The 72,089-nt window shown below is 44.9% G+C and overlaps 2 protein-coding genes across 6 annotated transcripts in view; both read right to left on the reverse strand.

Annotated features, from left to right (window-relative positions):
• Window positions 1-2,277: 2,277 nt before the first annotated feature.
• VPS35L (VPS35 endosomal protein sorting factor like) lies at window positions 2,278-60,007 on the reverse strand. 4 transcript variants are annotated; one of them, XM_075566042.1, is made up of 32 exons: window positions 59,929-60,007; window positions 55,491-55,590; window positions 53,621-53,785; window positions 52,854-52,970; window positions 52,325-52,349; window positions 51,318-51,394; window positions 50,838-50,966; window positions 49,868-49,952; window positions 48,265-48,324; window positions 46,765-46,861; window positions 46,280-46,327; window positions 44,837-44,930; window positions 44,662-44,739; window positions 44,142-44,264; window positions 42,736-42,782; window positions 42,236-42,347; window positions 37,214-37,330; window positions 34,980-35,033; window positions 33,276-33,356; window positions 32,015-32,077; window positions 31,828-31,913; window positions 30,402-30,482; window positions 28,638-28,701; window positions 26,292-26,390; window positions 25,808-25,885; window positions 23,606-23,720; window positions 18,336-18,475; window positions 17,460-17,625; window positions 14,884-15,002; window positions 9,323-9,361; window positions 3,538-3,684; window positions 2,278-2,633 (listed from the first exon to the last, which is right to left on the reverse strand). In XM_075566042.1, the coding sequence occupies exons 1-32, from the start codon at window positions 59,955-59,957 to the stop codon at window positions 2,535-2,537; spliced, it is 2,934 nt and encodes a 977-aa protein (XP_075422157.1). In that variant the 5' UTR covers window positions 59,958-60,007; the 3' UTR covers window positions 2,278-2,534. The 4 variants fall into 4 exon arrangements, with proteins under 4 accessions (XP_075422157.1, XP_075422156.1, XP_075422160.1 ...); XM_075566041.1 differs by lacking the exon at window positions 59,929-60,007 and adding an exon at window positions 55,680-55,785; XM_075566045.1 differs by lacking the exon at window positions 9,323-9,361.
• A 7,116-nt stretch (window positions 60,008-67,123) lies between these two features.
• The window catches only part of CCP110 (centriolar coiled-coil protein 110), a 40,285-nt gene continuing 35,319 nt past the window's right edge, over window positions 67,124-72,089 (reverse strand). For both annotated transcript variants that reach the window (XM_075566047.1, XM_075566046.1), the window contains exons 12-14: window positions 71,743-71,805; window positions 71,582-71,650; window positions 67,124-68,982 (exon numbers count right to left, since the gene is read on the reverse strand). In XM_075566047.1, the coding sequence (XP_075422162.1) occupies window positions 68,907-68,982; window positions 71,582-71,650; window positions 71,743-71,805 (208 nt within the window). In that variant the 3' untranslated portion in view covers window positions 67,124-68,906. The remainder of the gene's footprint in view (window positions 68,983-71,581; window positions 71,651-71,742; window positions 71,806-72,089) is intronic.

The raw sequence follows: 72,089 nt of genomic DNA on the forward strand, positions 1-72,089 counted from the left end.
ATTCTCAAAGTTTTTTTATGTTACAGTAGACATTATGCAAAAGTAAATGGGCCAAGGTCACGGATTTTAAGTGAAACCTTTGTCTTGTCACGATTTTCACAAATTGAGGGGGGGAAAAAAATAAAAAAAATCAATCAAAAACACAATTTCAATGACCAAAACGCAAAGATGTTTGACTTACAACGTGCGTGCTCGGCACACAACCCCTGTTTTAGCTCCCTGTTTTAGCTATTTGCACTTCTATATTTATAGTAACTGAATTCCGTGTGTCTGTGGGTGCTTGTCAGGACAACACAATCATCCATCACCTCATTTAAACCCATTAAACATCACCTTTTGTTCAATTTTAACCCCATCCATGCCATTGGGTAACTGTTTCTGCGCATGTGTGCCGGCCCCGGCAGCTGCTACGCATGACAGCCACTTTTGCCCACAATGACGCGCGCCGACGTCATCGCTTGCCCACAATGACAACACTTCCGTTACTCTACTTCCGTCACCGCGAAGGTAATTTGTGCGTGTGAATGTTTTTATAGGTGCCAGCAAAGTAGTTTTACTGCAAAAACATTAATACCTTTTATACCAACGTGAGGAACGAAGCACAAGTGAAAAGTGAGCGTAAAGCAATCTCACTTACGACAAAGCATCTTGTTTATCCTTTTTTTTTTTTTTTTAAAGGAACTGGAAGGGTGGACTGAATATTAAAGCATTTGTCATCTTGTGAGAGCACAGAACGAGATTAAGCTTACTTTATTTATACAGTTATGTAAAAATCTAAAGCAGGGTTATTAACAATGATACGCGTCACTGCAAATAGGGTGCGAGCAGTTTAGTAAAGGTGGGGAAAGGCCATGACATTGAAGAGTAACATTTCCAGTACATTACTATATGAAAATGTGCCGTTTGATGTAAAATGTGTCACTTAAAAGAATTTGTTTTGGATCTCACGTGTGACTGTGGGATACGCAGTACTGTGAGTAGATGCTGGAGTTACGCATGGCGTAAGCTATGCCTTTCCTGCAGTGAAACTGGTGTTGCGTCCAACAAGAAGATTGCGCTGCAGTGTAAGGCTAAGCTTGTGTGCGATGGCACTTGCGCCAAGTACAAATTGCAGGATCCCTCGGAGGCCGTTCCTAGTGCGCGCAGGACTGAGCGCGATCGCGTTTTAAAAAAACAAAAACTGTCTTTTGAAGCGGTGGCTGCGTCACGACAGCGGTTCAGCCAATCACGGCGAACCAGCTCCGTGACACAGCCATGCGCCCCCACTCCATCGCCTGAAACACTGAGCACAGATCGCTCGTGCTACAGTCGCGCTGCACGGGAAGCGCTCGCAAGCAAGCGGAGTGTATGAGCTCTGCTGCGATCCTGACGTACCCCTTAGGCAAAGTGCAAATGCAGGTTTCTGCCTGGCTTGCCGGAAGTTACATGGGTCTCATAAAAAAAAAATATATATGCCATTGGAGTATAGAGATATATATTATTTTTTTCTTCTCCAAGATCCAAACTTTTGACGTTTTGCCTTTTTTGTTGTTTTACAATTCAAATCTTTTACTGCTGTGTTGTACATTCAGTATTGATCTGTACGTGGGGTGAGGAAGTCTCCGATACATTTTTACAGAGCGGTGGTATTTAAAAACCACTGCAACATAAATATTTCCTTCCAAAAAAATGCAGAGGTATAAGAGGCAATGCAAGCAGTTGGCCCATGGGTGGGCAATGCCAGTCCTAAGGGGCTACCGATAGGTCAGGTTTTCAGGATATCCCTGCTTCAGCACCGGTGGCTCAGTCAAAGACTGAGCCAACTGTGCTCAAGCAGCAGGGACTGATTGAGCCACCTGTGCTAAAGCAGGGATACCCTGAAAACCTGACCCATTGGTAGCTCCTGAGGACTGGCATTGCCCACCCCTGGGTTAACCTTTTCATTGCCGGATGCGAGCAAAAAAAAAAAAAAGAAGTTTAACAGTGCTCAATTTATAAGCAAGAGAACGGCACTCGCGTGGTGTTATGCATAAAGGGGAGGATTTATTTGTAGATGAACGTTTCAGCGCCACCAGGGCCCTTTAAGACAAAAAGGTCCAAACTGGGACCGAAACATTGATTTTCTAGCGCAGTTATCTCCATACACCTTGGTGCATTTTAGTGCACTCTTGGCATTAAACCTCAAATGAATGAGCGCTTGCTATTTATTTGATAAACAACACGTTTTCCAAATGAAGTGTATGCAAAGACACTGGGAAATTAAAGAGGGCCGACATGACAAACCATGTGATAAGGAAGGAGAATGTAAAGTAAATGATTTATTTTTCAGCATTGGTTTACACTTATATACATTAGATCAGGGGGGGCTCAATTCCAGTCCTCAAGCCCCCCAAAACAGGTCAGGTTTTCAGGATATCCCAGCTTCAGCACAGGTGGCCGTCTTTGACTGAGCAACCTGTGCTGAAGCTGGGATATCCTGAAAACCTGACCTGTTTGAGGGGTGGGGCGTAAGGACTGGCGTTGAGCACCGCTGCATTAGATGACAATCTCGGGTATTAGGTTCTAGACTGCAGAGGAAGTCTTACTGCTAGTTCATTAAAATGATTTGTTTCCGGTCGTTTGCTTCTTTTCTTGATGTATTCCAAAGTTTTCACCTGTGACGGAGGGAAAAAAAATAGCATTAAAAAAAGATAAATCCTATACATTTATAGAGAGAGGAGTTAATCTACACAGGTCTTCAATATTAAGACCATTTTAGCAGGAAACACGTTAAGCCTTAAGGTAAAAATATATATATACTATTTTACATAAATGTGCAAACCAACCTATCAATGTTGTGATAACACGTTACATAGACCAACAAGCAACTTCAAGCGCGATTGCACGTTTAAAAAACAAAAACCTACTGCTTTATAAAACATTTTTAGATCAGAATTACTGCTGTATAGTTACTAATTCCTCTCCCAGAATCCCTTGCTCGCTTGCTTATCTATGGCTGCGGCCAGGGTGAGAGCGCGCTTGCGCTCATTTTGCTTGGGGGATTTGTAGCCAGCCTGTTGCATGCTCGGGGGGGGGGGGGGGGGAACCATGATGTCACGGAGCTGGTCACGTGACGCGCCAGCGAGCGGCTGAAACAAATTTACTTGTCTGCATGCAGCTGAGCGCCGTGCGCACTCACGCTGGAGAAACAAATTGTAGCAATGAGGCTGAGCACGTGCGCCCGCTCGGCGTCGCCCTGGCCGCAGCCTAATGCAGTGGTGCTCAACTCCAGTCCTTAAGACCACCCCAACAGGCCAGGTTTTAAGGCTATCCCTGCTTCAGCACAGGTGCCATCTGTGCTGAAGCAGGGATAGCCTTAAAACCTGGCCTGTTGGGGCAGTCTTAAGGACTGGAGCCGAGCACCCCTGATCTAATGGACAGGAAAAATATCAAACTAATTATACTATACCAGCCATGTTCCTCTATCCCAGGCACGTGGAAGAGACATCCCAACACAATTCCCCTCACTTTTTAGATGAACCTCCGATTATAAACCCCCCCTTTTATTGGCCTTATTACCATGGTTTTGGTGTCGGTGAAGCCGTGCTTCTGAGCCAGGTTCCAAAGATTGACAGCCAGTTGGTTAAGCTTGTTGTTTCTCAGGTCACCGTGAGCGAGAATACTGTTAAAGACCAGCAGGGCCAGGCAGCTCTGACGCTTTAGAGTCTACGGGAAGAAAAGAGACGGTGACATTTCCAAGCTTTAAAGCTGCAGATCAAGCAGTATCCTACATGTGTGTTTTTTCAATAAATCAGTTCTGTACTATGAGAAAATACTTGTAGCATTTTTTCTTAAACACTGAATTATATTTTTAATGTATTATAATGTAACAAGCCTTTATTATTTCTATAGCAACCATTTACAAAGTCACATCCCCTTTCTCTTCTGAAACAGGCTTTGGCACAACCCCTTTTTGAGCCCTGCCCTCTCTCTAGCAGTGCACCAATTGTATCTAGTGACTGCCTGGTCATGTTCTTCCCCCCAGAACTTTGCATCTTTGGTCCTCTTCTGCTGCACTGACAGCCATTTAGTGAGCCCCGAGCCAAATCTTCTCCGACCGATCAGAGGAGAACGGATTGATCGGAAACTTAGCTAATTACTCATCATTGTATGGATTGTATTGATGCACATATTAAAGCGGAATTATAAAAATAAAATAAAAAACCCCGGCAGCTTGGGCTGCTGCTTTAATGGTGAATTCGAAGGAGCACTCCCATTAATTCAGCTGTAACCTGCCCAGAGTGCGCAAGATCTCCACAAAAGCGGTGTTCAGATAAGTAAAGCCATAGTCAGCACTCCAGAGATCTTGATATAAACGTGAGAGTTTAATGTAAAATCCTACATGGCGTTTATATCAAGACCTCTGCAGTGCTGACTATTCCCAGGCTTAGGCAGGGCGAGCTTTGTGGGGTAACTCGGAGGAACGAAGCTAGGAATGAACAACGATCACCAAGAGAGATTGTGGAGTTATTAGGAATGGGGCAAAAATAATTAATAGAAAAAACACCCGCACACTCCGATCACATTTCAATATTTAAAGCAAAATTACTTATTGCTATTAACAAAAAATTTTTTTTTTAATCGTGTACGGTTTAACACTTTTTCCCCCCAGAAACATCACTGGGTATTAGTGCATCACTGGTTATTAGTGTTTTGCCTATTCTGTTTTTATTTGTTGAATTATTTATTTTTTTTAATCTGGGAATTTTTTCGTTTTTATTTTCCAAACATTAAAATCTGAATACATTTGAGAAAATCATGGATTTTTTTTTACATATCAGAATGTACTGTAGAAAAGTGTATATGAACCAAACATTGTTCAGTGCTTTTAAATTAAAGAGGGAATCTTATAAAGAAATATAACAATTTCATTAAAATCCACTATCTAAAGACAAAGACTAAATTAAACCCAGTAAACATAATATGTAGATATGATCCAAAGAAGGTTAACGCCAATTGGCGTTTAGTTTAATAAGCGCTCCCATGTTTGAGGGAGTGGTTAGGGCTTCTAGGAGTCCGAGTTATAAAGGAAAAAGGAAAAAAATTATGTGACACATACTAAGATCCCAATGTATATTTCTATAGCGTAAAATGATATCAAGTATATGCTGTTTCTGTATGTGTATGGGTATGTATACATATGCATATAATGCAGCGGGAACACCAATACATGTATCTGTATGACTTGTAAGTGTATACACCTGAATAAAAAAAAGATATATAAAAAAAAAAAAAGAGGGATTTTTTTTTTTTTTTAAATATATGTAGCCTTTATTGAAAACTAATTACCTAAGCTGCCGATCGATTCATTCTCCCCGTGATTGATCCGCAAAGATCCTGCTTCACCAGGTTCACTTCAGTTTCAATCAATCCTTCAGTCAGTGTAATTTAGCCGCTACCATGTATTCTGATATTACTAAGGTAACATTATCTATTGTTCCAGTATGCAGCTCAAACTGCTGGGAATATTGGCAACACATTATCCCAAACAGGAACGTGTTGCAAAGATCTTGCACTGCTGGGGAAGTTCTAAAACCTGCTATAGAAATCACAGGATGCCTTGTGTATTAAAATGCATTAAAAATGTCATTAAGTGGAATTTAAAAAAAAAAAAAAAAATTAAGTATGGTCCACTACTACAGAACTGATACATAAAAACAGAATATTGCATGGATTGCCCCTTTAAGTAATGTCACCATGAGGCTTATTTATACTACGCTGGAAAGGAGGTTATCATCCCACACTGCACATCTCAACACATTACTATTGCTGTGATGCCGCCTTTACTTTTTATATTTGCTGTAACCTCACTTATTATCAAATTATGCACTTCCTTCCACCAGCCTCATCATGTCTCTAACTCTATTCATATTTCACCATCTCTCCTTACTTCACCACTTCTCAGTTCACATGAACTACTCTCTTACCTGCGCCCTCTGTCACCATACAGCTATACCTCCTGCACTAAAACACACACCTACAAATCATCCTCACACATTCTCTTTCTGTCCATGCTTCTCCTCCTTGCTTCTGGGGATATCTCTCCCAATCCTGGTCCCTGCCTTATTTCTAGTTGCTCTCGTCCTCACGTTCCACATGCAACTTCTACTCCTTCTGGTGTTAACCCCTCCAACCTCATACCCATCCCCTGCCACCCACCCTCCTCTCTTCCTTTCTCCTGTGCCCTTTGGAATGCTCGCTCCCTCTCTAACAAGTTCCTCTCTGTACATGACTTTTTTCTCTCTCACTCTCTGCTCCTCTTTGCTATAACTGAGACCTGGCTCACGCAGTCTGACTCTGCTCTGGAAGCTGCCCTCTCTTATGGTGGCCTTTCCTTCTCCCACACTCCGCGCCCTGATGGCAGGGGTGGAGGCGTGGGGCTCCTGCTCTCCTCTCTCTGCCGTTACAGAACAGTTTCTATTCCCCCCTCTCTTGCTTTTCCCTCCTTCGAGGCTCACAGTCCAGATCTTCTCTCCTCTCCCGGTCCATGTGGCGGTCATCTATCGCCCACCTACCTCTACTCATCCCCCTTCTGCCTTTCTCTCTCACTTTGAATCCTGGCTCTCTTTCTTTCTCTCCTCAGACTCCCCTGTTCTTCTCCTTGGGGACTTCAATTGCCACATTGATGACCCCTCTCTCTCTTGGGCTTCCCGCTTTCTTTCTCTAACCTCTTCTTTTGGCCTTCAACAGTGGACTGCAGCCAGCACCCACAAGGATGGCCACTACTTAGACCTGGTTTTCACTAAAAACTTCTCTCTCTCCGACTTCTCCATTTCCCCTTTTCCTCTCTCCGACCATCACCTCATCTCATTTTCTCTCTCTCGCTTCTCTCCATCTCCATCTCGCCCTCGTTTTTGCAGAAACCTGCGCTCTATTAACCTACCAGCTCTTGATTCCACTTTACGCTCCTCCCTCTCCTCTCTCAGTTCTGCTTCAGACCCTGACAACCTGGTCAGGAACTACAACTCTGCCTTATCTTCCTCTCTTGATCTTCATGCCCCACTTTCTCTCTGCCGTTCTCGCCCTTCTAACCCCAGACCCTGGCTAAACTCCCACACACGCATGCTGCGTTCCTCCACTCGTTCCTCTGAACGCCTCTGGAGGAAATCTCATACGCTCGCAGACTTCATTCACTACAAATTTATGCTATCCTGTTTCAACTCTGCCCTCTTTCAGGCTAAACAAACCTACTTTTCATCACTAATCAACACACACAAGTCTAACCCACGCCGTCTCTTTTCTGTCTTTGACTCTCTACTCAGACCACCCTCAGCTGCCTCCTCTTCTTCCTCCATCTCACCTCAGGACTTTGCTGACTTTTTTAAGAAAAAGGTGGAGTCCATACGGCAGAACATCCCATCTGTTGCCTCCTCCCATCCCACAATGCTTCCCAACTCTCCTCCTGTCTTTCTTGACTCTTTTTCTGCTATCTCGGAGGAGGATGTATCACTGCTGATCTCCTCTTCTCCCTCTACCACTTGCCCTCTTGATCCCATTCCCTCCCATCTCCTAAAACCTCTTGCTCCTTCTATAATCCCTATGCTCACACAGATCTTTAACTCGTCCCTCCACTCTGGTACCTTTCCTTCATCCTTCAAGCATGCAACCGTTATACCATTACTCAAAAACAGCAAGCTTGACCCTACCTGTCCTTCTAACTATCGACCTGTCTCCCTCCTGCCTTTTGCCTCCAAACTCCTTGAACGTCTTGTATTCTCTCGATTGCTACACTTTCTCAACACCTATTCTGTACTAGACCCTCTACAATCTGGCTTCCGCACTGCTCACTCTACTGAAACAGCCCTCACTAAAATAACTGACGACCTCCACGCTGCCAAAGACAGAGGTCATTACACTCTGCTCATATTACTCGACCTCTCTGCAGCATTCGACACCGTGGACCACCCTCTTCTCCTTCACATTCTCCATACTCTTGGTATTCGGAACAAAGCTTTATCCTGGATCTCCTCTTACCTCTCCCATCGTACCTTCAGTGTCTCTTTTGCTAACACCTCCTCCTCCTCTATTGATCTCTCTGTGGGGGTACCCCAGGGCTCTGTCCTGGGACCCCTTCTCTTTTCTCTCTACACACTCTCTCTAGGTGACCTAATCACATCTTTTGGGTTTAAATATCACCTCTATGCTGACGACACACAAATTTACCTTTCAACCCCTGACCTTACACCTGCTATACAGACCAAAGTTTCTGAATGCCTCTCTGGAATATCATCCTGGATGGCCATCCGCCAACTGAAACTTAACATGGCAAAAACAGAGCTCCTTATACTACCTCCCAAACCTGGCCCTACTACATCCTTCCACATTGCTATTGGAAATACGATCATTCACCCAGTAGCCCAAGCACGCTGCCTAGGGGTCACACTTGATTCCTCCCTCTCATTCTCCTCTCATATTCAAAACGTTTCTAAAACTTGTCGCTTTTTCCTCCGCAATATCACAAAGATACGCCCTTTCCTCTGTTACTCAACTGCTAAAACTGACTCAGGCCCTCATTCTCTCACGTCTCGATTACTGCAACCTCCTGCTGTCCGGCCTTCCTACCTCTCACCTGTCTCCCCTACAATCTATCCTAAACACTGCTGCCAGAATCACTCTACTCTTTCCTAAATCTGTCTCCGCATCTCCCCTCCTGAAATCCCTCTCCTGGCTTCCGATTAAATCGCGTATCTCACACTCAATTCTACTGCTCACTTTTAAAGCTTTACATTCTTCTGCCCCTCCTTACATCTCAGCCCTAATTTCTCACTATACACCATCACGACTCTTGCGTTCTTCTCAAGGATGTCTTCTTTCTACCCCCTTTGTATCTAAAGCTCTCTCCCGCCTTAAACCTTTCTCACTTTCTGCCCCACACCTCTGGAATGCCCTTCCCCTCAATACCCGACTAGCCCCCTCGCTATCCACCTTTAAGACCCACCTTAAGACACATCTGCTTAAAGAAGCATATGAGTAGCACTGGATAATCATGGACACATGACACAAAGCTTGGCCCCCTGCAGACGCATACTAGTATTCCCTCCTACTGTCTCTGTACGTTCTCCCTACCTACCAATTAGATTGTAAGCTCCTCGGAGCAGGGACTCCTTCCTTAATGTTACTTTTACAGTATGTCTGAAGCACTTATTCCCATGATCTGTTATTTATATTTGTTATTTATATGACATGTATTACTACTGTGAAGCGCTATGTACATTTATGGCGCTATACAAATAAAGACATACATACATACATACATACATACTACAACAAATGCTGACGTGAGAGCACCAAAGCGCGATATTACTTTGCCTGGTTGGACGGCCTCCTCTGTTTGAAGCAGTTTCTGTAACACACAGAACAGAATCTCACAGCTGCAGGACCCACAACGCACGCACAGAGCGTTCATAACAACACACCTTCACGGAAAAAAAGATCGAGTGGATTGAGAAACGGGTGTAAATCAGTAAAAAGCGGAATTCCTTTCATGAAAAAAACCTGAGTAATTTGTTCTGCGTTTCCAGCATTTACGGATTTTTACTGAGCGCTACGTATAATACAGCCGCGCTTGGAGAACAATCCTTGCAGCACAGAATACATCTACAAGCGTCATTTTCCCTTTATTTGGTTCATAAAGCAGGTGTGTGCAAGCAGGTATAAAACCACAGTGATACATCACTTAACGGGAACATCAGAACCAGTCCGTCACCTTCCCAGCATTAGGCCTTGGCCATGTTTAGCGCTTGCTGGCGGAAGCGTGCTGACGAGCGCTCCCGCTCAGCACTGAGCCCCTACAGCCGCAATTAGAGCGGCTTTAGTAGGGGCTCACCTGCGCTTCCGCGCGCTTGCGGAAGCGCAGGTCTTAGGGGAATTTAAAATTCCCCCGCTTGCCGGCGCGACAGGCCGGTCACATGAGCGGTTCGCCCAATGAGGGCGAACCAGCTCCGTGACGTCACTGGACCGCCCCCGGCCAGTGACGCGCCCGCCCCCGGCAGCCCGCTGACAGCGCGTGCGGTAAGCAACCGCAAGGCCAGGGAAAGCACCCGCTTTCCCTGCGCCTCAGCGCGCCAGCAGGGAGCATGGCCGAGGCCTTACACGTTGAGGAGGCGTACATGTAGCTGTTTGGTTTACCGTTCGTCTCAGATTATTTTATATTATAATAGTGATATATATACTAGCTGAGAGACCCGGCGTTGCCCGGGATGTAATGTTCCCGCTCCTCTCTCTCTCCTCCCCCCTCTCTCTGTTTGTCCCGCATTCACATCAATCCAGTCCCCCTCCCTCCCTCCTTTACAGCTCTGTTTGTCCCTCTTTACAGCTTCATGCAGTGTGTGTGCGTCAGTCATTGTGTGTGTGTCAGTCAGTCACTGTGTGTGTGCGCGCGCGTCAGTGAGTCTGACGCAGAAACACAAACACACACACAGACTGACTCACGCACACACACACAGTCAGTGTGTGCGTGCGTGTGCGCCTAAGTCAGTGTGTGTGTGCGGCAGTCAGTGTGTGCGTGCGTGCGGCAGTCAGTCAGTGTGTGTGTGTGTGTGGGGGGGGTGTGTCTGCGTGCATCAGTCAAGCCACATAGGACGCTTTCAGAAATATATAGTAGATATAGATATATATCACATCACATACTGTAGAATTCTGCAGGCACGAGTCCGTGTCACAGAGCTTGCAATTTAATTCCGGGTGTCTTAAGCACAGGAAGATGGCAACCCAAAGCACTTGAGTAATGCAATTAGCGTAAGAGCGTTGGAAGTAACAGCACAGCCGCAGGAAACGCACTGCAATAATGACCACTGTTTCACACTTGACTTCAGCTCCATAGAAGTCCAGGAGACATTATCCACAGCCAATCGTCTACATTAGCGCGGCGCAGTGAAAGGAAATGACAATACCCATCAGTGTCAGCAAAGCCAATTCCATCCACGCATCATGTGAGAACGTATGAGCCGGCACGGGGAGGGAGGCAGCTTAACACAGCCTGATGGATCGGAGGCCCAATTCCATTTCCCGGTGGCATGTGGGATCCATCCATCTCAAAATAATGGCCCGTTGCCATGGTAGCCAGCTATGGCGCAATCCCAAGTCAGAGGGAAGACTGTGCAGCATCACTTTACCTTTATCAGCTGTGTTCCAGATAGAAATATTAACATTGCTTCAAGACACTAAGTAAAATATGACTGGGGGAGTCATAAAATAGGGATTTAACCACTGTAGTGTGAAAGGGATGACATATTACAAAGCTGGCGACTTTTATAGGCATTTAAAGCAGCAAAACATGTTACATCTCAATGTTTTATATAGTATTAGATAATAGTGACTGTTTTTTTTTTATTCAACTCTTAATGCCATTTTTAATTAGTATTAAAGCATCCTTTGGTTTCTTTAGCAGGTTTTATCCCACCTCCCCAGCAGTGCAAGATCTTGCAACACTTTCCTGTTTGAGATAATTTGTTACAAATGTTCCCAGCAGTTTGAGCTGCAAGCTGTAATAGATATTGCTACCTTCGTAATATAAGAATACATTGTAGCTGCTGCGTTACACTGACTGAAGGACTGATTAAAACGGAAAAGTGACCTTTAGGTTAGGCACACACACACAATCAGGATATTTACACATTTATAACAGGATCACCAAACGATTGCCAGCTTAGGTAAGAATATAGAATTATACAGTGTTACATGCTTTACATATTTAAAAAAAAAAAACAAAAAAAAAAAAAAAGAGGGGAGTAGTATTGCAGCTAATACCAGTGTCAGAAAGGTGTTAAAAAGCAGGCTGAAAAAAATGGCAGCTTTTATTTGCCCACTAAAAGGATTGGTCTCCTAGCCGTGCTACTGAGGAGCAAATACAGGCAGCTCTGCGTGGAATAGAGATGGGTCTTGTAGGATTACTGCAGAGAAAGAGAGGTGATATTCGCTAGTCCTGCTGACTTGTGTGTAAATCAAGTAACGGAGCAAACAAAGCAAAGGTTTCATTCTATTAACCCAGGGGGGGTTCTCAACTCCAGTTCTCAAGGGCCACCAACAGGCCAGGTTTTAAGGATATCCCTGCTTCAGTGCAGGTGGCTCAATCAGTCCCTGCTTCAGCGCAGGTGGCTCAATCAGTCCCTGCTTCAGCGCAGGTGGCTCAATCAGTGGCTCAGTCCTAAAAACCTTGAGGACTGGAGTGGAGAACCCCCGTATTAACCCATTTGCTGCCAGGGAGGTTCACCAAGCGTTTCTCTGCAACGTACTCCTGGATCCATGGCAATAATGGGAGTTCAAATGCAAAGTTATTAAATATTAATAAGTAACTTTCTTATTATTGCTATTGGCTAGCTCACACAGATTAAATAAAATACCATAGATAAGAGCAAATAAATCAACATCCCAAAATTACTAGAATGTCAATCATTAACCCTTTCTTATTACTTAAATCATGCTACATAAAAGAAGCACGTCAATATTTCTAAGATTTCATTTAAATAGGGGGTTTCAGTTACATACTTGGACCAAAGTTTAATAATCTTGCCTGTCACTCCAAGATAACCCCAAATCAGGCAAGTCCTAACTACTAATTTCATTTTTTTTTTTACCCTGAGCTGGTGGGTTAACATTTGCCCAAAACAGGTCACTAGAACCCCCATTTAAATGAAGTATTAGAAATAGAGGATGTGCAGGCTTTGATTCAGCATGATAGAAGTGACACGAAAGGGTCAATAATGATCAAATGTGAGCATAACGTGAGATGTGTGCGGTGATCTTGGGGTTTAGGCGTTTTAACTTTTATTTGGTAACCCCCAAAATTGCAAGTATTGTTTGCACTGTGTGAGCTCACTGCAAGAGATGGAATTAGACATGTTACCCAACAATAAGCAGGCATTGAATTATCAGCCTAAAAGTGTCCCAAATAGGATTGTCCTCATAAGACTAGACTGTGTGATTTTGGTTGAACTTGGGGAAGTTAAAAATAAGACATGTATGTACATAAAATAAATGCATAATACTTCTAATGGTAAGTTAAGAACACACACCATGCCTGGCTCATGGTGCTGACCCTAGTTGTTGATTGGGGTCGGAAAGGAAAAACAGGCCCTCAGTACCGGAGACAGAGAGAAGCATGGGCCCCGGCTCCTTATTAAAGAACTTCAGCCCGGGCCCGATATCCAGTATCGGCCGTGCAGTGCGGGTTCCAATATACTATATACTGCTTTCGCTGCCAGGACTGCCTGTTATGCAAAGTCATCCCAGTTCAACGATTCAATGGTTCAATGCCATATATTCCTCCCCAAAGCTACAAAGTCGCATTACAGAAATTGGATCCGCTGATGGGCCACCTATGGTCATGTGTCTTCTCTTGTCGCTCTGAACTTTGGGAGAACAAGGTCGCCTCTAGCAGGGGAGGACGTTTAGCTCACTTTATGATCACCACACTCAAGGCGTCAGGACAAATCTGTTACTAATTATCCGATGAGGTCACGAGCAGGAACACACAGCTGGACTTGCAGTGCTGTTTACTTAGAACAGTTTGTAGTATCATAATAAAGTATAAACCAGGGGAAGTGGGGACAACTCCAGTCCTCAAGCCCCCATTCTCCCTGCAACCCCCTCCCCCCCCAACAACAGGTCAGGTCTTCAGGATATCCCTGCTTCAGCACAGGTGGCCAATTCACACTCCTTCAGCACAACTGGCTCAATCAGTCCCTGCTTCAGCACAAGTGGCTCAATCAGAGGCTCAGTCAACTGAGCCTCTGATTGAGCCACTTGTGCTGATGCAGGGATATCCTGAAAACCTGACCTGTTGGTGAACCCTTGAGGACTGGAGTTGGTCACTACTGGTATAAATGATCTACAGATGCACATAAGACTGCAAGTGGCTTTGCATTGAGACAGACTTCTAATGTCCCCAGAGGTGGCCACGAGCTGAACCCTGCTGGGATTTTACGGATGTATTTGTGCACGATACTGATAAAACAGTCTTATCTCTCTCTCCCCTTCTGTCTTTCCCATCCCCCTCCCTACCCCAGCTATCTCCTTTTTTGTTACCAGGGGTTGCCCGGGGCTGAATGCATTATTTTCTGCTCTGGGAAACCCCCGGTTATCGGTGAAGGTAGCGCCGGTTCTTGTTGGTTTTTAAGTCCCCTGCGTTATGCGGGCCAATCGGAATTTGCAGCAGATGATGTTGCGGCTTCCTATTGGCCTGTGTGGTGTGGGAGATTTAAACCGCCATTTTGTTTCCCCTGGAGGGTACTGCAGCGCCCTATTTTTACCGGTAAGCATCTCAGAAGCCACGGGATCATGAAAATAGCAAGCTACCGCTCCAGGACCTGCTGGTACTATCGACAAGTATTCTTCTAACTTTTACACATCAAGTCCGATTAGAAATGTGTGTAAATTGTATTCGTTCAAGGCGGTTTTCATGGGAGAGCTCGGAGCCACTGCGTTGGGGATCAACAAGAAAGTCCATATCAAACAATTATTGTTTGAGGGTCTTATAAAATTATATAGCAGCAGCGAAAAGGGGTTACATTGTTCGGAATGGGGCTAGAGTATTAACTGCTTTCACCACACTTCTTTATTGAGAGTTGCATTATTTATTGCAGTGTTTGTAAGAGAAATTAATTTCTCTTTTGTTAGGGATCCGGGTAACTTTTGCCCTTAAAAACACCAAGTTCGTTACATTTGACTCCAACGCCAACACACAGTAGTAAAAACCAATGACATATTGGCATGGTGGTAAGGGTGGCAGCTACCGACAACCCTTCCAAGTTATGCTGAGAAATAGCAGTACCCCACAAGGGAACGCCATTTCATTCCTACGAATAAGACATTGGCAACACTTGACTACGTTTCCCAGGGTTTAAGAAAGAACGATGGGCCCCGTACCTTCTCCTTCCCGAGTGCCTTCAGGTGGTCCAAAATCTGTGCTATTACCGTCTCACACAGCCGGTTGATTTCTGCCAGGAACTTGGCGTCTCCGCCATAGAGGTTATCGTTGGAATCAACTGAGGAAACAAAAAGGTCGGAATTCAGAACACACAGGCACATCGGACTGTTCCAATACAGACATATCAGCTGCCGTTTATACGCCCGTGGGTAATAATATATTATACTGAGATCGATATGTACAGCTCAACAGAAATGTAATTCCTCTACTAGACAGTTTACCAGCTGTTGGGGGGTGGGAGGGAGGGAGGGAGGGGGCCTGTAGCTTTTCATTTTAAGCCAATTAATTTTAGTTTTAAAAATCATGATTTTCTTCATCTCCATCACCTCTTCTAGTAGCCTTTAGGCTGCACTGGGCGCGCCCGCACTATATCCGTGGCCGTAGGCTGCGATTATAGTGGCGGCGTGTGTGCGCGCCGCAAACAAAAAGGCCATACCGCCAAGGCAGGCCATAGAGCGAGCGACTGCGCGTGCAATCACCGGCCAGACAAACAATTTTGTCTTTGCCGCGCGACGGCAGGGCCAGGTGCGTGGTTCAGCCAATGAGGGCGGACCGCTCGTGTGACGTCACGGCCACGCGCAAACACTATGTACGCAAATCGTGCGAGCGACAGGCGTGTGCGTGCGCAGCCACCATAAACGTGGCCTTGGGCTGCACTGGGCTCAGAGAAGCTCAATTTCAGTCTCCCGGACACTTAAAGTGATGCTGAGGGGGATATTAGTGCTGGAAATATCAATCAAAAAACAGAGGGTTGGGAAGAGATCTCTTAAATCAGGGGTGCTCAACTCCAGTTCTTAAGACAACACCCCCCCTGGTTTTCAGGATATCCAAGCTTCAGCACAGGTGGCTCAATCAGTGGCTCAGTTGAAGACTGAGCCACCTGTGCTGAGGCAGGGAAATCCTGATAAAACGATGTGTTAGATGGCCCTTGAGAACTGGAGTTGAGCTCTCCTGCCCAAGTAAAAATAAAAGAATTGGTGCTCAGCGCAGACTGCTGCTGTAATCCCCCGGGTTTGGGATATTTTTGTTAGCATGTCTGTAAACCCTTCAGTTCCCGGACAGTAAAATAGCTGCTCTAAAGCCCTTGTTGACAGTGGAATGATTTGGTAAATAAGCCGTCCATTGTTTGAAGGGCTTTTTGTTATTGATGCGCACAATAGCTTTCCCCCACTAACACGATGTTTACGGATCAGCACGGTACACAGAGGCGGTATTATGTTCTACGAAGATTAGGACGCTTCAAAGCATTTTATTTTAGGGTTTACAGCTTGTGTGCACAGTACACGAGCGAAACAGATATGTCAATTGGAAGCAGCAGCTGGTGGAAGGTCTCGCCAAGAGCAAAAGGCTTGGGAATAAATAGCCCAGTTAACTTGGAACGCACAAAATTAAGGGGATGCATTTACTGAACACCAACCCCCATCAGTGCCAGGGGTGCCTGCCAGGGGTGCCTGCCATAGACACATAGAATGTAGAGGCAGATAAGAATAGGGTGACCATATTTGTCTCGGGACGAATTCCAGGCTTGCGAACGGCGAGGGCCAACTGCGCATGCGTACGAGCAACTGTCAACTTGCAGCCACACGTGTGTAATAGGCATTTGCCGGCTGCGCATGCACCATCGGCAAACACCAATAATAAACATTTTTAAAAAGTCCCCGTTTTTAATTTGGGACCCGGGACATTGTAAGAAACCCCAACCCTCTATAATAGCGCGTCTGAGATCAGATGCATTGTAAGGAACCCCAACCCTCTCTAATAGCGCGCCTGAGATCAGATTCATTGTAAGGAACCCCAACCCTCTCTAATAGCGCGCCTGAGATCAGATGCATTGTAAGGAACCCCAACCCTCTCTAATAGCGCGTCTGAGATCAGATGCATTGTAAGGAACCCCAACCCTCTCTAATAGCGCGCCTGAGATCAGATGCATTGTAAGGAACCCCAACCCTCTCTAATAGCGCGTCTGAGATCAGATGCATTGTAAGGCACCCCAACCCTCTCTAATAGTGCGTCTGAGATCAGATGCATTGTAAGGAACCCCAACCCTATAATAGCATGTCAGATGCATTGTAAATTGTTCTGTATTTGGTACAATTTGACCTGAAAATGGCAGGAAACCCTTTAGGGATGCCCGAGGAAACCAAGGGCTCCTAGGAATACCTGTTGAAAAACACTGCTCTAGACGTTCCTGTTCTTGCCTGTTTTTGTAACGGTTTTTACATCTGTACTAGCAGTACTACCCGGGAAAGTTAAATCAAGATCACGCAGGCATCGCTATTGATGAACTGTATATTCTGGTTTTCTTTTTGTCATCTTTCCTTGCCAATGAGAATCAACAGGTTTCTCAAATAAGAACTATATACAGAGACTATATCCCACTTGAGTATAATTCTGATACGGTATGTTACGGTGTCCAAAGCTTGGTTTCTTTTACATCTTTAGAAACAAAAAATAGTTCAACTGGGAAAAAATAAATCATTATAAATAAAAACCTTAGGGAAATAAGACCCGGTACCTTTGTCCACATGATAGAGATAGCTCTCTTCACTTAGCGCAGCAAGTAGGTGCAACACGTTGGTGTAGAGCCGAACCTTATCATCGCTGTTCTCTTCCCAGGTATAATCTTCAATAACGTTTAAAAGGCCTCGGACCAGGAATAGGACACCTTGTTCTGGATGATCCTAAAGAAAAAGGCATGTACACCAAGCAAATAGCACCCAGTGCAACTCTACTGAAAACTAATACTCTGGTATAGAGACAAGCAAAACTAGCCAAGACACAGCAGCAATATTTTTAATTTTTATTTATTATTTTTATCTCCAATTTCGATTCCTGGAGGAACATTTTGCCCAGCCTAATAATGTCGCAAATTAATCTTAGATTTAGAGATTTCGCAAACTTTTTAGCAAAATATTGCCAGACAGCGAGCACGTGTGCCCAGTTCATCTCTGTATTTAATAAATAGAGCGATTTTAGAGAAAGTCCCAATTTAGAAGAGAAACTGCAGTGCGCAGTTTGGCGAATTGCTTAGTAGTGTTTTTGTTCCGCGGCTGAAAAGGGGACGTGTTATCTAGCTCACGACTTTGCGTGCAACTTGCACACATTTCTAGTATTTCAGAAAGTGTTCTAGCAATTAACAGATCGCTTAATTTCTCAAACGAATGGAATTAAAGATTCTGTGTAAAACCGTTCACCACCTCGGAGATCGAGCGACCGAACCGTTTTACAAAGTGAGATTTTAAACACATCAGCAAAATGGGTAGAAGTCCGATAATTGAGGGGTGGATTGGCAGGGATTTTGCTTATTTGAAAGAACTGCAGCCACTGTCAGAATCCATTCGTTTGCGCGAGTTAAACAATTGTTATTGTCGTATAAACCCCCGGTACTTACAGGTACAACTAGCAGCGTAGAGAAGAAGTTACTGAGGAATTCTAGGAGAAACGCTTCTGAGGACCGCATCTTCCCGTCTATATTAATAGTCTTCGGGACCTCCGGAACAAGGCTTACGGCGGCTTTGAAAAAGGCATCCGCTGCAGCAAGAAAAGAGGAATATCTGTATTAGAAATGTTGATATAAAGAAAATAATAAACCCTCATGAAATGTGAATATTTCCACTGCAATGCAACAGTTAGGGTTGCTAAAATAGACACTCCTTAAAAACCCATCATATTGTCCATATACTGGATAGTTCAATATTTGCAGAACCTTTGCAGCTTGGAATGGACCATACGTGGTCCCAATATATCTATGGCCCAACTCTCCAGCCCATATTCAATATGCTGTGAAGCCGCTTGTCCACGTCAGGGAAGGTGTAAGGGTCTTTCATTTGACCCGAATGCCTCTGTTGATACATTAATCTACCGTTCTCATCTACAAGGCCAATAGGAATTTACTATAGGACTTTTTCGGAGCATTTTACAGGCACAACGATTCGAATACAATATTATGTTATGGGTTTGCAGGACAAAGGGAAGTACATTGATTTGTAAAGTACAGAAGGTGACATTCAGGTGTGGTCACTTCAAAAGCCAGAGAGGCCAGCGATGCACTGAGTTGCTAGCTCCTTGGGCAGCCAAGGGATTAGCGAGTGATAATGGTGCTCCCACTTCAAAGAGCATGCTGTTCCAACACACCCTTTGTCTGTCTCGGCTACTCTGAAACGCATCCAAATGTGACCGGCTGAAACGGACTGTGCCCACTTTCCATCATACATATTAACATCTGATGGAAAAGTATGGTCCGACCTTGGCACTTGGAAGGCAAAGATCCTTTTGTAATGGCACCCAAGTCACTGGAAATGAAATCGGTGCGTGCGAGAAGAAGAGAGGAGAACTCTTGAAAGCTTGTCTTGTAATATCAATGGTTAGCCCAAATAATAATAATAAAAAAAAAAAGTTATCACCCAATACTGAAGTACTCATTTACTCTGCACTATCGCAACTGGACTAACACGGCTATTTCTACTTAATTCATGAAATGTTAAGCAAAAAGGTTCATTGAAGGGGGCGATGGGCTGTTAATCCTGCAGCTGTCTTTGGAGCACAGGCTGTTTTTGTATGTGATCAACACAACTCATTTGATATGGTCATTAATATTGTGCACTATATAAATAGCCCAAATGCAATGTGGAATGTGGTCTAGAGCAAAATATATATTGAATTAAAGGAGCGATTCCCTCTCCTGTTTTCCTTTCCCCACAATCAGAACCTCACCATTATTAGCTCAAGAACGTCCGGGATAGTTGCACTTTCTATGCAGTTTCTACCTCTTGATCCTGAAGGTAATTATTTACATCCCAACAAAAATGTCTGGTGGGTACAAACATTTTCCTTAAAAACATGGCAGCGAGATTAGGGCAGTGCTACTTTAAATGCAGTATTAACTCTTCTATAATGTTCTAATGGAATTCATAATAATAGCTCTCATATGACCGTATGCACAGTGCTATATATAACATTTTGCAGGCACAAAGAGTCCCTGCCCGGAAAAAGCTTGCAATCTAATTTTGGTGCCTGGTGCACGGAGATAACGTGACTTGCCCAAGGCCACAATAAGAGGCTTTTTAACTGGATTCACTCGCTTTAAAGGGCAGTGTTCTCACCAATAACCTACTCCTCTAACCATTAAGCGGCACAAACACTTACTTTACTGGCCAAAGTACAGTGAAGTACAGCGGAGGCCCTGCATTCTATTTCAGGCATATTATAGTTATTTTTAGGATGTAGTACATGCCTGGTAAATCTGTATAGGATACAGCACAGCTGCTCAGATCAGGAGAACACACGCGGGAGAGGACCGGGAAAAGGTTTGTCAAATTATATCAGCAACCCGGCCCCCCATAGCGGTAACTCAAATTAAGGTTTTTCTAAGCCTCGTCTAAAAGAGGCATTATTAGGGTGCCACCGGACCCCCAGCACTTCTGCATCATGTGATCGCTCCTGGAGCAAACGCATGACGCGCCCAGGCCCGGCAAACAGACGTGAAGGGAGCTCTCCCGTGCGTTTGGATCAGCCGGACCTACCCCCAGAAGATGAGCAAGTACTCGTGACGTACCTGGTCCATCATAAGGGCCTCTGCCGTGCCAAGGTCCATGCCAAACCAGGTATGTCATTAGGGCACTGTAAAGCTTAAAGAAGCAATTGGTGATCCTCGACTCCCGAGATATTAGTGGTTTTTATCCACCAGACAAGAATACTTGGAGGTGGAGACAAAATGGCTGCCGGGGTAAGCCTCATCCTGGAAGGCACCAGAGAATCACAACATCACCAGGAGAGCATCTTCTGGCTTCCTACTGGGGACCACATGGCCATATTTGTAGTACTTTGCGTGTCACAGAAACAGCAAACTACGAATATCTCGGGAACTGACGTGGGGAGGATCCTTGGAACAAATACGCCGTAAAAATCATTGATAGTATTTGGTTACTAATAGAGTCATTAAACGTTTAAAACAATTATTATTTTAAAACAAACACTTACATTTAACTGATTGATCATGTCAGGGTCATTAGCTCACTTTGGTGGGAAATCCCTTTTAATACATTACTACGTCAAAATAAGACGTGTGTCATAAAATGATAGTGTTTTAAGCTACCCAAGGAAGTAGATAAACTGTTTCCTTTGCTTGACCGCTCTTACAAAACATGGCAGCTGGAGAGAAATAAAAGACTCTCTGGATAGAGCGAAGCTGTCTTGCTTAGCACAGGCATGATGGTTATTAATTATGTAGTCTCCTTAATACATGTCAGACAGCAAATATTAACTACAATATAAAGGGAGCTATCTGCGTATTGATCTCTAGAACGCCAATAGCAGTGACTGCTTGTTGGCCAGCAGCCTGGCTAATTTAGCAATGGATTGATATTAAAGGCATCAATCTCATCTGTAAATACACCTGAACACACACACACACACACAGACACACACACACACACAGAGAGACACACACACACACAGACACACACACACACACACACACACACACACAGAGACACACACACACACAGAGACACACACACACACACACACAGAGACACACACACACACACAGAGACACACACACACACACACACACACACACACAGAGACACACAGAGACACACACACACACACACAGAGAGACACACATACACAGAGACACACACACTGCTCCAAGGGTCTCTGGATGGCCCTCACAGAGCAGATCACCTCCTGGAAGAGGTCCTGGTATTATCACACTGTTGACCTGAAATGCTGCTGTAGGGTGGAAGTTTGGATATGCTGCAAACTGTATAACTTTAACACACAACATCTGACTTTGCAGGTCCTTTGTTCCCATAGAATATTTGGCTACAGCCACCAGCTCGGCTGCAAATCCTTTTGTCCGGACTGTCCGGAGCATCGTGTCCAAAACAAAAAGAACTGCAGCGGCATTCGGACTCCAAAACCCACAGTCAGCTTCCTGTGTCAGCGCATTCACACCGGCAGCTGGAACTTACTGGGCCACACAAAGCACTGGTAATGAGCTGCTAAAAAGGAAAATACACAACTACAACACATTAGTTAAGCCAAGCGAGGTCCCATTTTTAAAATTCAGGAGAGAGAACAATTTAGCCTCTTGAAGAAGGTGGATTTTGAGATGGTCCACGTGTTCCGTGGTGGGGGGTTCATTTGGGGAGTTATGAGCAGTGGATGCATGGAATGCAGTTGAAGTTTTAAATTGTGGCTCCGTGTCTGATGTTATTAAAGCGATCTGTGGGAGATAGGACAACTGCAATATACAAAGCGGGCCCTTCACTGGAGGCATCAAGAGCAAGAGCACTGACTGCAGTCATTTATCTTGTAGTCAATCAATTAGTGCAGAGCAAATGCAAATACCGCTTGTGGTGCATTTGTATGTCTGCAAACTCGGTCTTTCCCCCATCATCTCTTAGCAAACAGTGCTTCCACTGCAGCCAGGAATTCTGGGTAATGACATGCAAATGAACAGTGTGTGTCACACTTTCCTTCTTACCCATTTTATCATGGAGCCCTACAAGGGTTTACCAGCCGCATTACACAGCTTTCAGCACAGCGTGGCTTAGTGATCATTGTGGAACTTGAAGTAAACAAACAACTGTTCAACAGTCAGTCACGTCACAAGAACATATATATATTTTGGGATCCCAATTAAAATTTTGAATAGCAAAACACTGCATTAGTCTAAGGATGTCACAGTTATTTTGCCCAAATAAAAGAAATGCATTTTAGCGAGCTTTAAATTAATCAATTGATACAGAACATTAAAGTAATCCTCGAAGGTTCTACACAAAAAACGCCAAAAGGCTGTCACTGACGCAATATATTGTCATCAACATGTGGGGTGATACAGCAACATTACACGTTTATATCATAGCATGTGTTTCCCCGATGTCACATACTGTATGAACGAGTCCTTTTTACAGTGTTCCCTACATTTACCCCACCTGTAGGGCATGAAGCCACCTCCATGATATGTTTAGTATTTGTGGGAATATGCGGTAAAGTAGAGAAAAGGCTTATAAAGGGATTACATGCACGGTACAGGAGTACCACAAGACACCAACACATTTACCAAGCGCTGCCGATTCATAAGGAACCTTTAATGGGTCATCATGTGTGCAGAACGCTCTGTAGGAATTGTATAATCCTAGGGTTGCCAGACGTCCTGTATACAGTATATGGGACTGTCCCTCATGTCATTGACTTGTCCCAGAAAGCGGTCGGGACGCATAATTGTCCCGTATTTTAACGCCTTGACGTGAAATGCCCGAACTTATGTAATGAAATAAGTATAAATCTATTACGATTTTTTTTACTAGCGTGTAAGCTACCTTTTCCGATAGATGCCACCTTACCAAGTTATTGCAATGATAAAGTTAGGACACTGCCTGGTTATCTTATAATACCCCGACACCCTCCCCTATAGGCGTTACTCTTTCTCCCACCGCTACGTGTTAGGTCAGTGCACGTCTTTCCCCGCCCGGCCAAGCGCAGAGAGGATAAAAACCAAACAATATAGCGGTCACGCGGGAGACACCGTTCAGCTGGGAGCGTTTGCAAATCACTCATCAGGACGTCGCACTTTCATACTGGATTTCAATGTCCCGCATTATAAAAACTGAAATGTAGCGACCAGACAGATCAGGCAGAGGGAACGCTCACCTTGCGAGAGGCACTGGTTTGTAAGAGCCACCTGGCCGGAGTGGAGGTACAGGTTGAGCCGCGTGAAGATACTGCTCAGAGACGGAATGGTGATGAAGCAGAAGGCAACACAAGCCTGCGGCGAGACATAGAAGTGGTAAGTTTCCAGGTAAATGAGTAACCTGCATCACGGTGCTTTTCTAAGGCGGTTATATTTATTAAAGACTAGAGCAGGGGCGGGCAACTCCAGTCCACCAGGGCCACCAACCAGCCAGGTTGTCAGGATATCCCTGCTTCAGCACAGGCCATAATGACTGAGCCACCTTTGCTGAAGCAGGGATATCCTAAAAACTTGACCTGTTGGTGGCCCCGGAGGATTTGAGTTGGGAACCATTGGTCTATAGGCTTTAAGCAATGAGGTCATGTAAAATAAAAAATATCAGCTGAGTGTAAACGTTGCCTTACTCCCCTTACTCCCATCCAGACCCAGGGCTTCTTCTGGAGAGGAGGAGGAGAGATGGATTTTAGGAAGGTACCCACTGACTCACCTATACAACATGGGGAGAGGTAACTGAACACAGCTGAGATACCTGGATATGGGGTACTCTACTAAACTGGTCTCTCGATCTCTAGTCAGAAAGCCCTTTCCCGGGTGTGGAGGAGAATGACGGCAAGTTTAGGTACGACCTGCCAAGCATACTGGGAAGCCCCCGCCTTAAACTTAACGGACCTTAGTGGGTAGGCGATATTAGGGTAAAGGCCTCTTTTGCATCTCATTATCATGGACGCCTAAAAATGAACGTTATGCTATTTAACTGGCAAACTGGTTTAACCACCAAATTATTCACTTTAGTGGTTAAGCGTCACTATTAACATGATGTTTATTTAGAATAATGTCACGTTACACAGTCTAACAGAGCTTACTGTGTCTGGGCCATAGTCTATTAATAATCATTGCACACAAATGCGTTTGTCTAAACCCACTCAGTGCCAGGGGGTCCCGCCAGCACCGTGATCACAGCCCCACCGGCACTAGCGATCATGTGATTTCTCTCACGTAGAATCGCTTCCATCTTCCTCCTCTTCCGCTTAGGTCACAAAACTCCCCCTAGAAAATGAGCAGACCCACAAGGACGCACATCGTACGGGCCCCCGGGGTGCCACCCTACTCCGTGTGCGCTGTACGTCTACAAAGTACTGAAGACTGTAAGCTCCTCGGGGCAGGGACTCCTCTTCCTTAATGTTACTTTTATATCTGAAGCGCTTATTCCCATGACCTGTTATTTATATTATCTGTTATTTATATGATTACCACATGTATTACTGCTGTGAAGCGCTGTGTACATTAATTGCGCTATATAAATAAAGACATACAATAAAATTCTGAAGGGATTTAATAATGATACTATACTCCGCAAAACACAAACCTTGCTATTACACCCCAGGAGCATATGCAATTTCTTACCAGTGACAAGGTCTCATTAACCTTATACTTTATCTGAAAATAGTGTACGGTGATCGAGCCTTTCAGCAGAATATTCCTCAGAATCACACAAAATATGGCACTACTCAGCGTCAACCAACGCCTAATTGTAAGAACAGTAACCCGTGACGCCTAATTGTAAAAACTGTAACACGTAACACCTAATTGTAAGAACAGTAACCCGTGACGCCTAATTGTAACACCTAATTGTAAGAACTGTAACACGTAACACCTAATTGTAAGAACTGTAACACGTAACACCTAATTGTAAGAACTGAAACACGTAACACCTAATTGTAAGAACTGAAACACGTAACACCTAATTGTAAGAACTGTAACACGTAACGCCTAATTGTAACACGTAACACCTAATTGTAACACGTAACACCTAATTGTAACACGTAACACCTAATTGTAACACGTAACACCTAATTGTAACACGTAACACCTAATTGTAACACGTAACACCTAATTGTAACACCTAATTGTAACACGTAACACCTAATTGTAACACCTAATTGTAACACGAAACACCTAATTGTAAGAACAGTAACCCGTGACGCCTAATTGTAAGAACTGAAACACCTAATTGTAAGAAGATTCAGGTTGGGGATCAGAAGAAATTATATGAAGATGAGTGGTGAAAACCATCTGAATGTTGTCATGATGAACTACACACGTGTCAGATCCACGCAGGTGGAGACACCATGCCAAAGAGCATCCCGGGAGGTCACACCTACCCTGACAAATGAGGCCGTCTTCCTGGAATGATTTCCTTTCATCACCGTCCTCGTCTCCATGGCTAAACGGTTCACGCTCTAAAGATGGAACAGGGTGGCGACCACGGGAGAATGAAAGCGCTCACTGTAACATCGTTACCTTACACATTTCTACTAAACAGCTCTAATGTAGACCTATTATCCCAGAGATTAGAGGTCAAACCTGGTTGAGATCAGCAATAGTCTTTACTTGGTTACAATGAAAACATGTTTATTATTGCATTATTGTTAATCACATATATGACATAAGCAAATACATTATACGCAGGCATGAGACTCGGATCACACATTTCTTGCAGAAGTAGTTTTTGGTTCAAATAATGGTCCTTGTACACAATGCAGTTTTCATACAAACACCTCTTTGATCCTGTAGCTACATTGATATACATAGAATAAAAAGGGGGATAGCATGGACAAATACCTCCTAATAAAAGTGGTTACTCACATGAATTAACTGAACCAGAACTGGATCCAGATTGCAAAACATGGACCTGGCTTCCACGTAAAAACTCAGTTGTTGCTCAAAGTCCCGTCCAAAAGAAACCTGGGGTCAAGAACAGGGGAGAAAGCCTTTAGAATGGCGGGTCTGGGGTCAGCCCTGCACGGAGCAGGTATGGCGGTCAGCCCTGCACGGAGAGGGTCTGGCGGTCAGCCCTGCAAGGAGCGGGTCTGGAGGTCAGCCCTACAAGGAGCGGGTCTGGCGGTCAGCCCTGCACAGAGCGGGTCTGGCGGTCAGCCCTGCACGGAGCGGGTCTGGCGGTCAGCCCTGCACGGAGCGGGTCTGGCGGTCAGTCCTGCCCGGAGCGGGTCTGGCGGTCAGCCCTGCCCGGAGCGGGTCTGGCGGTCAGCCCTGCCCGGAGCGGGTCTGGCGGTCAGCCCTGCCCGGAGCGGGTCTGGCGGTCAGCCCTGCCCGGAGCGGGTCTGGCGGTCAGCCCTGCACGGGGAAGAACTGCTGTATTTACCATCAAGAGACAATGGCCCATATTGACTAAGTGGTGCTATATGAGAAAACACCTTTGGATGCTGGAAGACACCATACAGCGCACGCACTTGTAGAAGGCACCAGTCATATCGTTGTCACCTTTATCACGGTTGGTTCAATTTGGTCCTGGATGGAATTGCACCTTTAACCGCTTCACTGCCCGAGGGACCAGCAATGCATTGCTTGGCATGGTGTTGCCGGACCCCTCTGATGGCCTAAGGCAGGGGTGGCCAACTCCAGTCCTCAAGGGCCACTAACAGCCCTAGTGGGGATATCCCTGCTTCAGCACAGGTGGCTCAGTCAGTGCTGAAGCAGGGATAGCCCCAATACCTGGCCTTTTGGTGGCCCTTGAGGACTGAAGTTGGCCACCCCTGGCCTAAAGGGTTAAGCCAATCACTGTTGGGGGCCTGAGCTGGGATACCGTGTAAGTCTCCATAAAACAATGCTCCGTTACATTAGTTTTTGTTTTCCCACGGTAATGACCAGTGCAACAAAGCCCAGCAGGACAAAAAGAACAGCAAACATGCGAAAGGGATACACCGACATCCCATGCACCGCAATAACGGGACCGCCGGTGTTAGGGTCAGCAAACATGGATATGGGTTTTATATGGCGTTACAGCACCATCTGCTGGTAAACTGCTGAACTACAACCAGAGCTCACTAGTTCTGCACAGTACAGGCTTATCCAACGCTATGCAATGCATACCTATGTTCATTTTTACACCGCCAAAACGGCTTATCCAACGCTCTTACAACGCTTTGCAAAGTTATTTATGTGTATATAATATATATATTATACATTATATTATTATATTATATATTATGTAATATTATATATATATATATATATATATATATATAATACAGTATATGCACTATATAATTTATGTGTATGCTGCATATCTTATTGCTTGAGTAAAATATTTTGTGTATTTTAGCATTAAAAATGCCTTCAGGAACGGAACCTTTAATTTAAACAGTGTTCCTATGGGAAAACGTGTTTCGCTTTACAACGATTCGCTATCCAACGCCATTTTGAGTAACGCATTGTGTCGGATAACCGAGGACTGCCTGTACAGTACGTAGCAAAGCAGTATAACCAACATCACACGGATGAGACCCAAAAGGTCGAAAGAGCTGTCTCTGAGTAGGTTTACAGGCTCTGCACTTCTTTAAACCAGGATGTGTTGAAAATCTGTGTAATACGGCGGGCATAAGTCTTCCATGCTACAACGGATGTGAAGCAATAGGTGACACTGTGTGAGGGTTCATTTGCATATAATTACCCAGAATCCCTGGCTGCAGTGGGTGGAAGCATTGTATGCTAAGAGATAATGGGGACAGGCAGGGCTGCAGACCTGTCAGAGACGTGTGACTGCGCTCACACGCGGGATTTTCGTTTACTGCAATATATATTTATTATTATTATTTTAAACTAAAAGAATATCAAATGACTTCCTGAATTAAATTAATTTAAATAGATATCATATGGAGGTTTTTACACTGGTTTTTAAGATTAGCTGTTATTTAAAAAAAAAAAAAGTAATAAATATTACCAATACAGGGAATAATAATATTTATAATGGGGAGGAACCATAGTACAACATTTTTGGTGGCAGATCATGTTATTAACACCAATTTTTGGGTAACAAAACTGCAGTGATTGAACACACAGTGCGCAGTAATTTGCCGCATTGGCAGAGTGGCATCCTATGCCGTAGGACACCTTATGCCTCCTTATACCCTAGCACTGCTTAGCGAATGTGGCTCTAAATGCCGAGATAAAATGGCGTGTGAAAGCGCTCACCATTTGTATGAAGCCGTTGATGAGATGGGACAACGTTCGCTTTTCATCTTCAAGAGTCAGCGCACTGTATGAACAAACAAACGCCTACGGTTACATCAACCGCGCCTGGGAAATGCAGGCGCTTTGTGCTGCAGGTCAAACGTGTACGTGAGAAGCTCAGCCCAAGATCTGTACGGGACCTTTCACGTCAAAACGGTGCTCGAGGCATAAACAAAATCAAGCGCGCGCCAGGGACTCGCATGTTATACTGTAGGGATGTGTCGTTGTTTCGAACTTGTTTACAAAGTGCAACCAGTGAAATGTGGATGTAATCAACTGGGGGCTGTATTGGACACGGGCCACCAACAAATCAGGTTATAAGGCTATCCCTGCTTCAGCACAGGTGGCTCAATCAGTGGCTCAGTCCTGTGCTGAAGCAGGGATAGCCTTAAACCCTAACCTGTTGGGGGCCCTTGAGGACTGGAGTTGGCCACCCCAGCCTTAGCATTTAAATGGCAGAGAGGCATGGGAAGTATGGGACTGCATTAGGTCATTACTAGTTTGTTCATATCCAGAGCCACCACTGCCCAATTACAATGTCAACTGTATCAGTGTGGATTAAGCACTTGGTCAGGATTCGTGGCTTGGGTTCACATCCAAGCTGTCCAGGCCCGCGTACATCACTGACTTTCCAGCTGCATGCCTTTACCATACATACACCCCCCCCCCCCCCATACTGCTTCAACTGTTGCTCCACTAAGCAAATAACCTCACTGGTTCCCCATACCCCTTACAGAAGCTCTCAACAATGCTGCCCCCCTTACATCTCAACCTCCATCTCCAAATACTCTCCTAACGGAGCCCCCATTATCCCAACACGCCTCCCCTCCTCTCACTCCCGCCTGCGAGACTTCGCCTGGACGGCACCCCAAGTCTGGAATTTCCAGCCACGCACCATCAGACTCTCCCAAAATCTTAAACGCTCCCTAAAAACTCATCTCTAATGGAATGTGACACCCCCAAACCTCACCCAGGAGGTATACTCTTTCCTAACCAGCAGCCACGTATACTTTTTGTTTATTCCTTCTGGATTGTAATCTCTCGCGAGCGGGGCTCACACACAGGGCCGGCTTGATGGCGAATCCCCACCCGTGTGACTGCACGTAGTCCCGCGCTTATCCCCACAAACCGTTTAAAACAGTGATTGCCGGGGGAGAGCGCAGGACGTCGACAAGTGCCGGCATCTCCATCACAGGACGCCGCATCGCCATGACTAAGCAACGTAGCAGGAGGAGATGGCGGCTCCGGATAAGAGGTCCCGCCATACTCCCACGGCACCGGGCTCCCCCAAACGCTGGCCCGGGGTATATTGGGTTGCATTAATTTTTATTTATTCTGTTAATGTAACACTGCCTCCCCCCCCCCCCATTATACCGCACTGCAGAATATGTTAGCACTAAAAATAAATGATAATTTTAATTAGAAAATACACTGAAATATTAGACCTAGCACAGCAGCCTAGCGCCAGCCCATCCACCCTATACCTGGCTACCAAGAGGATGCTCTCAAGAAGAAAGGAAAGGATAGGGCAGGCTGGCTTCCTGAGCGGTATCTGCACCTAGTTTGGGGCCTTATTCTATTTAGTCCGTAGCGTCCGTCCGGGACAATTTCAGATGAAAACAGCCCGCACGGCCACGTCGGACTATACAGAATAAGGCCCTTAGTGGTTTAAGTATCCCAATGGCCCAGTTACAGATAATACAATATGTAAGAAGTGGCTCTTACTTCACAGAATCATGCATGGTCTTACACACGTGCAGGAGAGCGTTCAGTATGACGGGATCCTTGGTCACTTCTTGTTGATGCCTAGTGAAATAAGCACAATCAGTAGAACAGAAAACTCCGGCTGTGTCACAAACCCATCTGTGTCTCATGTACCAGCAGCAGATTGTAAGCTCTTTGGCGGAGGGGATATGTTGAGACTGTAGTTTAACTTGTACATAGCTACTCAACACTTGCTGGTTTTATACTAACCGCTGGTGCGCATGGCGTTGCGCGCGGCTAGGGGGTGTGGCCTTGATGTCACAGCGTTCGACCGCACTGTGATTGGCTCACAGTGTCACGTGGCACATCAACAGTGCAAAGAGACATTTCAGGTCTTTCCTCAGATCTGCCGCACCAACGCTCACGGCTGTGCGCGTGTCTCAACTATATCAACGTCAGGCCCACACATGCAGATATCATTGATGCGCGCGCACACACGGTAGCACGCGGCTCACTATATTACAGGCCTTAGGCAGCCAGACAAAACTATGCTGAAGTGTTCATAAGATTAGCAGCTTAAAAACACAGATCTACACAGAACATTTAATATCAAGATGTAGACCAACCAACTCAGGGGGAGCGGCAGCTCCAGTCCTGAAGGGCCACCAACAGGTAAGGTTTTCAGGATATACCTGCTTCAGCACAGGTGGATCAGTCTTCGGCTAAGCCACTGATTGAGCCACCTGTGCTGAAGCAGTGATATCCTGAAAACCTGACCTGCTGGTGGCCCTTCAGGACTGGAGATGACCACGCCTGCACTAACTTATCATCAGACAGATTCTTACATTGCTCCTACTCGCCATAGAAAGGCCAACAGAAGTCTGCAAAATGTGTCACGAGAGAGAGCTCAACTCCTTACCCAAACTTTGCATGGACTGTGTCTCCTAAAGTAATTAATGCTGGGCAGTAGATCCCTCTTAAAGCAGCAGAATGTGGATTTTTTTGTAATAGGGGGCAAGCAGGGGTTGGGGGGGTCTCCTGGATGAACCCCATTAATTTCAGCTCCGGGAACCCCCTGCTTCCTGAGATACCCGCCTCCGCAGGGGGTTCCGGTAGCCGCTCTGCAGGTTTAGTCACACGGGCCAATAGGAAGCCGTGACGTCATCCTTTGCGGCTCCCTATTGGCTGCGTGACACAGGAGCTTTAAATCCGCCATATCGATAGCCCCACACACCCCACCCGGAGCTGCTGCCGGCGCCCCCTACGGAGGCAAGTATCTCTGGAAGCAGGGGGTCCCCGGAGCTGAAAGTAACGCCCCCCCCCCCCCCCCGCTTCAATCCTTTAACACTAAAAAATAAATAAAAGCAGGATAGCGGCTTTAAGATGCCCAACTTTGATTTGCTATGGAGCCATCATTATAGTTACTGCAATAGTTAGAGATACTTACTGAATAAAAGCTGCCATAATGCACTTGCAAACCTCCACTCTAACACTCTCTTTCTGGAACATATCTAGAAACGGTAGGAATTTCTCCTAAAACACGGATATGCAATTTTATTACCAAAAAAAAATAATAATATTCAAGGTTTTTATTTAATAAGTACAAAGTCAACTAGAAAAGCTGCACAACTTACCACAGAGAAAAGGACGGAGAAGTCCTGGAAATGTGCAATTAGTTTTGTAATTACTGATTGCAGCTGCAATACAAAAATTGAAGTCAATCATGGAATAAGCAAATTGTTCCGAAATGATTGTTTTGTATACAAAAGAAATACTCTGATTTCCTGTCAGTCTGAGAACCTTGGTTATATGTGATGAGCAGAACAGCGAGATTATATAGTGAATACGTTAACAAATGAGGAAAAGTGTCCAACCACCATAACGTGTTATACCATTTGGGAAATAAAGCTACTTGTGCTCCCCCTATCCCAAGCCTTCTTATTTTTTCTTGTACCCCAAAAATGTAAACAAAAATTAAAAATAAATAATTATATATACATACTGTAAATTAAAATGTATTTTTTTTTAAATAGTTGGATTTCTTCAAGAATATATCAAATATATATACATATATACAATCCTCTGAAGAAGTCGCTGTTAGCGACGTAACACGTAAGGCCTCGTTCATGGTGTCTGCTTCGCGACGTGCACGCGTTCGAAACAAAGTATTTAAAGTTAATATCGGTTGTCAGGGTAGCAGCTACCCTGTCGCCAAAGTACGGAGCTGACACTGATACAGTTTCAATAAACAACTCAAGTTGTTTTTTCAAGCTGCTGCAGCAGCGCCACTGGTACTTCGGCAGCCAATCAAATCATTCTTGAAAATGATTTGAACAGTGCAACACCGATCCCTAACCTCACGTCTGCAGCCCCGCCTCCTCAACGCTAGCAAAGGTCTGCTGGGGATGATGTGCACACATCGCCCAGCAGACTGACGCGCGTCCTCCACCTCCTGTCTCTGCCACCCTGAACGAGGCCTAAGGAAGCTGCTGCCACCGGACATGGAGTCTCCATTCTGCGACGCGATCTTGGCCGGGTCGCATGCTACTTTGTTTGCTGCCATTTGTGAAGTGTTCCGGTGACTTCAGGATATCCCCGACTCTACGAGGGAGGGTCTGGAGCTGGAGGCTGTTGGACGCAGTTCGCGGGATACTTCCCTACATCGTTGGTGGTGATATATTCACATATGCTTGTATTTTAATTCTTGCAAGTGCGCTTGATCCCATTGTCCCTATTCCCTTGTTTCATTAAATCTTTTATTGCGCTATGGGAATGCGCTCTCTCTATACACATACACATAGTTTTGACAGTAACTGTTCTACAGGTCCTGATGGTTTTTTTGGGGGGGATACTAAGGACATGATACAGGACCCACCTAGATTACACAGCAGTTACCTGTGGATATGCGTCCTCGAAGGCACGATCAGGGGTCATGTGTTTGATGACATCAGCCAGAATAGTGTTCAATTCCCGCTTCTGCAGGACACATGGAATAAGACGGACGCCTCACTGGTTATATTGCTATAGGTCAGACACATGGAATAAGACGGACGCCTCACTGGTTATATTGCTATAGGTCAGACACATGGAATAAGACGGACGCCTCACTGGTTATATTGCTATAGGTCAGACACATGGAATAAGACGGACGCCTCACTGGTTATATTGCTATAGGTCAGACACATGGAATAAGACGGACGCCTCACTGGTTATATTGCTATAGGTCAGACACATGGAATAAGACGGACGCCTCACTGGTTATATTGCTATAGGTCAGACACATGGAATAAGACGGACGCCTCACTGGTTATATTGCTATAGGTCAGACACATGGAATAAGACGGACGCCTCACTGGTTATATTGCTATAGGTCAGACACATGGAATAAGACATTAGCCTCACTGGTTATATTTCTATAGGTCAGACACATGGAATAAGACGGACGCCTCACTGGTTATATTGCTATAGGTCAGACATATGGAATAAGACATTAGCCTCACTGGTTATATTGCTATAGGTCAGAGACATGGAATAAGACGGACGCCTCACTGGTTAAATTGCTATAGGTCAGACACATGGAATAAGACATTAGCCTCACTGGTTATATTTCTATAGGTCAGACACATGGAATAAGACGGACGCCTCACTGGTTATATTGCTATAGGTCAGACATATGGAATAAGACATTAGCCTCACTGGTTATATTGCTATAGGTCAGACACATGGAATAAGACATTAGCCTCACTGGTTATATTGCTATAGGTCAGACACATGGAATAAGACATTAGCCTCACTGGTTATATTGCTATAGGTCAGACACATGGAATAAGACGGACGCCTCACTGGTTATATTGCTATAGGTCAGACATATGGAAAAGACATTAGCCTCACTGGTTATATTGCTATAGGTCAGAGACATGGAATAAGACGGACGCCTCACTGGTTATATTGCTATTGGTCAGAGACACACTTATTCTCAGCTGTTGGAGGTTGGTGGCTCCTCCTTCCCAGGTTTTAAGCCCGCCCCTCCCCACTTCCCAAGTTAGTAGGCCCTTTCATTCTGCTGGATACAGATCCAATCTGGTCTTTCTCCCTCCTAATAGAGGTGAATGAGAATTTTAATCCTAATAGAGATATACTGTCTTAGTATTTGATCTGGTAGTGTTAGGACTTGCGAACAGGTGTCTGCCTTGACGTGGCTCGCAAGCTTAAAACGCTTTGGCCAAAGGGTTAAACTAAATGACCCTTTTTCAAGAGAATATATAAGTATTTTACAGTGCATTTTTGTCATATTGGATGTAGCATTGGGCCTCCCTGTCGTTTGTTGTGTAGGTCAGAGACACAAGGCGTGTGTCATGGTATATTAACAATGGTCATGGATTAACCCAACTCTTACAGTGCCATGTGGATGAGCACAGAGGTACAATCACACACCCCAGGCAAACTGAAACCGCTCAGTGATAAAGCGGTTAAACGTATGTCGATGTGACTGAACACACTCAGATTCCTGATACCAAAATTGTCATTGAGAGGAAGCGATCAGTAAGGAACTAAGGAGCAGTTAATTATTGCCAGCAACAAAGGAATTTGAATACATACCGTGAAGTGTCTGCAAGTATATTCTACCCACACCTCGGCGCAGCTAATGTAGTCCTAGAAAATATATGCACAGCAGTCAGTAAGATGCTACATGACACCTAGAGAAAGATCAGCGCTCTTACAGCCTCGGGACAGTGACAAAGAAGCCTCGTCATGCAGTCTACAACAAAAGGTTCATTTTCCCCTCGAACCCTTCAAACATGGAAATGAAGACCGCAGTGGATAGTTATGGCGAGTATCCGCGTACTTGCTACCTTCCGAAAGAAACACAACCTGAAATGCTTGTGCCAGGCTGGATTCTCACAGTGGTGGGGGTTACAGCAGGGGTGCGCAAACTGGGGGGCGCAAACGGAAAAGAGAGTGTCCCGACTTCATATTCGCTTTGAGTAGATGGGGGAGGGTCTGCCAGTACGTAGCAAGGATTTCCCAATGAACATTCTGCTTCAATATTTATATATCACTTGTCAATTTAAGTGACATTAAATGTGTTACACAGAAACGTAGACTCTGACGGCAGATAAGAGCCACGTAGCTCTCGAGTCTGCCGCTTTCCTATCTGCGGTAAAACCTCTGACCCTATTTGCTCGCTGGCTCTCTCTTTTATTTAGGCAGCCTTACCTGTATCTCTACCCCAAGCATGCTCAAATTCCCTTACTGTATTAGCCCCTACCACCTCCGCTGGGAGGCTGTTCCACGAATCCCCCACGCTTTCTGTGAAGAGGCACTACCTCACATTCCCCCTGAGCTGCCGCCCTCCAGCGTTAGAGCGGGACCTCTTGTTCTAGCGCTTCTCTCTCTCTGACATATGCTCCCCCCCCTTGTACTCTCCAGGAGTAACCAAGTTACTGATAAGAAAACAACAATGTACAGCTCCCACGCAGGTAGCGTACATTCATTCTGGAGCGAAGCTGAAGGCACCAGGGGTTTGCGTCTAGTGATGCCAGTTTATTGTCTACACCAGGTGTGCGCAAACAGGGGGGGGCGCAAGATTGTTCAAGGGGGGAACACAGCAGTTGCAGGGGTCCTGCGCTCTTCCCCCGCCCCACCCCCCCAATGCATTACAATTAATGCCGGGGGATCAGGCGAGGCCTCTGCAACTTCACTTACCTTCTCTTCAGCAACGCAGCACCATGGCAACGCTCATGTGACATCACGTTGGCATGGAAACGTGACATCACGTTGGCATGGAAACGTGACGTCACGTGACCCCGCAGCATCATTTGACGCCGGAGAAACGGTAAGGGAGGGGTGGCACGAGCGGGGAGGGAAGCAGGGAAAGATTGCACACCCCTGGTTTACACGGCAACACGCCAAGCTTTGTCCTATATTGTCCTGGGCATTGATAATGTGTGAGGTGAGTAAGAAGCTGTATACCAGGGGTCTTTAACTAGTCCTCCAGGGGGGCCAGATTAGAAAACATTTAGGAGTAGAAGGATCCCAATCTTACTGTAATATAATTTTAGATACATTTAAAGACTTAAAGTCAGCGTACCATATATAGTTACATTAACTGCCCTTACAAGTGAGTGTCAGTGAGAAAAACGGCTCTTTGCTGCCCAAGGCTGAGATTGTAGTGTGTGCTGGCGCGTGTGCGCTCATCGCCCCGTCCGCACCTCTCGCCCGAGCGATGTGTCAATTCAGCTGGAGGCGATGGGGAGGCGTGGCGGAAGCGTCACGAGGCTGGTTCGCCGTGATTGGCTGAACCGCTCACGTGACGCGGCCGTCGCTTGAAAATACCAAACTAGCCATCGTTCGCACACACTAGGAGCGGCCTCACAGGGAAACCGCGCCACAAACACAAATCTAAGTTCCTCAATGAGGCCGCCAATAGTGAAAATGTCAAAATACAAATCAATTTGGGGTTTTTTTGCGCGACGGACGTGTCATGTGAGCGGTTCAGCCAATGAGGGCAAACCAGCTGCGTGACACGTCCGCCACGCCTCCCGATCGCCTCCAGCCTAGTGCATGTTCGCTGGCGCATGTGACATCACGGTCTCCTGCACTATAATCGCGGCCTAAGAAACTAGTATGAAAATACCAGCAGCAGCGCGTCCGGGGCCATGTCCCGGGACCACGTCCTGGGGCCACGTCCAGGCCCCCCGTGGGTCGCCAGCTGCAGAGCTCTGCCGCAGGCTGATCAGAACGGCATAAAGTAACCACAGACGGGACACCTGTAAGCTCCAGTGTCTACCAGGTGACTCCTCTCCCTCGCCCAACAAAAGGGGTAAAAGTACCTGTGGGTTTTTCAACTTGGTGATCACTTTCCAGGCTTCGTTTAGGATCTGGAGTCGGTCGTTCTCGGGAGGGTCGGCCAAGGCCAGATTTAATCCCAGAGAGCGGAACAGCAGATGCTGGGACAGAAACAGAGAGAGAAAACCACACGGCTGAAGACTGGAGATATGGGGCGGCCAACTCCAGTCGTCAAGGGCCACCACCAACAGGCCAGGTTTCCAGGATACCCCTGCTTCAGCACAGGTGGCTCAACCAGTGGTTTAGGCATGACGACAGCCACATGTGCTGAAGCAGGGATATCCTGGAAACATGGCCTGTTGGTGGTGGCCCTTGAGGACTGGAGTTCGCTACCGCTGCAGTAGACAAAAGGGGTAGGGGGCAGCGCCGCAAAGGAAGCGACGACTCAAAACACTGCAATGGTCATTCCCAATTACACTGCCCATAACACGATACTACTCCCAAGAGACTGACCGCAATGACCCCACGAAGATCTGAGCGTGCCGGATCAGGGATGTCCCTACCCATTACATACCCTCCGACTGCACCTGTATAGCAGGTACCCCTCATGTTTTGGGGTCCTGTAAGATCAGCTGTACCTATTAAACACAGGTTGTGTGTGAGAAACTGTGCAGGATTTGGGACGTCTACGGGAACGACTTGGAAGTGGCTCCATGCACCATGGAGCAGAGAACCCACAGCGGGACCCATTTATATTTGCAGATAGTTGGAGGGTCTTCTATTGTGTTAGTTACACCTGGATATAATATCCCCCCCCCCCCCCCCCCTTTATTTAATACTTTGAGGAGAGTTCAGCGTCGAAAGAATGGGAGAAGACCTTTTCCTAGCATATTAAATAGGGGACTAGGTTTCTATGGTGTCATGATCACCCTCTAATCCCCACTGTGCTACAATGAAGGTGATGCAGAAGCCGTTTGGATAAACAATAAAATATTTAGGTGAAGAGAAATAAAGGTTTGCTAATTTTACTCATTACAAACACACTCGATTGTTCATTTCCTGCAGTACAAACCCACAGGCTTAATTACACCTGTTCAACAGCGTTTAATTATGCCATTCGTGATAACTACCGCAGGAGGCAGAAATAGAGGCCTAAATATACACAGTTACAACCTACAGCAACTAAAACAAAATGCTTGGATGACATTTCTTAACGCCGCAGTCTGTGCTAATCGCCATTTTTTATTTGCGCATTGACATTTTTGACTAATGTATTTACTCTTATTTCTTCCCTTTAACATTAAAGCTCTTAGCTCAGTTCAATTTAAAAAAAAAATATATATATATATATATACAGGCATACCCCGCTTTAAGTACACTCACTTTAAGTACACTCGCGAGTAAGTACATATCGCCCAATAGGCAAACGGCAGCTCACGCATGCGCCAGTCAGCACGTCCTGAACAGCAATACCAGCTCCCTACATGTACCGAAGCTGTGCGCAAGCGGGGAGACTATAGAGCCTGTTATACATGCGTTATTTACATCAGTTATGCACGTATGTGACGATTGCAGTACAGTACATGCATCGATAAGTGGGAAAAGGTAGTGCTTCACTTTAAGTACAGTTTCGCTTTACATACATGCTCCGGTCCCATTGCGTACGTTAATGCAGGGTATGCCTGTACTTCTTTGTTCAGGAGAGATAACCGTTTGTCCGGGAGGTTAAAATAGAGCTCTCCCCAAAGCCCAGTTCAGTCTATAGGTTACCATGGTAATCTTAGATGTTATAGATCAGGGGTGAGCAAACTTTTTATGCCGAGCCCCCCTTTTCATCCATGAAATTTCTCGGGCCCCCCCTGCCTGATGTAATCAAAATCACATGACGTCAGTGCGAACCAGCTTTGTAACGCCCCCGCCACGCGTCTACAAAAAAAGTATTTATAGCACAAATTACATAACTTAAAAATAAATATTATAATATTTGTCTAATAGCGTTCCCATTTCTGCTGTATTATTAATCTCTCTCTCTTCCCGCCACATTAGAACACCTCAGGACCTCTCTAACCTCTTCCAGTCTCTCCCTCTCCCTGTATTTCTCACTCCCCCTCCAGTCCCTCTCTATTCCTCCCCTCAGTGTCTCCCCCTCCCCCCCCCACTCTCTTTCCCTCCCCCCAGTGTGTGTCTCTTTCTCCCTCCCCCCATTGTCTCTCACTCTCTCCCCTCTTCCAGTCTCACACTCCTCTTCCAGTCTCTCCAACTCCCTGTATTTCACACTCCCCCTCCAGTCCCTCTCTATCCCTCCCCTCAGTGTCTCCCCCCACTCTCTTTCCCTCCCCCTGTGTGTCTCTCTCTCTTTCTCCCTCCCTCCATTGTCTCTCACTCTCCTTCCAGCCATTGCCTCTCCCTCCCCCCAGTGTCTCTCTTGCACTCTCCAACCAGCTATTGTTTCTCCCTCCACCCGGTGTCTCTCTCACACTCTCCCTCCTGCCAGTGTCTCCCTCCCTCCCACCAATGTCTCTCTCATCCCCATCCCCATGTAGCTCTTTCACCCCCCCTCCCCATGTCACACTCACTCTCACCCCCCTCCCCATCTCACACTCTCACCCCCCTCATGTCACTCACACCCTCCCCATGCCTCAGTCTCACACTCACTCCCCCATGTCCCAGTCTCACACTCACTCCTCCATGTCCCAGTCTCACACTCACTCCCCCATGTCCCAGTCTCACTCTCCCACCCCCCATGTCCCAGTCTCACTCTCCCACCCCCCCATGTCCCAGTCTCACTCCCCCCCCCCATGTCCCAGTCTCACTCCCCCCACATGTCCCAGTCCCCCCCCACATGTCCCAGTCCCCCCCCATGTCCCAGTCCCCCCCCCATGTCCCAGTCTCACTCCCCCCCATGTCCCAGTCTCACTCCCCCCCATGTCCCAGTCTCACTCCCCCCCATGTCCCTGTCTCACTCCCCCCCATGTCCCTGTCTCACTCCCCCCCATGTCCCTGTCTCACTCCCCCCCATGTCCCTGTCTCACTCCCCCCCATGTCCCTGTCTCACTCCCCCCCATGTCCCTGTCTCACTCCCCCCCATGTCCCTGTCTCACTCCCCCCCATGTCCCTGTCTCACTCCCCCCCATGTCCCTGTCTCACTCCCCCCCATGTGCCAGTCTCACTCCCCCCCCATGTGCCAGTCTCACTCCCCCCCCCCATGTGCCAGTCTCACTCCCCCCCATGTGCCAGTCTCACTCCCCCATGTCCCAGTCTCACTCCCCCCCATGTCCCAGTCTCACTCCCCCCCATGTCCCAGTCTCACCCCCCCCCCATGTCCCAGTCTCACTCCCCCCATGTGCCAGTCTCACTCCCCCATGTCCCAGTCTCACTCCCCCCATGTCCCAGTCTCACTCCCCCCATGTCCCAGTCTCACTCCCCCCATGTCCCAGTCTCACTCCCCCCATGTGCCAGTCTCACTACCCCCATGTGCCAGTCTCACTCACCCCCTCTCCCCATGTCGCTGATGCAGGAAGCAACGAGATGCTGCTGTGTACTGTAGCACAGCGCAGCACAGCGCCACCTAATGGCCAAAAGAAAAATTGCAGCTGCAGACGGCTTTTTTCCCTCTGCTCCTGGCAAAATCGCCGCTGCTTCCTGCGCCCCCCCTAAACAATCTTGCGCCCCCCCAGGGGGGCGCGCCCCCCAGTTTGCGCACCACTGTTATAGATAATAGAAAATGTTATATTTTTGTTTTCGGTTTTTTTTTTTAAATGGGTTAAACTCATATATAGGCTTCTGGGGAGGGGGGAGTTCTGTATATTTTTGTAACTTATTTGGAACCAGGGGGGCCGCTGATTGGAACAGCGCGTCTTTCAGCTTCGGCGACCCGCCGGTTTCCAAGATCGTTACAGATAAAGGTCCTAGGTAAACATATATTGGCCTTTAAAGGCTGGCAACCAAGAAGCTGCAACATCAACGGTTGTGGCTTCCTATTGGTCAGTGAAGGTGGCCAGGATCGGTATTACAGGAGGGTCGCCGGCAGCTGTACCGGTAATTATCTGGTGTCCCGGAGAGGTCCCTGAAGCTGTGAGCAGCGCGGTTCAGCTCGGGGGACCTGGCTCCCCATATGTAACAAATGAAAATATATATTTTTTATTTGGGAAGATTGCTGCTCTGATATTCGACTTATTTGTTTATGGTGAAAAAAAGCCTATATATGAGTTTAACCCATTTAAAAAAAAAAAAAACGAAAACAAAAATATAACATTTTCTATTATCTATAACATCTAAGATTACCATGGTAACCTATAGATTGAACTGGGCTCTGAGGAGAGCTCTATTTTAAGCTCCCGGACACTTAATATTTTAAACGGTTATCTCTCCTGAACAAAGAAGCATCAGAATTTACAAATAAAAGCAGCTTTGGCTGTTATGCATGGACCGCTGTTTCAGTGGTAAATGGACATTCCTAGACAAGCCGATTATATTGACACATTATTTAAAATGTATATGTTCGCCTGATGTGTCGGACTGCCCCATTAAAGAGGCAAAACAAGCACTTATTTATTTATTTTTAACATAGGTTTGCAGCAGGAGGTCTCCAGAGCTGAACCTCATTCATTTAAACTCCGGGGACCCCCAGTTTTCAGAGATACTTACCTCCGAACGGGGTGCCGGTATCTCTGCTTTTTAAAGTCTCCGGTCACGTGGGCCAATGAAAGCCGCACCGGATGATGTCACGGCTTCCTATTGGCCCGCAGGAGCTTTGAAAAGCGGCCATTATATGAACCCTGTTACCCAGCCGGAGTGGCTACCGGCTCCCCCTACGAAGGGAAGTATCTCCAGAAGCCGCGGGTCCCCGAAGCTGAAATTAATGGTGTAGACCCACTCCTTCAATCCGGTGTGAAAAAAAATTAAAAAGCGCTTGGATTGCCTCTTTAAGCAGAGACTAGATTTTGTTTGTGGGATTTTGGTACAAAAGAAAAGAAAAAAATATATACACAGTATATGATCAGCCTCTCAAGTCAATAGCTGGCTGTGAGAACAAAAATCCAATTATGCCCGTCATATAAATCTACCTTAGGGAATCCAGACTCATCACACTCTTTAATCATTCCAATGAGGTCCATCGATCTGGCAGCAATAAACTCTGCTCTGAACGCTGACATCACCGAATTCAACAGCAAAGCGCTGGAGGGGCAAATATTACAAAAATTACAAAAGTAGACAGCCAAGGTATACAAGTTACAGCGAGTAAAAGAAGTGACAGAAACCCTCCACCGTACGGCAATGAGCACGTTTAAATGTCTGGAACCGGTCCCCCAACCCGATTACCCCATAATCGCACGGTATACCGTGCTTCCACTGCAGCAAAGGATACTGGGTAATAACAAGCAAATGAGCACTCAGTGTGGATAAGAAGCAAAAAATGACACCCCAAGTGCTCGTTTGCATGCCATTACCCAGAATCCTTTGCTGCAGTGGAAGCACGGCATGCTGTGCGATTATGGGGTAAAGGCAGTTTTGTGGACCTGTCTCAGACATGTGAACGCGCGAATAAGTGTTACGTGACACTCACTTGTGTCCCAGTTTCTTGCAGCGCTCCATCATCTCTGTGAGCAGAACCTGTAATGTTAGTGACAGAGGCATTAATGTTCAAACATCCAAACTACAGCGTTAGTGAACTCAAGAAACATTATCCGTCATTCACCATCAAAGTTCTGGTGCATTTCTCTTTATTCCATTATTAAGAGGTAAAACATTCCACGCATTTCAAGGCACACTTTATAAAAGTATATATACCGTGTTACAAAGAGTTTAATTCAACTCTAGTTACATGGCAGGAGGGACACAGACACACATACACACCAGGAATAATGGCTCCCGTTCGATGCATTGCATTAACAATGTGTTAAGAAAATGATGTGCGTGTTACCTTTTGTTTCAATGGAGCGGTGTTAAACTTGGCGCCTATTATTGCACCAGTAATGCCGCAATGAGTAGATAACAAAAATGAGAGCGTTCGCACACACAATGGAGTTTACATTATTTTAATGCCAATACTTCAAAAATGTCAGCTGGAATGGCCATCATGACGTGTGTACAGAAGAAATAAACCTGCCAGAATAATAACAAATGTTCTGTATCTGGATGGTGCATTTTAAAGTTCAAAATGTTTTGCAGCCACCTCTTGGGTGAGGTTTTAGCAGCACATGTGAGACTGGTAGGCTCCGTAGCGGTGATGAATCCAGTTGAGGTTTTTAAGTTTATTACGATTATATTCCTAAACTGGAGTATGGTGCTCTAAAGAGATACATAGTTACAGAGTTAAGGCACTATATGATTCTTCATATATTTAAAATGCAATAATTAGGTCTCTTAAGAATTTACCTTTAAAAAAATATGATAAGGAGTGGCCAGACCTGTGGGTGTATGAAAATAGCACCTACCTGGACTTTTCATAAGAAAAAAGCGTCACAAATGTCCTCTTCTAGAACACAATATTGCTCAAAGTGTTAAGTAGCCAAACAGATCCACTTATAACAATGCAAAACACTCGCATATTGTTGAAAATTGCAAAACGCGTAGTCTGGTTTCTTATTTTGTACCTCCATGTATATGACCAAATAAATGTACTTTTTTAATTGGAGTTCGCCCTCTCGGCTTCATTCATTCATTCAGGTGGTGGGGCATTGCATCTAGGTTTCCCATCAGTGAAGTTTATTACGCCAGTCCTTTAACACCTTGAAATAGGACCATTGCTTGTGGACTGACACACACACATTTCGTTTGGCCTAGTATTACCATTGTTATTATCCGAGTGCACGGATATTGTGCGGTGTGAATCAAGACTCCAGAGAGGAATATGGGATATGAGATTCCATCGAATGAGGCTGGAATCAAACCCGCAGCTTGTGAAAACAAAGCCAAAATCACCTTAACAACTACACCACAATCTCCCTGAACACACACACACACACTTACCTCTGGAGCATGATAGGCAATGCACTGCAACATCCAGTCTATGGCAGGAGAGTATAGAGTGAGGTACACTGGGACCTCCACGCCCTGCACTGCTAGCTGGTTCTGTACTGTGTCACTGTGAATCTGAGTGGGAGAGAGACACGGAGACACAATGCAACATACAGCTACTCAATTATAACAGCAAACCCCGAAATATCCCTGTGTCATCATATGTCTTTATGGCAATAGTGGCTGATAATGTTTCCGATTCTGACTGTTGCACTATTTCTACAGAAAAAGAAGGTTAGGGGTAAAAGATGAATTACACCGTCTTAGATGAACCATCACTCACTTATATGGGGCACTATTAAAATGAGTCTGATAAATAGATTGTGAGCCAGCTCTATTTAGCTTGTAAAAACTGGTAACATGGTCTGCAGAATCATACCATATCATTTACCATTAAATAACAGCTTGTTCAATAAATCTGTTTAAATAAAAAGAATTTAAAAAAAAGTACTAGAACAGAAATGTTACTTACTTGTTTGAAAGTAAGTAAGAAGTCAAAAAAGTTCCTGTTGAGACTTTCTTTGAGTTGTGGAGCTCCTTCCATCCCGACCTGCAATATATGATATGATACAATATATATATATATATCATGCAACTGTAAAAGATTTGCTACAGTAACTCAACAGCTGCATCTGAGCCACACGTACCCTGCAGAGGTAGGCTCTGGCGTAAACTGCTACAAGTGGATCCCCGATACCTTTGATCATGGATGTTAGGCGAGGAAGACTCTCAGATATCCCCCTGTTAGACCAGGAGAACAAACCAATAGTTACCTTTTTTTTACCACACACAACACACACACACACACACACCTCAAAAACTCCGATGGCTGATTTACCATGAGCCCTCGCAGACACACCTACCAGAACACCCTCCTACTGTCTCTGGAAGTTCTCCCTACTAACCAGTTTGATTACAAGCTCTTCAGGGAAGGGAATCCTGTTCCTAATGTTACATTTATGTATGCAGCACTTATTCCTATGATGTTACGTGTTACTGCTGTAAAGCGCTATGTGCATGGAAGACGCGATATAAATAAAGATATACATACATGCCAGAATCCTAACCCTGGTACGCAGCAGATTTCTCAAACGTGTGTTACCTGCGACCTGCAATCATTAAGTGACAGCTGTATCCCAGCTCACACGTAAAACAGAGCCCCACATACTCTGTAAATTCAGTTGTCCTAAAGGAGTGTAGTGGTGCGTTATATACAAAGGATGAGAGACACCGCTCTGCATTGGAAATGTACACACAAGGACATCCATATACCAGTGATTTTATACTGGGGTACCGCGGGCACCCCTCAAGGGTTCCGCAGCCAAAGGGAGAGAGCAAGGACAACTGTCCCAATGGCTTCCCAGCAGCGGCGGCTCCCCGGGGGGGCACTGCAATCCTCTCGTTCCCCCTATCAATGCCGGAAGGTCCAACGTCCGCCCGACCGGAGGAGGGAGCTGCAGAGTCCCAGGACGGGAGCAGCACTGGAGACCTCCCAACCCCAAGGTAAGATTGTTGGGGGGAGAGGGAGGTTGGTATGAGTGAAGGGAAGAGAGAAAGGGAACACTGTAAGGGGGGAGCGGGGGAGAAGGAGAGGTTTGTGTTTCCCCAGAATTTCACAATATAATTCTAGGAATCCTTAAACAAAAAAATGGTTGAAAACCATTGCTGTATATACATTAGTCCACAGTGCCTATGCATTATAAACTCCTTAAGGCAGGGCCTCTAACACATACAGGCCTATCCTACGTCTCCTAACAGACAGAAAATAGTTTGTGTATCCCAAACACAAGGCAATATGCACAGACACACAGCACAATCCATTGTCATGCAGTGTGTCTCTCCTACAGCGACAAACACCCATCTTTAAGAAACTCGCTTGTCATTCCTGGGACATGGTTCGAGTTTCTGTGATGATGCTCTGTGTCCGAGTCCTGTTTTTAATTAACTTTTTTCAGTGCTAAATAACAAATGCAGCACAACTGTCTCCAGGGAAGCTGTGCGCAACGTGACTTCTCTCCAGACATGTACAACAACACAGACACCACAATACCACAGAAACCTATAGACGCACACAGCCCTGTTTCCCTTACGTTGTAGAGAGACACTTGCTGCATTTTAGTATCGCCGCTTCCACATAGCTGGAGAACGCAATAGTTAAGGAAACGGACAGAAGGTACACTCAGTGGGGATATGAACAATGGCTGAACAGAACGTAATGAAGTAACTACAAGTAACTACAAGTCGGACATCTAGGGTGAGCATGTTTTTCCCGGGACAAATGTTGCGCTTGAGCGAGCACCGACAACTAAAAAGCGGGACATTTGCCAACTTTTCGTGACACCGGGACAAAAAAAAAAAAAAAAAAAAAAACACGTGACTATCCCGGCTAAACCGGGACATCTGGTCATCCTACGTACAGCTCATGTATGCATATAAAATGGCCGCCATTTTGTTGTTCTGTAAACATTTGTATTATGCATGAGCGATGGTGTGAGTCAGAGAGACAGGACCCGCTTTGAAGAGAGGAAGGAAAATGAGGAAACCGATGGATTTTGCCTCTTCTCAGAAAGGATACAATCTCGGCACAAGTTCCCGGATTGATGCAATCTTGAAGAACCAGTTTAGACAGGTCTCTTTGGCCGTGTCGTTAACACTTTCCGGAGAGAAATTCACTGTCAAAAACATTCAATATGAGAAAAAAAGAAAAAAAACACAATTATTTATAGAAAAGGACTCGGGCCAACTAACTGGAAACGAGTTCGGAAAATGAAATGATAAATATTACTTCACAGTATCAAGTCTAATATAGAGATGTCCAGCAAATAATGGGGATTTTTATCTCTTAGCATACAACGCTTCCACTGCCGCCAGGGATTCTGGGAAATGTCATGCAAATCAGCACTCTCAAAGGGTCACCTTTTTCTTCTTATCCATTTTAAAAAGCTGTGTACTGTAATACAGAAGCCATAAGCTTATAGTTATCCATATTGAAATGGGCAAGAAGTAAAAGGTGACACTGTGTGCTCACTTGCATGTCATTTCCCAGAATCCCTGGCTGCAGTGAAATTATGGTATGCCAAATTGTTGTTTCTAATTTCGCCAGCCTCAAAGGGCTATTAATCTCGCAAATAAGTTTTAGAGTTTGAGAAATCGTGCCAGCCAGTGAGTGATACACAGTGTATATGCCCCATTTATAGTCTCAGCATTAAGCGAATCGAGCCATTTTAAAGCATTTTGCAAATTATCATTTTGATTGAATTTGCAAAGCACGTTTACTGAATGTCCGGCCAATTGCTTGCGAACTCCTAATAGGTCGTGTTTTATTTTTGCTGAAAAGGGGCAAAATGTCGCCTGGTTCACGACCTTGAGCCAAAGTATTGCACATCACTAGTCTTCCTGCCATCACTGAGGTTTGGTGATGTTAAAGCTGCTCTATTTTAATCTGAAACTCACCAGCCCTCTCATCCCCAATTTTCAAATGTACCCTGCCTATGCATTATAAACTCCTTAAGGCAGGGCCTCTAACACATACAGGCCTATCCTACGTCTCCTAACAGCACATAGCAGGCCTATCCTACGTCCCCTAACAGCACATTGCAGGCCTATCCTACCTCCCCTAACAGCACATTGCAGGCCTATCCTACCTCCCCTAACAGCACATTGCAGGCCTATACTACCTCCCCTAACAGCAGTTTGCAGGCCTATGCTACCTCTCCTAACAAAATTGTAATCTTGTCTGTAAATGTTACATACGCCATTAATCATATCTCAAACTGTCCATGAATTGACTAAATAACCCTGTTCATTTAATGTAACCATGTATTTGTCACCATAACTCTGTGCCCAGGACATCCGTGAAAACGAGAGGTAACTCTCAATGTATTACTTCCGGGTAAAACATTTTATACATAAACATATTGCTTTAGCAGTCTACCTGGAAAAATCCGACGAATAAATTTCTGTTTGATGTATTTTACATGCTGCAGTAGTAACACCTCTAACTAAAGAACACTGGATATTATACAAAGTCAGGTTTACACATTGAATAGGCCGCAGTGAGCGAGGTTCACATTACCAGGTAAGGAGCTGCGATTATCCACACACATTGACAATATGCGCTCATACACCAGCTTTCCTGCAAAGGGAAAGAGAAGATTTCCTTTAGTTTCAGCCCGATACGCCCTGATAAATAGCCATTGTGCAGATCAGTTACAACCACGCGTGTAGGGAGAAGCGAAGCCACCGACTTGAATGGGGATTGTCAGACGATCATAGCTTCGGAGATTATGGAAAGAGCCACTAACATGTTAATGCAATATACACACAGCGAGTGAGGTATGGCTTATTATGTACAGGAAATCTTCCTATTCACCTGGCATTTAATATTCTGCGAGAGATTGTGTCAGACTGTCCCAGGCCTGTAACTTCTAACTGATTTGGTCTGTCTCTCACTCACAGAAAGGAGGCTCATTCATTCTAACCATGACTGATCTCATAACATGTAGGTGTGTGTGTAGGGGTGAGTAGGCAAGGGTGTAGGTGTGTATGCATGCATGTACGTGTGTTCATATATACAGCAGCACTTGATTAAAACAAATAGCGTACGGGGAATTGTGCTGCACATATAAAAGTAGACAATAGGAAAGAAATCACTGCCACAGAGAGCTTACAATCCAAGTGTTATGTTGGGAGATTTACACAGTAAGGAGTATTCCCTGAAGAAGTAACCTGGTGTTACAAAACGCTTTGGAGGGTGTCATTGCTCATTTCTTGTACCCGTGCTGTTGAGAACACTATCAGTGTGTACTCCCCTGGTTTTTATGTGCGAGTTAGTGCTGCTGTTCCCACTCTGCGTGCATCACATCCTGTGCCGATTCGTGTATCCTTCGCGGTCCCGCACACTGTGTACTCCAGCAAGCGCCTCCTAGAAGTGGACGGGCGATCCGTGATGTCATCATCGGGCGCTCCACGGGGAGAAGCGGTATGCGAGTGCTGTTCAGTTGTACGAGCAGTGACAGAGGCTGCTACACGCCGGTTTGAGCCTTGTGCTCCGGGACTTTTACCTAAGGACAGACCTACCTTCCACCTCGAGACGGAGAGCCTTGGATTCCACACGTGTGGAGCGACTATCTGCCGGACGAGACGATTACTTACCCACTACCCCTTGAGATCAAGTATAGAGTGTCGCTGTCGGCCTTCGGGCGGTGTGGTAAACCCATTAACCAACTGCATACTTTTATTTGCCTTGATGTACGCAGAACTATTTACCTTTGAATATAAATTCACCTTTTAAACCATACATCACTATGTGCGTTGTGCGCCCTGTTCTTTTGTTTTATGTGAATGGCAGTGCCGGGCCTTGATGGTGGGCAAGTACGTCTGAGGGTGTGAAGTGAAGTGGTCATGAGCCCAGGCTATTGAAATGTGCCATTTAGAAGGTGATTTCTCAGATCTGTATCAATGAAGCCGCACACTCTGAAGTCGTTCCCATTAAAAGATTATCTGGCGATCCAGAAATCTCACTCATGTTTCCCTGGGAACGGGCAGCTCGTACCTTACAGCTCCTGTTCTTCCCACGAAACGGAACTCTTAGGACACGAGGCTTCAATAAACATTTACAAAAGGATATCGTTCAAAGACAAATATTAGAAACATTCCCATCCACTTGTTCTACTTACCAAAAGTATCAAGAATATCTGTGATCAAAACAAATTTGCTTGGATAGAACTGGATCACGGTTGTGTCAGACAGAAGTTTGGAGCACTGGAACAGACGATAGCAAGAGTGTCACACACAGCGTTTTTTGGTATGGAAGAACAAGGCAGTTCTCATTTATTCTACAAGTTACATAGTTACATAGTAGATGAGGTTGAAAAAAAAAGACTTCCGTCTATCAAGTTCAATCTATGCTAAATTTAGACAACAGATACTTTATCCTATATCTATACTTACTTATTGATCCAGAGGAAGGCAAACAAAAAACCCCAAGTTCCTAAATTAAACCATATAAAGGGTCTTTGCTACCCCGTGCCCTAGCTAGTAACCATTACGCCGTTTTTAAATTTCACTACAAAATCGCCCGACGTTATATGAAAAAGAAACAAAAATCATTATTTTTAATTTTTTTTCTAAATAAGAGAAAAGAAGCCACAAAATGTAACTCGAGAGCTTGCAATAAAATATCATCCTCGGTAGTGTGCTCACCACTCCTTGTTATGAATGTGTAAGGCTGTGCTTATAGTGCCGGCGACGTCAGGCTACAGTCGCTGGAAAAATCTAATTGAGATGACTTCCAGCGATCGCGACCAAGCCGAGAAATACTTAAGAAAACTGTCAATGTATATATATTTTTCCTGGTAAAATATTTCATCAATAAAAAGGTAAATCAACATCTCTAGAGTGTAAGCTCTGAGGACGAGCAGGGCCCTGATTACATCCGTTTGTGCACGTTTGTCTTTATTTGTAGATAACCGTTTGTGTACTCTGTAGCCGTATTGTACCGCGCTGCGGAATATGTTGGAGCTTGCAAATAAACAACAACAACAACAACAACAACAACAACAACATATTCCTATACAGGAGTTGCCATTGTGATTGAACCCTTTGATGTCTGAAACATTAAGAACATCTATCCAGTAGAGATCAGACCTGTATAACTATTTTTAATGCTTTGACTTTCTGATCCGAGGCCCAGGCATCCTTCAGGGACTGGTTTAACTCCTCAATGCGGCTGATGTAATCCTGTTGGGTGAGATTCAGGAGTTCCTTCTGCGATCCCTGAACACGGAGGTAAAAACACAGAGTAATCAATGTATACCCTTGCTGAGGTCAGATACTACAGAACAGCTGCTCATTCTCAGCCATTGACTTTATCAGCTTGGTTCACAGTTCTGGTATTAGAACAGGAGATCTATTCAGACAAAGTGCGAGTCATTATGTGAGTGGCCGTTAATGAATTTCTCACTAAAGTGAATACAGAGGATTTTATTTGCAAATAGAGCCCACATTTGTCTCAGTTTCTCAGAGTCCAGCTCTGGTAATAGCCATACACTAACCCTGCTTAGACAAGGCTTATTAACTAAAAAGTGATATTATTGGCAAAAATACAACAAGCAATCATTTCCTCACCTCCTCCAGATCGTCGAGTTCCTCGAGTCGGGTTCTCACTTTCTCGGACACCGCTGAGCCCGGAGTTGTGGGTTTACCTGCCACAAACAGCTTCATTATTAAGAGCAATTTCTATCCAATCACAAGCTCCAGATTGAGCCATTTTTGCCCCAAAATCCCCATTCAATCATTGGCTCGATCCTGTGCCTCAGCGTATATAGAATGAATCCCTTAGTCCTTACATGTAGTTCAGTGCGAGCGGATAGAAAGATTTACGGTGTCAAAAGGAAGCTCGTTCTACCCGCTATGATGCAAAGATTTATTCACGGTACTGTACAGTAGGATGTCTGTTTTCACCCCTCTAGTGCTTTCCCGGCTCACTAATTATTTTATTCCTAAAAATCATATAAAACCCTAAATTAATAAAGCTTCTAAGACCATCTCACATATTAACATTACATTTCCAGGACCCTAAGGCCCCCTGGGGCACCCACACGGGTCCGCCTCCCTGGGGCACCCGCACGGGTCCGCCTCCCTGGGGCACCCTCGGGTCCGCCTCCCTGGGGCACCCGCACGGGTCCGCCTCCCTGGGGCACCCGCACGGGTCCGCCTCCCTGGGGCACCCGCACGGGTCCGCCTCCCCGGGGCACCCTCGGGTCCGCCTCCCCGGGTCCGCCTCCCCGGGGCACCCTCGGGTCCGCTCTTGGATGACTTGGTAGACCTGCCTCCCTCTGACGGCCCACCTCTCTACGCTCAAAATACCAGGGGCCCGGGTCGGTACTGTGTCCTGGGCCACCGTAAATGCTATCGACAGGCCTGTCCCCAGTCATTTATTAATGCGGTTTAACCAATGTCTTTTTTATTACAAGCTAGTGCAGAGCACTTTGCAGGATATTAGGGTTGGCGAGGGGTACAATGATCCTAACATGCAATCCTGTATTAAACACGGACGTCTCAAGGAAATCTTTTCCATTATTGGATATTCCTGGAGAGAGTCACTGGGTGGACGTACAGGAAACACTTCTTACCTTTGTCTGATCCCATGAAGAGATTCTGCAAGAAAAAGACATGTTTAAGAACTCATAAATGACAGGTGTGTAGTCAGATGTTACCTTTAAAATGACATGGGTCACCCAGAAAACTACATTAGCTGTTACTATAGATTAATTTGTAATTCAGTAAAATGGTCGACAGATATACATGTACATAAAGTTATTACTGAACAGAAATAGCATGTGGAAGAGATCATCACATCCAAGGCATTAGAGAGTGATTTATTAATATTTTACAGCATTGAAACCAGGCGATTGATTTTGCAGCTGGCCCAAGAGACCTGCAAGAACTGGCAGCCGTTTTTATTCCCCTACTAGTAGCATCTCTGTAACCAGTGCGTCCTCTGAGCTAATAATGCAGTTCAGATCCAGGGGACTCTCTGGTTCCAAAGAAAAATCTAGTACCCAGGACTGCTGCTTTGAGGTTGCTTTTTGCTCTGAACATTTAAGCTTTTAGAGGCCTCCCATGTCCTTGTCTACATATGGACAGGATTGGTGGACTTACAATGGAGAGTTTTTCCGTTGTTGTGTATCTGGCCAGGATCTCACCACGTTTGTTTGACCACGGCTCAAAGTCACCTCCGACATATTCTTCCTTCTGTTGCTTCTTCCTCCCGCCATCCTGCAAAATAAAAGCAACAGAAACAGCTGTGACAAGAGGTTACACTAGTCCATTGATGCATTTTACATGGCAACACCAAACACTTGCTGGAAGGCAACTGCTTGGATACATAGGTCCACTGCATTTAGATACCAGCACCCAAGGCTTTGTACGATTACCAACTGCTATAAATCTATGGTCCTTCAAGAGAGACTTTTTAATAGGTTAAATAACCTGGTAAATCTAAGATTAAAAAGAAGAGTGTACAACTAAAACAGTGGTCGTGTTGATGAATTTTGGAAAGAAAAGGAAAAGAAAGGAAGAGAAAGAAAGGAAGGAAAAGAAAGGAAGGAAAAGAAAGGAAGGGAAAGAAAGGAAGGGAAAGAAAGGAAGGGAAAGAAAGGAAGAGAAAGAAAGGAAGAGAAAGAAAGGAAGAAAAAGAAAGAAAGAAAGAGAAAGAAAGAAAGGAAGAAAAAGAAAGAAAGAGAAAGGAAGGAAAAGAAAGGAAGAAAAGAAAAGAAAGCTGATTTTCCGATATGAAATAAAGTAAATCAAACTTTTTGGTGGGCTAACATTCATTTCATATGAATGATTCAAACCATATGCATATTAAATCTGATCTTTCAGACATGTACGTCCTGTAACCGTGAAGCTCTGCCATTACATGTTACCGTATTAGCAGAGACTGGCTCTGATGTGGCTGCAAACAGGGAGAGAGGGTCTGTCCCGTCCAGGACACTGCTCAGCGGGTCCGCCACCGAATTGGAGGAGCACGAAGAGGAACTGGAAGACGTACTCTCTTTACGTCCCACCTTCTTGGTCTTGGATTCTGTAACCTGTACAGGAGACCGACCATTAGAAATACCGCACGGCAAACACAGAAGGGCCCGCATGGGACAAACAGCATGTCAGAGAATGTGTCAGCCATCTCATTCCACCAGCAAGTAACAAAGTAATGCACACCCAAAATAACGCAACAGCAATAATATAGGACCCTGATGAAGGCCTTTATGGCCGAAACGTTGTTTTTTCTTTAGGGATAATAAATACTATTTTGTATCGGAAATATACCTAGGAGATCTTTTCAACAATAGCTTTACATGTCTCCCACTCCCCACAGAGAAGGCACTCCCGCAATATGTCCCGATAACTTGTACTATAGTGCTCACATCACCCTATAATATGTGCATTACTCGCCATATTTGCTAAGCGGTGCTTTGTCGGAGGACATCTTACAACCCTTTCTGCAATGCTAATGCAAAATACACATAATGGCCCAGATATATCAAACAGCGCATGTCAACGACTCCTGTTTATCTGTATGACGAATGGTAGCACCATAATTATCAAGACAGACAATGCTAAACATGGACATGTGGCTTTGAGGCCTAACAAACACATTAGATAAAGATTGTAAAAACACACCAAAGTATTTGTTTAGCAAAGTAATGTTAAAGTCATTGTGAACGGTTTTAATTATTTTCTACAAATATTTACACGTCAATTTTTCTAAAGGTTTCAATCAACTAAATGTACCTAATAAACACGCCAGTCCTTATTTAAACCTCTGCCATCCACGGCCATAATTGTCGAGTTTTTTTTTTTTTTTGTCTTTCACACCGACACACAAAAACCCCCCCTCAAATATCTTGGGAACTGTGGAGTTTGCAACAAACTATACCAACAGTGCGAACGCTGCGCAAGCAAATAATAACTTTTATCTCTGTCCGGCCTCCCAATCATGGGGTACTGGCCTGTAGATCCTGGTGTGTTAGCACAATCGTTGGAGCTCATAAACTGTGCGTGTGTGTTGCAGGCCTGGTGCTTCACAAAGAACAAACTGTGATGGCAATATAACTGCAGTTTATATCCTTTGTGGGTTAGCTCACCCACTCCAACCTGGTGTAATTCCTCACATCTGGGCACCCTAATCTCTCTCTGTAGTAGCCTTAGTCTGCACTGTCAGGTCCTGGTCTCTGCTAGGCCCTGCTGCATGCACTGGTCCAGTGGAACTCTCTCTCTGCAGTTCCCTCTCTCTTAGGGGTCCTGCATGGCCTCTCTGTGCAGGATGGGCCTGCACAGCCTCACTCCCTCAGCTCCCTTTCCAACTGTCATTCCACTGACTAAGCACTGTCACTTGGTCCAGTGGGATGTAATTCTTAAAGGGGCCATGTCCTGTGCTGATAGCAGACACAGGGGGTTACACTTACCAGAGAAGCTGCCGCCGGTTCTTCATAGAAGTTGAAAACCCCCAGAGACAAGTGGGCCAATGTGAAGCTTGAACGGATGACGTCGCGGCTTCCAATTGGCTCACATAATAAACCTCCATTTTGTGTCCCCTGAAGGGGACTACCGGCGGCACATTCACTGGTAGTTGTCATAAAGTACGAGGTGGTCCCCAGGGGTGAAATTAACACGGTTCAGCTCCTGCTTCCTATCTATGCTTCTTTAAGTCCCAGTCATCTGTCCAGCATGGTTTAGTAGCAAGTCAATGTGTGTGAACGTTGGACACTGCAAGATAACACCCCACAGTGAACTTACAGTAATAGGTTTCAAAGGATGGTAGGCCCCAAATTCTACAGCCACTCTCTCCAGTCTGCATGATTCCAGCTCCTCTGTGTAATTCCTTTCCCTGGAGTGCCTGGAAAAGAGGGGAGACCATACAAAATAAACTGGAAATAAGTTTTCTACGAACACATAATTCATATTTCATATAGGGTAGATCCCTACATGTGCCGCTCGTGCTCCAACACCAACCCCTTGGATATCATCTGCAGTGTCCCGCAAGGCTCTGTTCTGGGGCCCCTACTTTTTTCAGTCTTTTTCAATGATCTGCTACAGGAAGTTTGAGCGCAAACCCAAAGCAATTAATAAAACCTAGTGTAAAAACAACACAGTGTGTAAGTGATGAAAAAAAGCAAATGTGTATCACCAAGAAGAAATGCAGCTGGCATTTAGGAGTTTCACAACACCTCAAAGGACGTCATAAAAAGTAAACATAGCGCAAACAACTTCCCTTGGATGAAAATATGGTGATGGTCAAATAAGGAATCTGGCAGGATGCAGCAGGTCCTCTCCAGATGGATACAACCCTGATGAAGTCTGTTTTACCCGGATGAAATGCGTAGGGTTATGCCCTTTTACCCCGTGGAAATTGCTACACTGAGTCCTGCTGAGCTGCTGCTGAATAATCATCTGTGAGACCAGAGAACCTGATGGTTTATGTAACAGGGGACTTATCCCTGTTCAGTAATGTGCCTTTAATCTAGCAGTGTGGTAGTTAATTACTAAACACCACCTGCCTGATTAGAATGCTTACAAAAACCTGTCTGTTCAGACAGGAAGTAACTCCTCCCTAGCTCTGACTGAGAGCTGACCTTTGGAGAGACAGAGCAGAGGTTCTTGAGTCCCAGGAGAGACTGACCAAAAGAAACCCAGATCTCTGGAGCTGACGGGTCTTGAGCTCTGCACAGCAGAGCTGAATTCAAGACACAGGGAAAACTACTACACCTGAAGCTGAACCAGGAAGTGAGATTTTCCTTCCAAGAAACAGATAAGACTTTTATTCTTAAGAGACTACTTATATCTGCTTATTTCATGTTATATGTTTTGGGGCTGCGAAAACTGCTTGACTAAGGGAGATGTGAATTATTGCATAGTGTTTCACTAGAAATACTCCCAAGTGAATGGAAGTTTTGTTCCCCCCCTGTGTTTGGATAATTTTCCTGATGAAAAGGAACAGGCACAATAAAGCCTATTATAATTTCACATTATAAAGCCTCCTAATTGTGTACCTCTGTGAACGTCCGTCCACAGTGTACCTGCGGCTTGTCCGTTTGTATCTGTGCTGACACAGTGTTCAAGGAGACCAGCCCCGGAGCCCGATTGGTGGAGAGGGTCTGTGACATCATAAGCTACTCGAACACGGAAGTATACACATTGGGAAAACGCCGGTCGGTCCACTACTCGGCGAGATGCTTGTCAGCACTACAGGACCCAGAGTGGTCAAATTGCCAGTTTTATCTTGGGAGCATGCGAGTGTAATGTGCTCCGTGCTCTGTTGTGTTTTTTTTTTAAATAAATTGTGTTGCACTATATTTTCTTGTTTCTCTCTCCTATATACCATCTGGAGAGTACCTGCTGCATCCTACCAGATTCCTTATAGGACCATCACCATATTTTTATCAATGATCTACCTACATCTTGTAAGGGAGCTTCAATGCACATGTATGCGAATGACAAAATCTTATATGCACACAGGCTTGCCTCTCCTACCTTGGACACGTACTTCGTTCTGATTTTTCGAGACTTGAAATCTGGATATCCCAAAACAAACTGTTTTTAAACACTGGCAAGACTGTAGCAAATGGTATTTGGGACCAAGGCTACATTTCTAAAGCTATCAATGGCAGAGTTACAGATCAGAACAAACTCTAACACCATCCAACTCCAAACGACTGTTCATGGTCCCAAGGTTCAACAAAGTATCCGGCCGCTCCTCCTCTTACCGTGCACATCACAACTGGAACAACGTACCGGAGACTCTCAAAGCCGCCACCAGGCTAAGTTCTTTCAAAACTAAAGCCGTCTCACATTTTTATCTGGTCTGTAACGGTTACTTACGTCTATAATATATTATCTTTAACTGTTCATGCAATGTTTTTTAATATAATGTATAACCCTGTAAATATAAATGTAACCTTGTGTTGTAACCATACCTCTGTGCTCAGGACATACATGAAAACGAGTGGTAACTTTCAATGTATTACTTCCTGGTAAAACATTTGATAAATAATATTGATCTGGCTGTGTTTAATAGTAATGAGGGCTGTAAGACTTGGGTAATTAATATTTATGTTGTGTTTGCAAAACATCTTGTTTAAATCAGCAGTTTTTAAACTTACGTAAATCAAGGGGACCTACTAGGGTGATCAGAGCCCCCATCCTACATGGGCATCAAGGCTTCCAGGGTACGAGAAGTTGTGTCCAAAGGGCAAGAATACTTGCTCAGTAAACACAAACTGGCCACAACGGTCCTCCTCTCCTATAGAAAGTTATAACATTATCGGAGACAACACTTACACTTTATATTGGTGACGCTACGGCCATATTTGTAGTGTTGTCCGGTCGCACATTGACCCCCCAAAAAATCTTGGGATCTAATGTTGGGGTACTACAAAAATGATAATCTTGGAGGGGATTGCTGATTGAAGTCTAACAAATGCCCTTTTCACACATGGTACACTCTGTCAAGCTCAGAAAGTTATCCATGAAACTAGACAGGCCCTCACCCATCAGAACACGTGTGTGTGTGTGCGCGCGCGCGCACACAGAGACAGGACACTCACAACTCTGATCGGTCACTAGCTTTATCTGGGTGCATGCCGTCCGAAGGATAATGCAAAAAAGGAAAGGCTCCAAATGGGGCAGAAACGTTGAGCTATTAAAATTCACGTTTTTGAGATTGGAGCGCCCGTCCTTTATTGACATCGATATACGGTATTTATTTTTCTTAATTTGTAGGCAGATGTTTAAATACTTAACCCTGTGTGCGCCCTGGGTCTTCGCTAGTAAATCATGGGGTGTGGAACTTCAGGGACCCCTTAACGTAGTAGCTACATCCCAAAATGGCTGCTCGTTTTTCAAGGGGCCATCGCGTCCTGAGTTTCTGTGTAGCACAGGACGCGATCTACAATGAAGTGGGAAGAAAGGAGTCCTCCCCTCATCAGTGACGGAGCAGTCACCTTGATCGTGGGTGTCAGCGGGGCCATAGCACTCAAAGGGTTAATAGAATTGGTGGGATCTTAAAGTCAGAGGTAAACAGAACGATTTAAATATACACCTTTGAGTCCATAGCAATTAACCCCCGCATTCTATGGCAAACATTGTATTTCACAACGTAAGAAGTGTATTGGCACATGAGTATGGAGTATCACTACATTTGATAATTACAACCCCAAACTTCTACCTACTTAACCTTTTAGATTTAGGAGAGTGGTGACGGCCTGTTAACCTTTTTACTGCCAAAGAGGGCACCGATCAAAATCCCCTAGGTGCATAAGTAATGCTGGCACAAAAAAAACAACAGGTACAGGTACAGATGTATCAGAAGCAACATACATTCGCCTGCTTTTATCTGTACCTCATACTGTAGCAAGGAGGCTTTGATAAAAAAAAAAAAAGCCCTCTTATGGCTAGATTCACATGACGTTACCTAAAACAGGTACCGACCGTTTGTTCCCTGAGATAATATGGTATCCTCAAAGCTAATTTCACACAAAACAATGTCCAAACTACATCGTATTAGCATAGCCTTAAATACTTCTTAGCGTTACCCCGACACGGTGTTTCAGCTCGGGTTGAGAAAGAGAGAGAAGGGAAATAATGCCATGTTAGGTAAATCATGCCTAACTGTAGTGTTACCCTCATCCAGACTCCACAAAAGCCCCATTTAAAAGGTCTGGATTTGAGTAAAGGTTTAGGTATAACCCAACCAATGTAGTGTCAAGTCCCTGCGTAAACCCTTAAGCAGATATGTGATATCACGACAACCCCTCATTTGCATGTCATTATCACTAATGGTCGATATAGTTACTGCTATGCTCTGTATGGGGGGCAAACTAAATCATGTTACTTCTCTTTGGAGATGCACTGTTACTATTAACGTGATGTTATTAGGATAACACCACATTAAATGACAGCAGAGCTTTGTGGTGCTGGGTTTTGATGTCTGGTAAATGTGTCCAGTTCAGGTTTCATTGAATCCCTCTAGTCTGAGTCCTAATAGTCCAAACTCCATCCACCCTGCTCCTGAAACACTGGGACCTGCCTTATTCAGGTGATTTCCAGCACAGATCATACATACTCATGTATTATACAAACAGTACATTGTAACACATGCAGTGTAGCTAAAGGGTACAGAGCAAACTAACTTGCATACCCCAAGAAGAACAGAGCAATCAGACAAATAGAATCTCACCACTGTATGGAAGCCATCTTCAGTGTCATGTGATTGCTGCACTGTCAACTTGTACCTCCCACCTATCGCCATCTTGTGGATGGCACAGCTCTGAACGCCCCCCTACGTGATTGGCTGTAGGCCCAGAGCTCGGCACACACCATGTGACAGACAGCAGGCAGCTATTCAGCTCAGCCTCCGCCATCTTGTGGATGGCACAGCTCTGCGCGCCCCATTGTGAGTACCTGCAAGCTGCCAACCATTACTGCGCATGCTCAAGCCAATAAAAGAGGAAGCGATGCATGAAACTATAGGGGAGGCTGATCCCACCCTCCTGTCTCTGTCTAACACAGCGGAAACGTCATCTTATATGCATATAAAGCAGACACAGTGGGGTTCCGTTTATTTCTGGGACTAGTGGGCAAAATTACCTTGCAAATGATTGTCATAATCATGTAAGCTATTTCTGCGTTTCTTTTGTATGTATATATGTTTATCTTTATTTATATAGTGCCCAGTGTACGAAATCAGACAATAGGAAAGGAAATCCCTGCCCCGGAGAGCTTACAATCTGATTATTTCTCCTCATATCTAACCCCTCCAGCTGTGGGATCCATCATATTTAAAGCCCCGGAAGCCTCTATGACAAAGTCAGAATGTTTGTATCTTGTCGCATTCTCCATTAAAAAAAAAGAACAAGTTTTTTTTAGTGTTAAATAAGCGCTCCGGGAGACACTTTATTTTGTATAGGTTTGAAGCAGGGGGTCTTCAGGTATGAACCACTTTGATTTCTGCTCGGGGGACTCCCTGCTTCCCGAGATACTTACCTCTGTAGAGGGTGCTGGTAGCAGCCCTGGCTGGGCTAGTTGGGGCTATCATAATGGCGGGTCAATAGGAAGCCGTGACATCATCCGTTGTGGCTTCCCCCTTCCGAGGTAAGTATCTTGGGAAGCAGGGGGGGCCCTGGAGCTGAAATCAACGCGGTTCAGATCCGGAAGTTACCACAGTAACCATCCCGCGATACCTCGGAAAGGGGTACTGATTGCAGCTTAGACAGGGCTATTTGATATCAGAATGCCAGCTTTAAATGTCCCGCGTCCTGCAGGGCCAATAGGAAGCCGCGCCGTTAACCGTTGCTACTTACTATTGGCCCACGGAGCATTTCAACAGATCGGACATACCGGCACCCCCATCTGAAGTTTCACGGGAAACAGGAGGCCCCCCCGAAGATGAAATTACCGCGGTTCAGCTCCGGTTACCACGGTAACCTTCAGATTGCAATGGCCTCTGGTGTAAGCTTAATTTTAACCGTGTGTGCCCCCAAACGTAGTCACAAAGTCATGAGGTCTACCCTAGGGGCCCCCTGACGTCCTGGCTACGTTATGCCCAAGGAGTGCTTTTTTTCCCAGCTTATAGCTTGTCCTGCATTCCCGTGGATCCGAAGTATAGAGAAAAGGAAGAGGCGGTAAACTCCTATTCCGTTTCCGGGTTAATGACCGCGCTGTGCTGGAGGGGCACTGAAAGGGTTAACACTTAATATTACACACGCTTATATCTTCCGAACTAAACATCAGCTTCGGAAAGCGCAACACCAGCCCACTTAAAAGCAGGGGTGGCCTACTCCAGTCCTCAAGGGATACCAACAGGTCAGGTTTTCAGGATATCCCTGCTTCAGCACACCTGGCTCAATCAGTGGCTCAGCCTGCGCTGAAGCAGGGATATCCTGAAAACCTGACCCGTTTGGTAGCCCTCAAGGACTGGAGTGGGCCACCCCGGCTTTAAGGCTTTTCTCAATAGCTAGTGTCCGCTCAGCAATCACGTAACAGTCAAGTGTGTCCCGGTATCATTTTTGTCTTTTGCCGGTGTCTTTCCTTGTAATGATTGACCTCCACAATTAAAATCATGTGCTCTGACCATGCACTCCTACCCAGGGCCGGCGTGATGGCGGTGCTATCGGTGCCATTGCACTGAACCTTGCGGTTACAGAGGCCCCGCGCTCTTCCGCACAACAATTAAACGGATTGTCGGGGGGAGAGCGTGGGGCCTCTGTAACTTTCTTACCTTCTTCTGCACCATCTCTTGCTGTCAGTATCCTTCCTCAAGGCGCCACGTGGAGTTCTGTTTTCATAGTAGCGCAGCACCACGAGGAGGGATACTGACAGCAAGAGATCGCGCAGGAGAAGGAAAGAGGCACCGCACCACTGCCCTGCAAATTTTCCCAGACGGTCCTGCTCCTACCGACTGTGCATTATAGCTCTGCCAATTACTGCCTTATTCAGTAGAATACAACACTTACAGGTGTGACTCCAAAACCTGTGCAAAATTATATTTCACCAAACATTTTCTCCTGGCTGTTGTTCCCCTTGAGCACCTAGGAGTTGGGTTACAATTTTATAAAAGGTATCCTTTTATCACTATAGACATCAGTTTTGGCAGATGATAAGCCAGTGTACCTTTTTCACTTTTAAATGTCCTTTCTGGAAATGAGAGTTCACAGGTGCAATACAATTAGCCTCAATGTATCTGATAAAAGGAGCTTTGCAAGCTCAAAGGTTTATCTCTTATGGCAGTATTTTTCAACAGGGGGTTCTAGGAACCCTTGGGTTACCTGGGCATCCCTAAAGGGTCCCCTGCAATTTTCACAGCATTTGAAAAAAATTACCAAATACAGAAGAATTTACAATGCATCTGATCTCAGACGCGCTATTAGAGAGGGTTGGGGTTCCTCAGAATTTCACAATATAATTATAGGGTTTCTTAATAAAAAAAAAACACTGTCATGCACTAGGAAACCTTGTATGATGGATATGATGGCCCAATAAAAGGTATCACAGCCTTCGACTAAGTGTCTAGCTGTCCGATCAGTTAGAAATACACTGAATGTAGCAGTTCCCGCATGGTGACTAAAATACTGTAATCATTATCAAGTGCCGGTAAGGACAAAAAGATTGAGCACCATACATTTATTTTAATATCTAAAACCACCCTACACAGGCCCCCTAAAACACACAAAGCTCCATCTCTAAACAGACACACAAATCAATGAACAATTAAGAAATTATCCTGAGACAAACTCCACTAAACAATTGAGTGAAACCAGTTATTATTATACCACTGGTTGGGAACAATTATTGTGATTAATTTTAGGCGTTCATGCATTTGGCCTACAATATTTTGCGGATATGCACCGCATTCCCCTCCACCCTTAACCCACAGCAATTAACAGAAGACTCACACTACAGATTGTGTGTGTTTCGCGGGCATTAGGGGGCAGATAAAGGAAGTAAAAAGTTGTGTGTGCTGAGCACGCGCATTTTAAGTGCAACTTCTTTTGTCACTGTTTTGTCACAGAAATTGTATTTGTGATGGTTTAATTAAAAATAAACACAATTTCAGTGCTAAAATGCAAAGAAGTTTGACTTAGCTAAAACGCATTCTATTTGCACTTCTATATTTATAGTAACTGTGAAATCCTTGTGTCACTGTGTGTGCGTGTCACTGTGTGTCTGTCAGTCAGGGTATGTGTGTCGGCGGGGTGGAGGGTGCGCTCAGCATGTCCCGCAGGCTCTTCCTGCTCTTCTTTTCCCTCCCTCTCCTCCGGCCAAGCTTCAGGGACACGGCGCATCTCCCGGCCGAAGAGGAGATCTCGGTGGAACCGGGGCACAAGCGATGCTGTGGAAAGGAGAGAGATCCAGGGGATCCAGCGCCACCGACCCGCCGCCTTCATCCTCGTTCCCGGGCACAAGCTGTCCGAGTCTCCCGGCCCGGAGCTGCCCCTCCTCCCCCCGGCGGGGACATGGCGCCCCGAGGTGATCTCGGGGGAGCCGGGGCGCAAAAGCTCGGGACCAGGGTTTGTGCTCTTCCTCCGGGAGGGCACACGGAGATGTAATGAGGGGGAGGTGTGTGACGGAAGCGCCGTGTGCCTGTGTTCGGTGCAGGAGGAGACTCTCCAGCGACTGGTGGTGTCTGTGCATGTGCTGTTGTGAGCTGGCAACACTGACGTCACTTATGGCCTCTTCTGCCAGCAGTGACGTCACTTCCGTGGCTGTACTTTCGTCACCATGAAGGCAATTTACTGCCAGGGAAAGTTTCGTTTGGTACTGTAGGTGCCAGCAAAGAAGTTTCACTTCAAAAACACTCAACATCCATGTGACGGTAGAGGTTAGTCGGCCTTCATTAATGAAAGTGGAGTCCGACTGGCTGCCCCTGAAACCATATGGCAAGGGCTGAGGGTGTCAGCTCTTGGGTCTAATATTGTACCTTACCGTGTTGCCCTGTAATTCTGTTCCCCTTATACTGTCCCCCATAGGGGTATAAGCTAGGAATCGTGTGTGTGGGGTTAACTATGTAAGCCCAGCGGGCCAGTTAATGCATTCTATGCTGTATTCCCTTTGACTCATGGTCCCGTAACTGCCTGTGCAAGCTTAAAAGTGGGTTGCCTTGTATGGGTGGCCCCTTATCAGAAATAGCTGCAGGGCAGAGACTTCTGGAACATGAGGAAAAAGGTGGATATTTGGGGGCAAACAGGGTTAACCTGTATTGCCTGTCAGCAAGGTATTAAAACTGAGTCTAGGAGGCTTGTATACCAGGTTTTAGAACCCCCACTCGCAGATCCCAGTTTTAGAGTGTCAGCTCTATGGATCAAATGTATGTCTATTTATATAACACCATTAATGTACATAGCACTTCACAGTAGTAATACATGTGACAATCATATAAATAACAAATAATACAAATAGCAGATCATGCGAATAAGTGCTTCAGACATAAATGTAACATTGTGGAAGAGTCCGTCCTCCGAAGAGCTTACAATCTAATTGGTAGGAAGAACGTAAACAGTAGGAGGGCATTCTGGTAAGTGCGTCTGCAGGGGGCAAAGCTTTATGTATCATATTAGCCACACACTGTACTGTATTGGGTGTATTGGCTTGTGTCTTAGAACAGGTTTTAGAGTCCAGTTAAAAGACCCCACCTTTTAGCTCCAAAGTGTAGAATGCTAGTTCTAGGGATCACATTTCAGTGTTGCTGTGTTTTAAAACTACAATGCTGTGTGTGTTCTCCTGTTAGGAATAAACAGTTTGGTGACAAAAGGCGGGCAGATGTAAATTAGCATAGCAAAAGAAATGCAGGTTTGTGGCACATGGTGAGGGGGAAGAGCTGTGAACAGGATATCTGGAGTAAAAACCCTTTGTTTCACTTAGACCCAGAGGAGCCATGAACACAGGGGGTATGGAGCTGGCCAGGAAAATGTTTGCTGGATGTCAAACACATAGGCACGATTTCCATTGGCAAGTTTTGTATTTTTCCCTCCTATCATTGAATGCACAACCACAATCCATGCTCTAATTGGCTGCCAGTCCCCTCTATGTATTAGATAGGCAGCAAGCCCTATATAAAGGGAGAGCAGTGTAGCATATAACTCTTTTCTGTTGGAGATTTGAAGAAGACAAGTAGTTGCTGGCGGGCTTCTCAAGGGTGCTTCTGGGTGAAAAGACCTATTCACACCAACACAGAATCATGGAGAAGCCCAGCCAGCAGGCTGGAACCAACCGGAACAGACAGGCTAACACTTTTTGCTGAAGCAGGCGCCCTGCAACTAGGAAAGGGCTAGATCTCAACCCCCAGACCCCAGTAAGTGTGCATATTCTCTGGATTTTGTATTTGTGTGTGTTTCTGACGCCTTATCCAAATAAACTTCAATTTATTTCACTGCCTTGTGACGATCCCTTAAATATAAAATGTGTTAAAATACCTGGTCTACCGTGACAATCCAATCTTTAAAAAGATGATATTTTAGCCCATGGAAGAGTGTAATGATGCTCATTATTGATACAGTATGTGTCTACTTTTGGGAGGTGCCACCTCTATACAAACAGAACTGAATTACAATCTTACGATGCCCTGGAGCCAAGTTGGAAACATTGTATTTGCTAAAAGCCATCGCGAGATGGGCAGCTGGTTTAGAATTTATTGCAGTTGCCGATTGTTTTTAATTCTCATGTGTAACCAATGCAAAATCTATAGAAACAGGAAATAAACACGTTTTAGGCAAATAAGTTTATTAAACGTAATAAAAACAAGCAAATAATAACAAAAACAACGTACAAAAAGAAAGTACAAAAATAAATACAAGATCATTTCCACACAAATATGTATAAATAAATACAATGTACATAGAGGGGGGAAGAAAATCTGGCACTTGAGAAAAAGGCCATGAATGTTACATTTGTGTCTATGTACTTTTGGGTGTAAAGACCCTGTGAAAATATTTATAAACGCAAATAAAATAAAATATGCTGTAATACAATACAAAAGTCTGAAAAGTTGCGTACAAGTCGAACATATACTTTTCTCATTACCATGTTGTAGGCACATTCACAATAGACAGCATTGCAAAAAAGTTAAACTATTAACCTAGACGTGTTCTGATTTGGCAGCTACAACTCATCCTCGAGCTTTAACATGCAGCTATTTCCTGCTCTCATACGATGCTCCTAAAAACGTTATTAGGCGTAATTAAGCATGCAAAATGGTCTATGATGGGGGTGCTCAACTCCAGTCCTCTAGGCCCTCCCAACAGGTCAGGTTGTCAGAATATCCCTGCTTCAGCACAGGTGGCTCAGTCAAAGACTGAGCCTCTGAGTGAGCCACCTGTGCTGAAGCAGGAATATTCTGAAAACCTGGCCTGTTGGGGAGGGGCTTGAGGACTGGAGTGGAGTACTCCTGGTCTATGCTACAGCTATTTTGCCAAATAGAAGTACCCCATTAAATTTGTGAGCAACAGTAAATCCTATAGTTAAATTGAAGATATCAGATGTAGGGCTATATTTAGTAAGCAGTGCCAAGCCCTATACACTTGCCTTACAGTACGAAAAGGTGCTATACACAGCTTAGCACATTGTATGTATAAATATGGGCCAAAGTATTGTATAAACAAAGCTAAAATTCAACAGTGTGTGAAATGGGGAATGTGAAAACTGGTGCACTGTGTACAATCTTTGTGTTGTCTGACAAATATTTCCAACAGGCGTTTATTTCAATAAATATCATTGCAGTTCTGGCGTGCGGTGAAAGCGCATTCTGATCAGCTTGTCTTTTCTTTGAAACAAACATTTGAACCTTTTTGCTGCCTGGAAATCTTTTTTTTTTTTTGCACCCCCAAAACACAATCACGTTTTGATTCCCCCCCCCCTCAGTTTTCTATTAGATGGACAGGAAATAGGAGGGGGGGGGGGGGGGGGAATTATTGTTACTCTGCCTTAGCAGCAAGACATTTCCTTTATTGTAGGAGAGTGACTGGCATGAAAAGCTGAGTAATGAGATAGATAGAGATAGATAGAGATATAGATCCACATAGTTAGATATAGATCCAGATAGATAGATATAGATCCAGATAGATAGATATAGATCCAGATAGATAGATATAGATCCAGATAGATAGATATAGATCTAGATAGATAGATATAGATCTAGATAGATAGATAGATAGATAGATAGATAGATAGATAGATATAGTTGTTTGTTTTTTTTGCCAATATGATTATTCTACTCTGCTATTGAACGCTTACTTTTCACACTAGCTGTGGAACGCATGACACCTTCCTATCCTATGCACAGTATGAACTGGGATGATGAATGGAAACACAGGCACGGGAATATTTAAAGATTATAAAGGAATCAAAACACGAACTAGCTTGCATCTACAAATGGGACCAAAAGTACGAATATCCTATTTTGCAGCCAAGACGTTTAGCCCTGAAAACTTCAACTCGTCCTGTAACTCACTATCAGTGCTGCATTGTTGATGGAGTTCAATAACTACTGTACAACATGTTTTAAGGATAAAGAATCCGGAACATGTTCCAATACAAAAAGAGGGATGGTAATGCGTTTGTATTATATTGTATGTATTAACTGCAAAGATGAAACAAGTGTTATCATGTATAGCACATAATCCGAGTCTAGCTGTTGTCCTACTAGTAAACAGATCTATTTAAAAATATACAATTCATTGTGGAATTTAAAAAAAAAAAAATCCCGAACAAGATCCTTAGTCACCGAAGTTTGAAAGTACTGTACCAGTATTCCATCAACTTGTTTTGTGAGCTGTTTATTCTATCTAGGTTGAAAGCGAATGGATATTTCTATGGAGCGAGGCATATAACAGATATTTTAGGCAAATTTCTATTCTAGGACTATTTGCCTCGGTTTTACATTCAGCAGGAAAACGAATGCGTCATTGTTGATGTAACATCACATAGCTCCTCACATACACCTACCAGAAACAAAACAAAAGTTCAGTTAACTGAAGTTCTCAGGAGCAAAGCAATAATCGGAAAACTTGGCAAAATTTGGTGCTTAAAAGCGGCTGCCTGCCAAGAATCCCCGTTCATCTCAAAGGGGATTTTCCTATTGAAACAGCTGCTCCGGCAGAAGTAAAATTACCCCCTAAACTGGTATTTTGCAACAACTGTCACAGGAGTTACTCACATGCCGTACATAAGAAACCTCTTCCATGTTTACTTTAGTGACACACAGGTATAACAGTGTCATTTCCGGACAGATGGCAATATTCCAATGTTTGTGTGTTTTATCCTTCTGCTGGAATCCAAATTGCAATGCCTTATCCCTCACAATGTTTGGAGAGAAAATACTGTATCTTTCAAAATACAGTCACAATCCAGCACTGCATTATCAGAAGTGCTTTTTAGCAACACACAGACATTGCTATTCAGCTTGCATGCTACATACCATTTGGTTTTCCTCATCACGACTACTCTTAGCATACTATATTAAGAATGTATAAACAGGTAGCATTCTGTGAAGATACCAAGCCTGTGTTTAGGCGTTTTCTTGCATACCAAAAAAAAAAGTAAGAGAAGTAGGTTTTTGAACTGCTGTATGATGCAATAATCGCATGCAGAAATGGTACTATGCAATGTGCTCATATCCAAATGAAATGGATATCTATACAAAAGCAAACATTGGTCCCGCGGCTCTTATGCTAGAGAATGCTGCCTTCTCAGATTGTCACAGCATTTGGCTTCTTTCTTTGGGTTCTTCTTGTCAATACTCCTGGAATGTAAAAGAAAATATAATATGGCACGCAAATCCAGCAACGAGGTGGCGAATTTGTTTGAGCAGTAATGCAAATCACCAAAAATATAAAGGCATATGAAAAGGAAAACATTGTATCCCCCTCAGAGGCGATATGATAAATATATACAAATATAGAGGGTCAATACAAGGATCTTTCAAAAGAACTATTCATCCCAAGGGCAGTACAAACACAGGTCATCCCTGAAGGAAAGGAGATTTCACAAGGAATAAAAGGAAAGGGTTCTTTTTACAGAAAGGGCTGTGGAATTCATTACCCATGGAGACTGTGATGGCAGATACAGTAGATATCTTTTTTTAAAAGTTGGACATCTTTTTAGAAAGGTATACAGGGATATACCAAATAAGTAAACATGGGAAGGCTGTTGAAAGTAGAGAGAATAGACAGCACCCTACAGAGAACCAAATTAGAACTCGGTGTAACAAGTGGTACAGCGGGAACAAGGGAGGGACCCTAAACCCTCCAAACGAACAATTCTAAAATACCAACTGGGTTCCTACAGTAGCACTCAAAGAATACAAAAAGAAATATGGGTATGCCTAAAAATATATATTTTTATCTTGAGTGATCACATAGAAAAAGACGCCTTTTTTCCTGATCTATTCGGAGTTCCACTGCCTGACTCACCCTTATTTGCTCGTAGTTACACTGCCTGACTTTCTTGGACCTGTACACATAACGTTAACCCCTTAGGGTGTCCCTGGATTTATTTGGATGCCTAGTTTTTTCAGCATATATACCTCAGAAATAATTACTCTGGGCTTTGCTTAGCTTATTTCTGAGTTGGGTCTTTGCTGGTTAAATCAATGCCCTTAGGGCTCTTCTGGGCTTTGCCTTACTTTGCCAACCTTAGTTCTGAGTTTGTAATTCTAGCTTTGTAACTTGTTGCCTTCAGTCTGGGTTCCTGTTTGACTATCACACAGGTCTGTCTTTCTAGTACGATATCAATCCTATTGGGATCACAGCCTTGTATATTTATACTTGAGGGAGGTTTTTAATTAAAAGGTTGTCAAGGGAAGTACCATAGACCCAACTGCTCTTTGAGAACAGGCCAGAAGAGATTCACCCCCCGAAACATTGCCCTCTTTGTTCTGATTTCACTTGTTTTTTTTTCTTCCCCTCGTATCCCCTTCCCCGCTTGTTGTTTAGTATTTCTATATTACACGGCTTCTTTTTTACATTTATCAGTGTATTTTGTGCTATGTGATCACTCAAGAGACAGATATTTATTTTTGTATTCTTTGAGTGCTAGGAACCCAGTTGGTATTTTAGAATGGGAAGGATGTTGATCCGGGGAGTAATCTGATTTACATTATATGGAGTCAGGAAGGAATTTATGTTTCCCCTTATGAGATATCATTGGATAATGTGTCACTGGGGTTTTTTGTTTGCTTTCCTCTGGATCACAATACTGTAAATGCAAATATAGGATAAAGTATCGGTCGTATCAATTTAGCATAGGTTGAACTTGGTGGGCATGTCTTTTTTCAACCATATCTACTTTGTAACTATATGTAACTATGTATGGCATTTGTTTGGTAAAAAGGAACATTCATCGCCATTTCAAATAACCATTTTTTAAATATTTAATTTAAAGGGTCAGTGTTAATTATGAAGGTGTAATGCAATTCCATGCAAACCACATTCAGTCGCACATCACATCATTGTGGGTGAGAGCACAGGGAAAAATGGAATCACCAAGTAGAAAGAGGCCCCATCAGGGGCATAGCTATAGCCCGGTCAGCCCGCACTCTTGGGGGGGCCCGCTCTCCCCCCTGTCCGCGGCACATTGCAGGGCCTAAGACTGAAGGTCAAATGACGTTCAGCAATCAACGCCCCCCCCCCCCCGGTGGAGCTTGAAATAAATATGCAGGACAGCCAAGCGCTCATGCTTGGAAAGTTGGTGACATCACCGCTCTAAAACATGAGCGCGCTAAGCGGCAGCCTGAGATACAGGAAGAAAGCACAGAGGGAAATCCCTTCAACTGCAGGTGGGTGGGGCCTGGGTCAGGGGGCGGGGCCCTGAGATGCAGTAGGAAGGGCTGAGGCAGAAGGGCAGAGCCTCCATAGGTGGGGCGGGGCCTAGTTCAAAGGACGGGTCCTAGCAAAGAGAGCACGCGCGAGGAGAGAGAGCAAAGAGAGAGAGCAAAGAGAGAGAGCAAAGAGAGAGAGAGCAAAGAGAGCGAGCAAAGAGAGAGAGCGAGCAGAGAGAGAGAGAGCGAGCAGAGAGAGAGAGAGAGCGAGCAAAGAGAGAGAGAGAGAGAGAGAGAGCGAGCAGAGAGAGAGAGAGAGCAAGAGAGAGAGCGCGTGCAAGAGCGAGCGCAAAGAGAGAGACAGAGAGCGAGAGAACAACATAAAGGGGCCCTGCAATTTTTTTGGACCGGGGGCTTGCACATGTTTAGTTACGCCACTGGGTCCCATGATGGGTTTGCAAAACAAGACACTCATTGTTCAGCGGCTTCCCAGGACACCAGGGTATATATTGTTTTCTATTGCATCACTGTGCTCTTGGATTATAGGATCTAGTTGAAGTTTGACGGTAATCCAGACTCTTACCCTTGTCTGCAGAGTAGCTTATTGATATGTGCATTTTCCCCATTTTGTCCTTGATTTGGCTGCAGTATTCTGTACAAAGCAAAATTAAAGGGTCATTAAAAAGAAAATGGCTAGAACAGCCCAGCAACTGCTCCCCCATTATAAGAATTATTTTCACTTACCTGGTTTCCGAGGTTCTTGGTCGCAGTTGAAGTCTTTTATTAGACATTCCAATCTCTACTCCCCTAATAACATGGAAATATACATTCAAATACTGCTTCAAAATGTTAAAGCGGCAATCCAAGCAGACTTTTTTCCCCCACATAGGTCTGAAGCAGGGGGTTTCCGGAGACGACCCTCATTCATTTCGGGGACCCCCTGCTTCCAGAGATGCTTACCTCTGCAGGGGGTGGCGGTGGATGCTTCGACTCGCTAGCTGGGGTTCATGTAATGGCAGCGTTTTGAAGCTCCCGCGCCCCGCTGGAAGCCATGACGTCATCCGGTGCCGCTTCCTATTGGCCCACGTGAC

The sequence above is a fragment of the Ascaphus truei genome, chromosome 11, assembly GCF_040206685.1.
Source record: "Ascaphus truei isolate aAscTru1 chromosome 11, aAscTru1.hap1, whole genome shotgun sequence".
Lineage (NCBI taxonomy): Eukaryota > Metazoa > Chordata > Amphibia > Anura > Ascaphidae > Ascaphus > Ascaphus truei.

Bases quoted from the DNA above. Each gene is read 5' to 3' on its own strand.
- VPS35L (XM_075566041.1), bottom strand. From the start codon at position 55,720: ATGATATCCAAGGGGTTGGTGTTGGAGCACGAGCGGCACAT. The intron at 49,953-50,837 runs GTCTGATCTCTA...CGTCTGTTCCAG, and splicing joins CATTAAAAATAGTTATACAG to TGCTCCAAACTTCTGTCTGA. The intron at 35,034-37,213 runs GTACTTTTACCC...TATATTTTCTAG, and splicing joins CCAAGTTGAAAAACCCACAG to GACTACATTAGCTGCGCCGA.